The sequence below is a fragment of the Cucurbita maxima genome, unplaced genomic scaffold (assembly GCF_002738345.1).
Source record: "Cucurbita maxima cultivar Rimu unplaced genomic scaffold, Cmax_1.0 Cma_Scf00031, whole genome shotgun sequence".
Classification (NCBI taxonomy): Eukaryota; Viridiplantae; Streptophyta; class Magnoliopsida; order Cucurbitales; family Cucurbitaceae; genus Cucurbita; species Cucurbita maxima.
In genome coordinates this window covers 2,373,550-2,427,721 of record NW_019272047.1, presented here as the reverse complement: position 1 = coordinate 2,427,721, position 54,172 = coordinate 2,373,550, and the positions used below count along the sequence as shown (strand labels likewise).

The following is a 54,172-nucleotide window of genomic DNA, read 5'->3' as shown; positions in this document are numbered from 1 at the left end:
TTCTCTTCTCCAACCAAGATGTATCTCATAATTTTTTTCTCCAAAATATTAATTTGAATACTTCAAACTAAATATATATTTTTCTCCCATCAAATATATTAAATATTAATTTCAACATTTCAAATTCTTTTCCTTCTACTAAACCTATCTTCTATTGTTGTCGTGAACTAACATAGGGATATTAGGGATCTACCGGTTATAAGCTCCAATATCATAATATCAATTAACTAGACTCTTTAATTAATTAATTTTCCGTTATTAATCACTTCCCCATAATCTTATAATTGAATTCTTATGCATTGTAGGTAGGATAAGTTGGGTTTGTGGATGTGATCATTGTAAGCCACTTGATTTTTCATGAGTGGTTTATAATTACAACTAAATCAATATTATCACATATTTCATCGCAAGTACTATTCATTTTCTAATAAACAATTTGTTTATGATCCAAATGATCCAACCATAAACCAAGTCTTTCTTGGGCCAGTGACATGGTGAGGTCCCATTGCTCAAGTCTCGATTCTTTGTTATGGGTCTCTTATCTTTGATTGAACTCGGTAAACTCATGAATGTTCTTTCACTCATCAGGTTTAGGCCGAAAGGAATTGTAGCATGGGAGACGAATGAACAAGGGAGAATGAAAGATAAGAAAATGAAAAAATGGGCCTCATGATCGAAGAAAGGGAAAGGGTGTCGTTGGTGTGTGAGACGAGTGCATGACAGGAGTGTCGGCCAAGTTCTTTGTAAGTAGTGTCATCCTCCCTATTGGTTATACGGGCTGGTTGCCCCACAGAACTACATTCTATTAGGCTATAGAGAACTTCCACAATCAAACTGATAGTACCACGTAAACTCGAACAAACAACCAAAGAACAACAAGAATATGAACTCACTCAATGTTGAGCTCTCAAACATATTTGTTAGCATTTTCGTGGTTCCTCCCATCATCAAACAGTTTGGTGGCTGCTGCTAGAACACCGGACATCCTTTCACAGCAATCCCAGGAGCAGTAGGACACTTCGCCAAAGGGCAATGGTCCGGTTGTGATCCCCACCACCTCAAGTGATGCCCCTCATTCTGCACTGCAAAGAAAAGCAGCACGCCCATGAAAGCCGTCCCAGCATCAAGCGCAGCCGACAGCACGTAGTTATACTTCTGCCACCACCGCCTCTTGTATTGGAACACAAAGTAATTGAAAACCGTTCCAGTTATGAGCCAGCTCGCTATGTTCGTAGGAGTTGCCGGTGGCATCCCTGCAAAGCCATACGATATAACTGGTACGTTTATCAGCGGAATCCATTTCTTTTCTGGGAACGCCTTGCTCAGTACCCAAATCGGCACCGGAAGAACAGCTCCAACGAGGAATAGCCACACCAGGTTGCGATACAACCCACCAGGTCCAAACAATCGCTTTGGTCCGATTAGTCCCCATATCACTGAAGCATCAAATGTTACTCTGTATTTTGGACATGTCCATGGGCTATCAGGGTGGAGTGCATCCACGTCGCAGATGTTCTCTATACTGTCCAGCATCCACCATGCAACACCCAGGTTGACCGTCCCAGCGACTAGAGTCCCGACTAGCTGGGCAGTGTACATGCATCGTGGTGGGATTTTCATATAATGGCCAAGTTTAAGATCAGATAAGAAAGATAGAGCGTGAACTGTGCTGATCCTTCCATAGATCTTGAAGAGTAGATTTGCTATTGGCTTTCCGGGAAGAATGTAACCAATGATGAACTGTGCTATGATATCATATCCGGGTTGCTGCATAAGATTTCGTATGGATTTGTAAGTCTTTTGTTTTGGATTATGTTCAAGAAACCCAAAACAAAATCACGAGAGTTTATGTTCGAAGTGGACAAGATCATACTATTGTGGAGATCTGTAATTCCGACATGGTATTAGAGTCATGCCCTTAATATCTCCATGTTAATAAAATACTAAGTGTCGAACAAAGAAATTGCTAGCCTCGAAGGTGTAGTCAAAAGTGACTCATGTGTCAAACAAAGGGTGTACATTATTCGAGGGCTCTATGGAGGCCTTAGGAAAGGCTTGAACAAACAGTGTATTTTGTTCGAGGGTTCTAGAGAAAATAGTCAAGGCTCGATTAAAAGGAGGTTGTTCGAGGGCTCCATAGGCCTCAGGGAAGGCTCTATAGTGTACTTTGTTCGAGGGGAGGATTGTTGAGGACTGTTGGGAGGGATTCGAGGGCTCTAGAGAAAGGATTTGAGCCTCGATTAAGAGAAGGTTGTTTGAGGGCTTCATAAGCCTCAAGAAAGACTCTATAGTGTAATTTGTTGGAGGGGAGGATTGTAGGGAGGGAGTCCCACATTGGCTAATTTAAGGAACGATCATAGGTTTATAAGTGTCTCCATTGGCATGAGGCATTTTGGACTGTTCAAAGCAAAGTCATGAAAGTTTATGCTCAAGTAGACAATATCATACTATTGTGAGAGTCGTTATTCCTAACGAAAGTTACCTGGTTAGTTGTTGCTTGAATGACCCCGATCGGGAGGGTGACAATCCAAGCCATGGTAAAGGCAAATAGCATCCCCCACCACGGTAGTTGCACGTCCTCTTTCCACACGACCGACATCAAAAGAGACAACGCAATGCTTCCGAATAGTAAGATCAAGAACCACCATTCTGGCACCTGTTTGTATCTTTGCATCAGCTTTGCATGGATGTCTAGTTTTGCGCTCTTGATTGCTGCCCTGCTTTGCTTCCATATCTCCCTACAAATTAAAGTAACAATGGGTTAGGAATCACCCATCTAATCTCTACCATGATACGATATTATCTACTTTGAGCATAACTCTCGTAACTTTGTTTTGGAGAGACCTCGTACCAATGAACATGTATACCTTATAAAGGAAAACCCCAACACACCTTTTATTCAACACTTGAGTCACTCTTGACTACATATTCGAGGCTCACAACTTCTTTGTTCGACATTTGAAGATTCGATTGACATTACTAAGTTAAAGGCATGACTCTGATACCATGTTATGAATCACGGACCTCTACGATAGTATGATAAAAAAAACCTCACACCAATACAAATGTATTCCTTACCTATAGACTTATGATCATTTCTTAAAGTAGCCAACATGATGGTATCCCAACCATCTTCAACACAATCATCACTTTAGAAACTCAAGCAAATTCAAATATAATGTTGGCAGTAGAAGGAAAGTGAGAAAAGAGACAAAAACAGAGCATACCGGCCATTGAACAGAGCAACATGGGTGAGAGTGGCAGTGAACCTGGCGAAACCAGATCCAATGGAGAGAGCAAAAAGAGGGCTAAGATAGAGCTTCCCATAGCTATTATAAGCACCAACATTTAGATCAAAATCCGCTGTCAAAATCTTTGTCGTGTCGTATTTCTGGCCGGTTCTTGTGAAGAGCTGATTCGAGAAGATGGGGAATTTCCGGGCATCAAAGGTGTTGAACTTCCAGTAGCAAACAGGGACGATGATATAAATGAACATCACAAACCCTACACCCACATTCAGAATCGAGAACCATGGCGACACGAGCGGGCTTCCATGATACGCTGAAATGCCGGCCCAATCGAAGGTGAAAGCTCCAAGTCCAAGCCCACTTTGGCTCGACCCAATTTGCTGAGCCGTGATGCTGTGAGGCCAAACCCAACAAACCCACGAGAAGAATGATAAGATTTGGAACAAGTAACCTGGAAAAACGTAGTACACAAAGCTTCCTCCCATGGCAATTAAGAAGAATTTCATCCTTGTCATCCCTTTTGATTTGTCCTCGCTCTCATGAAGGGCTCTAAAACAGGGGAAGTACAAAAAACAGAGCAAATCAGAGTTAGCGCATAATATCATTATCCACCGACCAATTTAACACAGATTTGATCGAAATTCAACCCTTTGAGCTTCAAATCTGTACAAAGATGAAGAAATCGTACCTAAACAGAGAAACCTGAGCCAAATTTGCAGGCCACCACATTTCAACAGGATCAACCAAGTACCTTCGGAGCATACCAGCCCATCCATATCCCAAAACTTGGGTAGTTAAGACGATGAGAAGGGCCAAGAGGAAACTCAAGCTCTGTTTATAATAAGCCTTCATGACAGTAATGGCGCCGATGGAATAGGCGTCGCCGCCGCCATAGGAGATGCCACAGTTAGCAAAAATGGTGATAATAACATGCTCCTTCATGTTGAAAGGGCCAGGGTTGAGACTGAACTTCCAGTGAAAAAAATGGAAGTCTCTGTTTGGAACAGTGGAGGCCATGAAGCGGCCAATTGGGAGAACAGAGATCTGCATAAGAATGGCGGAGATGGCGAGCGGTTGAGAGCGGTAAGTGAAGAAAGTGTTGAGGAAAATAAGAATGCAACAACAAGCCAGCCCCAAAACCCATGAACGGAAAGTCATCACTGGAAGAGATGGGTCGTCAGTTTCCGGCACCACCAGAGCCACCTCCTCCACCGAGCAACGATCCTCAGACGGCGGTTCCCCACCGTCATTGAACTTGTTGGCGGGGGTGGAATCTGGGTGGAGAGGGGTTTGGGAGGACATTGAAAGAGCGTTAAAGAGGGAAAACAGAGGAGGCTCTGTTTTTGGTGTTGGAAAACTGAAGCAGGGGAGTTTTAAGGAGCAGAGAGTGGGGAAGTGAAATGTGTGTGATGAGGTGTTGAATATTTATAAGGGAATTTTGGATTTTCCCCCACCCCTAAACTTTTTCTTTTTTAATTAATTTTATTACTTAAAAACTTAAAATGGGAATATTTATAACTTATATGGTCCGGATACCCTCACGATTTTAAAATATTTCTGTTAGAGAGAGGTTTCCACACCCTTATAAAGAATGTTTTGTTCTCCTCTTCACCCGATGTGGAATCTCACAATACACTCCCCTTAAGAACCCAGTGCCTCACAAACACACTATTCAGTGTCCAACTCTAATTCCATTTGTAACCACCCATCCCTAGTTATGTCACCCTTATAAATAATGTTTCATATTTAATCGATCTGGGATTTCACAATTCACCCCTTTTGAAGTTCCAGCGTCCTCGCTAGCACACCGCTCGGTTGACGACGATATGTAATGATCCAAAGCAAATAATATCTACTTAGCAGTGAACTTGTATTGTAACATACAAGTTGAGCAATTTTTCATAGAATAGTAGTTTGTGGTTCGGCACAATATTACCATTCTTATTAGGTACCCTATTATATGAGTACTCTTTAGCGTTTTTTCCTCTCGGTCTAAATTAATTAGAATTAAATCACGGATGGTATTGAAAATATTGAAAAGTCGAGTCACTTTTGGAGATTTGGAAATAAAAAATATGAATAAATCGATGCCAAAAACAGAATGTTTTATCAACTTCATATGGCCTCAAGAATGAAGAACCTCCAAAAGTAGGAACATATCCTTGGTGCAACCCAGCTCCCATTTTGTAATCAACCCATCATATTCCAAAAACGTCTCGATATCTACCATATATATTAAACGTTCACGTGTTCGTCTTAAAATTTAATGATCAAAATTAGTATTTTGAAGAAAGTAGGATCGATTATTTAATATATATTATATATAAACTTGAATTTCAAATTTTAATTAAATATTTATAAATAAATAAATAAATAGATATTTGATCCTTAATATTTTATTTTATTTTTTTATTAAAAAGAACCAATAAATGAGTTGGGTTCGTTATTTAATGAAGTTTGAGTTAAAAAAAAATTATATCCCGATAATTAAATTGAGTTTAAAATATGTCATAACCCGATCAAATCGAACCTTAAATAATAAAAGTGGAAACATTGAATTCAATAATAGTAAAAAGTTTAAAATTATTCTAATCCAAAAATAATAATAATAACAATCCATTCATCGCGTGAATAACACATCCAAAGTGGCGTTCCCCACGCGCTCTCTCGTTTGTACACACGCGCCTTCCGTTCGACCCCATGCACCTCGGACGTATGTTGTTTTAGCTTTTTCTGACGTCACCCAAACAGCGCTTTGACGCCGTCTGCAAATCCAATGGGATTACCGTTCGACCGTAATTAACGAAGAAACGTCACCGTTATCCTCTGACAGGGTGGTTGCCAGATGGATATGAGGCTCGTGGTAGGAGTGTGTTTTCTGTCGTAAAGATAGTTCCAGTGGGATCCACGTGGCTTTGTTTTATAATTGGTCGACTTTATTGACCGTTGAAATTGATGACGTCATCGTTCCATCATCCCAAGTGTTTGGATTTTCTCCATTTCATATCTTTTTTTCACCATTTTTTAATAATAAATTCATCTTTATAATAATTTTTAAATTAGGGTTATTGTTGATTCTGGTCATGGATGTCGAGTTACTCGAGTTCTTTTCTATCCATACTTCTTCTAGCAACTTGAACTCCAAGGGTATTGGACGATCCTCTATTGATCAAGTAGACGTTTGTATTTACAACATCGACCCATATTTGCCCGCTCATTCATTGTTCTGTTCATCCTTTCAGCAATATCATTTTGTCTTAGAACTCTCCTCATTAGTTGAATTCCCTTAGCGGCACAAAATGCTTTGAATTCTTACTTGTCTTATTCTCCTCCATTGTCAGACCTCAGAGATCTTCAAACCGATCTGATTTTCAACTTCAACTTTCTACTTCTTGAAGGTGACAAATACATTTGACTTGTGTTTCAAAAAATAAATCCACATATTTTTGTTGAAATCATCGTTGAAGGTGACGTAGAACTTTGATTCGCCAAGGGATGAAGCTGGAGATGGTCCCCAAAGGTATGAATTGACCATTTCCAATCGCATTTTCTTCAGTTCTCTGGCTATCTTTCTGTGTGCTCATAACGTAGTTCTCACAAGGACTCGTATCAATAGATTTCAGACTTTCTAAAACTACTTTCGAAGCCAATATCTTTATTCCTTTGACGCTCATATGTCCAAGTCTAGTATGTCATAGAATTGAATTTGAAGCACTCTCAGCAACAACAGTCATATTCATACACCCTGTAGTGGTGTATAAGATTCCAGATTTTATGTCACGTGCTACCACCATTGCACCCTTCACAACCTTCCACGAACTCTTCCCAAACTCTGTTGCATAACCTGTGTTATCTAAATGATCAATAGAGATTAGGTTCGAGACTAGGAATATATATGACATCCTTTAATGTCCACTAATTTTCTGCGTGAGTTTTTATGTAGACATCCTCTTTCCTTCAATCTCCAAGACTTTGTTATCGGTAAGATACGTCTTCTCGAAATTTTTAGACTTGAAATTCTGGAATAGCTCTTTATTTGGAGACAGAGTGAAAAGATGCAACTGAATCCAAAATCCAGGATTCAATTGGACTGTCCACGCTGAGGATTAGAGCATCCCTAATGTCTTCAACTGAATTTATACCATCTCCTCTTTTATTTGTGATTCTATTTCCTCTTTGGTCTTGTACAATCTTTCCGAAAATGACATTTTTCTCCACAACTCCAACATGTTGCGTTTGGTCTATTTAGAAAATTTTTACAGTTCTTTGATCTTGATCGATCTTTGTTTGGGTTATTCGATTTACTTTTTCTCCTTTGGTCAACACTGAGAGCACTACCAGATGAATCTCCAGTTCAGTTTCTCAGATCCTCGAGAACTGTTGATCGCGGCAACAACAACATCCCACGACACGGACACCAAAATCAATGTTTTAATTTCATCTTCGAAATTAATGTCCACCAAACTCAGTTGACTTACAATCATATTAGTTCATTTATATGATCAGCAACAAATCCACCTTCAGACATTTGTATATTGATCAGCCTCCGTATCAAATATACCTTGTTCATAGCCAATGGTTTTTCATAAATATTCGACAGTGCCTTCAACAGATCTGACATTGTCTTCTCCTTGATGATGTTGAACGCCACGTTTCTTGACAATGTCAACCGGATCAACCCTAAGGCCTAACGATCCGTGAGCTTCTACTGCTCTATGGTCATAGTATCCGGCTTCACCCCGAAAAAGGGTTCGTGAAGATCTTTCTAGTACAAATAATCTTCAATTTGCATCTTCCAAAAACCGAAATCGGATTCATTAAACTTCTCAATTTCAATCTTTGAACTTTCCATCTTCCACAGATCGTGGTGAATCTTGCCTCACTCTAATACCAGTTGTTAGGATTGCATAACAACGCAATCAAGATGAACACAAAGAACAGGGGAGAGAAAATTCAACAAGGAATATTGGCTAAACGTTTTATTAATAACTCACGAAGAGAAAATACATAGAATGAAGAAAGTATATTTTCAAAGCACTGACATGATCTAATAGGTGTCATGCTCCATATCCTAGGCTCATCATTGTCATACATCATTATATTAGCATAATCCATTCCATGTCATTACATGATCTAAAAGATATGATGGTATCATTAAAATTAAGAAAACATTGCTAGTAATTTTGCTTAACTTTGTATATCGACCTTCTTAGCTTACACACAATATTGATTCATGAACGTATATTTGTTCATCTAGATAAAATTCTGAAACATAATAAATTATTACTTTTATCATTCTTCTTAACAAATTAAGTACGGTCCATTCGAAAAGAAATCTACGAAAACTCGACCCTAGAAAGATTTTTGAAAGATCGCTCGAGAGAAAAGTGGATGTGATTGAAATGCCATTTGACTAAAAGGCTATGTGGATGCAACATCATGCAGCTAAGAGCCTAGAACTTGTTCTTTTTACAGCTAATAGTCACTGAATTTCGAAGCATAAAGTAATCGGCTCGCCAATGGCAGCTCCATTTTCCATCGAGTTCCACTTACTTTTTCTTTTGGACATACATATATAGGCCGAACCTTGATTTGATTGAGACATGTCATATCCCAACTATAGTAATGGCCCTTGTGGTCCATACAAATACTTGGAGCTCAAAAATATCTTCACGCTCGTCTTTCTAAACTTAGATGATGAGAGGTCGTACAAAGTGTTTAGGATTATCGGTTGTCACTATTACAAGACCTTTGTGTCGTTAGAGCTCAGAAATTGTGCCCCTTTTTTAGGCGCATGCATGTGGAATTGAGTTTTTTTTTTTTTTTTTTTTAAGGGCACTTGTCCTACAAAATAGCTTTTTACCAAAAACGATCACTGCAAGGAGCTTAGATCCTCCCCAACTTATGAAGATTTAAGATTTATCGATCGGCACACAAACTTGTCTCTATAGACCTCAGCTCGTAAAATCTAATCATTAATGTTTCTCGTACATCTGTTGAAACATAATAGTTCCATGTTTCGTCATCGATTGTGTATTCCTTCTTATCGTGTTGATGGAAGACTTAAATGATACACACACACAAGTATAATAGATAGAGGCATCTCGAGCGAGTGGTGCAATGGAGTTGGGCTCTCTCTATCTCCATAGGGTGTATTTGGGGACATTTAGGGACAAAAGAGAAAGGCATATATCCAAGGCAACGTAGGCCGTGACAAAGAGAGGTCTACAATGATGTGGGTGATACCATGCGTTTTTGGGATCCGCGTGCTTAGATGAGCACTATGAGTGGCCAACCACAAACTCTCAATATGCCCTTTGCCCTCCTCCTCCTAATGTAATGTGTGGCTTGGAATTTGGATTCCTCTTTCCTTCCTTGGGAGACTATCAATGGAATATACCTTAGAAAAAACGAAAAAAATGGCTGCAAATAAGCGTCGATAATGGCCGAGATTTTTTAAAGAAAAATCAGTAATATGTTCTTACGACATTCTCATACTTATTTTGTTTTCTCTCAAATTTATTAACGAATCTTAGACATATAGATTACAGGTATCCTAAGACTTTCGTTATTAAAACTTCTATCGACCATCATAATAGGTATATAATTCCCCTAAATGTTGATTGCATTCATGAAGATCGCTACTATGTTTTTCTCGTGCTCTTCAAATTAAAGTTTTCAAATAGGAGATTATTTATGGAGACAAAGAGTTAATTTTTTTTTAAGAGAGGTTAAGGTCGTTGCTCGTTGGTCTCTAAAAAAAAAAAGGATGATTTTAGTTTCGAAGTAAATCTTTTTAAAGTTTAACTTTATTTAATTTTTTTGCTCTAAAATTTTGTATATTCAATTTGAAAGTTAGATTTCACAAATAATAATAATAATAATAATAATAAATAAATAAATAAAAATTGAGATTTGATTTAATTTGGAGGATATTTGATAATAACTTTGAAATGATTAAAATATATTTTTTTAATTGAAAACCTGTTTTAATTATCAATATCATTTTTTATAGTTTAAAATTATAAAATAAATAATAAGTTAAATTCTTTTAGAATAATTTTAAATAGGATAATTACTATACACAATTGAAATTGAAATTTAAATGTAATTAATCAATTATTTTTTTAAAAAAATTAAAATTTATTAACGATTTATTAGATCCAAAATTAAATATTTTATACAGAATATTTGCGTTTATTGAGGTGTCAAATTTACCTTATTTTATTTTAAAATTTAGCTTCATTTGAAGAGGAAGGCCCCAAAGCGAGCCCAAACCCATGCCTAATAACAGCATCCATGCAGGCCCAAACAAACAACTGGAGCCACACCTTGACTGCACACCGACCCCGCGTTGGCTAATGATCGTGAGTTTATAAGGTTTATAATGAAGGAATACTATTTCCATTGGTACGAGGTCTTTTGGAGAAGCCCAAAGCCATCGGAACTTATTACTCAAAGTGGGACAATATCATACCAGAGTTTTGTTGGATGAACTGGTTGTGGTAAATATAGTTGCTTTTTAAAATTTTATATATGTTTTATTAATAAATAAAATTAATTTAAAATTTAAATATTATTAAAAATTTAAAATTTGTATGAGATATTTTAAATTCAAAATTTAGAGATATATATATTTTTTTTTTGTTAATTTAATATTTAATAAATAAAGGTGGAGGAATCGTGTGCGGTTCCTTTATTATTCTAATTTAATGCCAAATTCAATATATCTTTGACTTTTTCCTTTTCTTTTTCAATAAATTTTGGATTAAAGTCAATGCAGCTTTCTACTTTATATACTCTGAAATTCAGACATAGGCTTCAATCAAGTTGGTCAAGATATAATTGAACACAAGACATGTGGGTGATCTATGTGATGAACGTTTTTTCTCCAAGCGTAGATGCCTCGGGTGAATTCTTGACTTGTCTCCGAGTATAATTAGAGGGCTATCGACCATGCTTATAGTTATATTCATACCTAAACTAAAAATGTCGGTGACTTGAACTTTAAGTTGTTGAAACTCTCTAATTTAATATACTCGAGGATAAGGTTCTCTGGCTGTCTAATCATTCAAACTCGTTTTTTGTGGGTAGTGCGTGGAAAGTTCAAGGTCCTCATTGTTTATTAGTACTGTGGTATAGGCTATTACGGTTTGGGAGGTATTATGTTTGAAGGGTTGAATCTCGTGACTGCATGCTCTTAGTTGCTCATATCAACGGATCTCATATTGGGTAATATAGCTAGACTGGATTTGTCATGAAGCTGAACAAAAGACATATGACTTGAAGTGAAGGGTGGTAGTAAGTAATAATAAGTAGAGTGGAACACTGTTGGCTGGACAAAAGACGTATGACTTCAGAAAGATCTCCGATCTATTTTCAGAAAAAGGGACCTAGTATCATTCTCAAGCCACCGTCGATTGAGTAGTTCGCTTCTAATCTTTCTCTTTATTTTGTTTCGGTTGAGGTGGAAATTCTTCCCGGCCTTCTATTGAGTACCCAATTTCCTATTCATTCAATCTGAGGTATGCTACCTCAAGAGAATCAGGTCGATCATTAGACTTGGGGTTATCCTAATGTGTAGCCATTTATCATGAGAAGAAAATTTATGTCTTCAATATTGTGAGATAACGAATGCTAGGCCCTAAAGGAAGGTGGATTGTGAGATCCCATATCGATTGGAGGGTGAGACAACATTTTTTATAAGGGTGTGGAAACCTTTTCTAGAAAACGCATTTTACAAACTCTGATGAGAAGCCGGGAAGAGAAAGCACAAATAAGACAATATCTACTAGCAGTAAACTTAGAAGATTGTACTTAACCTATTTAAACTTCTCTGTATTAGAATGTTGAAACTAATAATAGCTAATAATAGAATTTGAATTAGTTACGGAAGAGAAGGAGGAGGTGAAATCAAATTCATCCACAAAAATCTCAACCAATTCCGAGAATCCCCCTATAAAAGGACCTCCCTCCCCATCACTCAAATCACTCCTCCTCTCAATCTCAATTCAGTTTTCTGTTGTCACCAACAACTGGTATCAGAGCGATCTTGCAGCAGCAAAAATGGCAGCAGAAAAACAAGTTGAGAACTACGTTCAGCCCGCCATCCCGAGGTTCGACGGTCACTATGATCATTGGGCGATGTTGATGGAAAATTTTCTCAGATCAAAGGAGTTCTTTGATATGGTGGAAACAGGTTATGAAGAGCCAAATGAAGGTGAGGTACTCTCAGCTGATCGACAGCAACTGTTGGCAGCATCGAAGTTGAAGGACCTGAAGGTCAAGAACTATTTATTTCAGTCCATTGATAGGACTATCTTGGAAACAATGCTTCAGAAGAAGACATCCAAAGAAATTTGGGACTCTATGAGGAGGAAGTATCAAGGCTCAACGAGAGTAAAACGTGCTCAACTACAGGCAGTTAGGAGAGACTTTGAAATTCTCCAAATGCAAAAGGGAGAAACAGTGAATGATTATATTGGCAAGGTTATAAGTCTTGCAAGTAAAATGAGGATGCATGGTGGTTCAATCACAGATGTTGCGGTCGTAGAAAAGATTTTGCGATCACTAACACCAAAGTTCGATTACATTGTATGCTCTATCGAAGAAGCAAACAATGTCGAGGAAATGCAAATAGATGAACTCCAAAGCTCCCTGTTAGTACATGAGCAGAGGCTCAATCGTACAAGTGCAATAGAGGAGATGACAGCCTTAAAGATATCCACACCAAGTGAAATTTCAAGCTCTAGAGGTAGAGGGCAAAGAAGAGGCAGAGGTCGTGAGAGGGGCAGTCGAGAAAGAAGTGAAGATGTTGGCAGGTCAGCAGACCTAGTCAGAAACGATTATGACAACAAAGGCAAGAGACACTTTGACAAGTCTAAGGTGGAATGTTACAGATGTGGACGCCTTGGACATTACAAAAATGAATGCTATACCAGGCTCCAAAAGGAGAAAAGAAATCAATCCAATTTTATGGAGAGAAGAGAAGAAGAAGCATTATTAATGTCATTCCATGCTATGAAGGTTGCAGATCAAGGTGTATGGGTCGTAGACTCTGGATGCAGCAATCATATGACAGGTTGTAAGGAATTCTTCTCAACTTTAGATGAAAATTTTCATACTACGGTCTCTCTTGGCAACAATTCATCTCTCCAAGTGATGGGAAAAGAAACCATAGATATCAAGACTAGAAATGGCTTTGTAGAGTCTATTTCTAATGTATTCTACATTCCTGATCTGAAGGCCAACTTACTTAGTATCGGTCAGTTACAAGCAAAGGGGTATGTGATCACATTCCAAAATGATGAATGTGAAATTTATGACTCCAAAAGAGGATCGATTGCTAAGATGAAGATGACCACCAACCGTCTATATCCGTTGACGTTAAATATCGTTGCCAAAAGTTTGATGGTGAAGAAAGAAGATACCACTTGGCTTTGGCATTTTAGGTATGGTCATCTACACTTCAAAGGATTAAAGACGTTGTCCTCAAAGAAGATGGTAACTGGGTTGCCAGATATTACTCCACCAATGGAAATTTGCGAGAGCTGTGTAGTAGCAAAACATGAAAGAAACTCTTTTCCATCCGGAAAATCAAGAAGAGCTCAAGCAATTTTGGAGTTGATTCATTCAGACATATGTGGTCCCATCTCTCCTGCATCAAATGGTAACAAGAAATATTTCATGACCCTCATCGATGACTTTAGTCGAAAAACATGGACTTATTTCTTGCACGCCAAATCAGAAGCCTTTGACTGCTTCAAAAAATTTTGTGCTACTATGAAAACCGAAACTGGAAGAAGAGTCAAGGTTTTAAGAACTGACAGAGGTGGAGAATTCTGCTCGAAAGAGTTTATTCAATTTTGTGAAGAGAAGGGCATACGGAGGCAATTAACAACAGCATATACACCACAACAAAATGGTGTGGCCGAAAGGAAAAACAGGACCATTCTGAACATGGTTCGAAGTTTACTAAATAAAGGAGAAGTCCCGAAGGAATTCTGGCCAGAAGCTGTTGTGTGGTCCGTTCACATTCTCAATCGGAGCCCTACCTTTTCTGTTAGAGACATGACTCCACAAGAAGCATGGAGCGGAAGAAAACCTGCAGTAGACCACTTTAGAATCTTTGGGTGCATAGCATATGCACACGTTCCTGATGAGAAAAGGAAGAAACTTGAGGACAAGAGTTCGAAGTGTGTGTTCCTTGGAGTAAGCGAGACCTCTAAGGCATACAAACTCTACGATCCTTTGACAAAGAAGGTGGTGGTGAGTCGTGATGTAGTCTTTGACGAAAATAAGACTTGGACATGGGAAGAAAAGATCACTGTGAATCAGCAGATTCCTGTAGATCTTGAAGAAGAACAAACTGAAGCTCCTATTCAGCCTCACTATGAGCATGGAGAGAGCTCATCACAAGCTCAACAAGAAGAACCAGTAGAAGAAGATCATGATCAAAATCAAAGACATCCAAGAACAAGAAAAAGACCAATCTGGATGATTGATTATGAGATGGATTATGAATCAAGTGATAGTGGTTATTTTGCATTCTTTATGGATAGTGATCCAATTGTCTATGAAGAAGCAGTAAAAGAGAAGAAATGGAAGGAAGCTATGGACAGTGAAATCAAATCCATAGAGAAGAACAAGACTTGGGAGCTCACTGATCTTCCTAGAGGGCAGAAAACAATCGGAGTAAAATGGGTTTTCAAAACCAAGTTGAATGAAAACGGTGAGGTGGATAAGTACAAGGCGCGACTTGTTGCAAAAGGATACAAGCAAAAGTATGGAATTGATTATAAGGAGGTATTTGCACCAGTGGCACGTCAAGACACTATCAGGCTCATAATTTCTATTGCAGCACAGAAATCTTGGCCTATTTATCAACTTGATGTGAAATCAGCCTTCTTACATGGAGAGCTTCAAGAGGAAGTATATGTGGAGCAACCAGAAGGTTTTGTTCAAAAAGGCAAAGAGGAACAAGTATACAAGTTGAAGAAAGCTTTGTACGGTTTGAAGCAAGCTCCGAGGGCATGGTACAGTCGCATTGATTCTCATTTTGAAAAGATGGGATTCACTAAATGCCCGTATGAACATACGTTGTATGTGAAAACTGAAAAGGGAGGTAACATTATCATTATTTGCTTATACGTTGATGATTTAATATTTACTGGCAATAATGAAGAAATGTTTGAATTTTTTAAGAAGAGCATGATGAAGGAATTTGAAATGACAGATCTTGGCTTGATGAGATATTTTCTTGGAGTAGAAGTTACTCAGACTCCCGCAGGTAACTTTATCTGTCAGAAGAAGTATGCTCAAGAATTACTTGAAAGATTTAAATTGGATGAGCGCACATTTGGAACTCCATCAGAATTGGGCTTAAAGTTGCACAAGGACATTGACGGGCGAGAGGTTGATAATAGGTACTTCAAACAAATTGTGGGAAGTTTGATGTACCTAACTTCAACAAGACCAGACATCATGTATGCGGTTAGTATGATAAGTCGTTACATGGAGCATCCAACGGAAAAACATCTCAATGCAGCAAGAAGGATACTTCGTTATGTGAGAGGAACCTCTGATTTGGGGGTATTCTACAAAAAAGGAGATGATCCGAAGATAGTTGGCTATACAGACAGCGACTATGCAGGTGATATAGACGATCGTAAAAGTACTTCAGGAAGTATTTTCTTGATGAGTTCAGGAGCTATTTGCTGGTCTTCAAAGAAGCAACCTATTGTAACACTCTCAACGACAGAAGCAGAATTTGTGGCAGCAGCAGCATGCTCGTGCCAAGCAATTTGGTTAAGAAAAATGCTTGAAATTCTTAATCAGAAGCAACCAAGTACGACGGTTATATATTGTGATAATATGTCAACTATTAAGTTGTCTAAAAATCCTGTGTTGCATGGAAGGAGCAAGCACATCGATGTTCGATTTCATTTCTTGCGTGATTTGTGTAAAGAAGGCATTATTGAACTCAACTTTTGCCGAAGTGATGAACAAATCGCAGACCTATTCACAAAGCCCTTGAAACAACCATTGTTCGAGAAGCTCAGAAGAAAGATGGGGATATGCAGAATCCAAGATGTATATCAAGAAGATGAAATGAAGTCCTAAACTGATTTAGGCAGAATTCAGTTTAAGGGAGGGTGTTGAAACTAATAATAGCTAATAATAGAATTTGAATTAGTTACGGAAGAGAAGGAGGAGGTGAAATCAAATTCATCCACAAAAATCTCAACCAATTCCGAGAATCCCCCTATAAAAGAACCTTCCTCCCCATCACTCAAATCACTCCTCCTCTCAATCTCAATTCAGTTTTCTGTTGTCACCAACATAGAAAACTTTTCTCAAGCCACGAAATTCATGAACCACCGATCAAACATAACATAGGAAGCTCATTTCTTAACATACAAATCTTAAAGGAACCTATGAAAAAAAGTGAAGAAAATGCTCCTAAAAGGTGCTTGAGTTACAAGTTTGTTTTGGGCATCTTTTTGTTGGTTGGCTAATCAGTAATGAAAAAGGGATATCATAGTGGATCACGTGTGTGTGAAGTTTAATTACACAAACCCTAAAATCTCATCCACTTCAATTACTCGAACTCAAACCATAAAAATTAATCATTACAAAAAACCCGACCACTCAAGAACTACACATGGTTACGTGTTGGGGTCTTATTGCTCTTTCTCCGACTACCATTGCCAACTCCCCCGTCTCCTTTGCTTCTACCTTTTGGGTTTAATTTATTACCCTTCCTTTTCCCTTCATCCCTTTTTCTAAACTTTCTTCCAATCAGCAAACTCATCCATGGCGGATGCCAAGGTATCACATCTCGTTCATCACGCCACACTCCTCTGTCCTGCTGATTTTGTGTGTGTTTTTGTTTGATGTTTGAATCTATATGTCTCTGTTGAGTTTATCAAAATGGGTTTGTTGGGTTTTGCAGAAGGTTGTGCTCATGATGCTTAAAGTGGACCTGCAATGCCATCGGTGTTATAAGAAGGTCAAGAAAGTTCTCTGCAAATTCCCTCGTGAGTACTCTGTTCTTCTACTCTGTCTTTTAGTTTCTACAAAAAGCAACGCAAACCCAGTTTCTGTTTTGTTCTACAGAAATTCGAGACCAGATTTATGATGAGAAACAAAACCTTGTGACTATCAAAGTGGTTTGTTGTAATCCTGAGAAGCTGAGAGATAAAATTTGCTGTAAGGGCTGTGGGGTTATCAAAAGCATTCAAATCCAAGACCCTGAAATTCCCAAGCCCGTCGATCCTCCACCGCAGCTCCAAAAGGTCATCGATTCTCCTCTGCCGAAAAATCCCGACCCACCGCCTTCTCAAAAGGTCGTCGATCCTCCCTCGCCGCTCAAGAAGGCTGATCCTCCACCTCCGACGCCGCCCAAGAAGGTCGATCCTCCGCCGGTCGTCGTCCAGAATCCCCCACCAGTACAAACCAAGCCGGTACCAAGGAACCCATGCGTGCCGGATGCAGGGTACCCGCGGGCATACCCGATGGGGGTGTGCTGCAGGGAGTGCTATGAAGGGCGCGGTGGGGGCCCGTGTTACAGTGGGGTCGGTAGGCCGCGCTCATGCTGCGACGGGTGCGCTTCTGGAAGGCCTATTTATGATAGCTATGGCGGAGGGAGGAGTTGTTACATCAGCCCCTGTGAGTATCTAAATGAAGAAAATGCGACAGGATGCAGTGTCATGTGAGGCGTTGCAGCTCGTGAATGGTGCGAGTGACGTTCATGCGCACCTTATGGTTATGATAATAAGGGAGTTCTAATTACATTACAATGTGGCCTGGCCTCAGTATAGAGCTCGGTTTTGAGGCTTCAACGGCGTAACAGAACAATAATTCATTTCATTATGTTCATCTTGGTTATTAGTTTTCAATAATTTGAGATAGTTAAAAACGCGAAATTCAAACTTGATTGAAGTGGATTCTCATTAATCTCACCATTGGAGTTATGTTCGAACATTATTGATATTCAAACACTATATGACTAAGCGTTAGTGTGCAATGGTAAAATAAAGGGTTGAGTTGAAATACAAAAACTAAATGGTAGCATCGGGATTAAACAAGTACGAAACCATCTAACTTTTCTTTTTATGGAGGGTACTAAACCCTTAGCTAAGAGAGATGATATCTCGTGGGAATAAAAATACTCCGTAAGTAACTTACTTGTAAGCTCTAATCGTATCAATAACTTAATTAGTCATCAGAGAGTTGAAGCCTAAGCTTTGCAACTGTATAAGCTTCTTGAAGGTCAAAAAGTTTTCGGGGCTGTTCTTATGCATGTCATAAACCCACTCTGAGTTTGGAAGTTGTTCACTAATTATTGGCACCACAATCTCGTGGATAGCTTATTTGAGTTTTAGAGTGAAGCTAGCTTACATTGTCTAGAAAGTAAATCATCGGTGTCCGAAATATGGAAGACACGACCTCATCATAATCAATCTCATAAAAGGACATTTATGACATTATGAATCTTGAACATCATCTCTAAGACTAGCCTGACAACCCTTCTATAGGACCATAAAATTAAACTGAATCTTGGGTAGCGGCTCCCTGTGATAGCCAACTACTAAGTCTAATAGTGTGGTCCCTCGTCTTGCACAAGACAGGCTTATGGAGTAGCAACTCAGTTCAAAAGGCCCTAGACTATTTCCACATACAAAAAATGATCAAACTATCCGCCATAGCAGTTCAAAAGGCACCTATGGTTGCTGAGAGTGCTTCAAATTCAAGTTTATGGTCCAATAGACTTGGACATACGAGTGTCAAAGGAATGAAGCGGTTGGTTACAAAATAAGTTTTAGAAGACCTAAAATATGTTGATATGGGCCCTTGTGAGAGATGTGTTATGCGCAAACAGAAACGAGTTAGCTACATAAAGATTGTCAGAGAATTAAAGGAAGTGCAGTTGAAAATGGTCCATAAGAGACATTTTGGGACCATCTCCAGTTCAATCACTTTGTGGATCAAAGTTCTAGGACATCTTCATCAATTATGTGAATAGAAAGGTATGAATTTATTTTTTGAAACACAAGTCAGATGTGTTTGTCACCTTCAAGAAGTGGAAAACTAAAGTTGAAAATCAAACCGATTTGAAGATCAAATGCTTGAGGTCTAACAATGGAGGAGAATACAACAAGTTAGAATTCAAAGCACTTTGTGTAGCGGAGGGAATTAGGTTAGCGAAGACAGTTTCCAGTAGTACAAGACAAAATGGTGTTGCTGAAAGAATGAACGTAACATTAAATGAGCATGTAAAGAGTATGAGGATTCATGCTAAATTGTCAAAGACATTTTGAGTCGTTGTTGTATGTTGTAGATACAACAACCTACTTGATTAATAGAGAGTCGTTACCTTGGAGTTCAAGTTGCCAGAAGAGATATGAATAGGAAAATAACTCAAGTACTCTCACTTGAGAACTTTTAGCTGCATTGCGTATGTCCATGCTGATCCAGAGAAGAGAGACAAGCTTGTACTTCATAGGCTATGGTTCTGACACGTTTGGGTACAAGTTTTGAGATGACAAGAACAGAAAAATCCTGAGATATTGAGAAGAAAATTACACGTTTGGGTATGTCCTGTACAAAGACAAAAAGAAGAAAGGTTCCGAGACAACGAAGCAAGTGAGAGTTGAGAATGAGTTGTAGAAAAATACACCGAGTAATGTCATAGCTGATACTCAAAAAGCTTCTGAGACTATTGCTGAGGAACTAGAGGTGGAGTAAGTGTTGAGAAGATCAACCCGAACTTATCAAAGTATCATATAGGTATGTACCTTTATTGCACTATTTGTTGCTGACTGATGAAAGGGAACCAGAGTCCTTTGATGATATGCTGAAATTGAATGATACAACTAAGTGGGAGCAAACCATAAAGATGAGATGAGTTAGATGTCTAAGCTTCAGAATTGCTCTTTATCAACTGAGATGGATGGAGTACATGGCAATAGCACACGAGGAGATCTCCTCATTTGATGCTATAGTTTATTACACGGTTAGTTCTCTCTATTTTGAACGAAGAACAACTCTTGCCAAGTCCTGTCACTGTTTCAAGCTCAATCCGATAACTCGCCACCCAAAAACATCCCTTCAAATTACCAATGTCTCGCTACAGGTATACGCTTCTCAAGAAACCCAGAATCCGAGCGCCTCTGATGATGAAATTTCGAAAAATCCCGATGGGAAATCAGGTTCCTCGTCCAAAAGCTCCGTTTGTGTCAATCCCAGAACCCCCAGAGCTTCGAAACTTCGGAAGCAATCTTACGAGGCCAGGTATGCTTCTCTTTCGTGAATATCGGAGTTCTTGCTCTTCGGTACTTTCAGAAGCTGTTGAATTCAAGGAAAGAGGCGATTCTTTTTATTAACGTGACACTGAAGGTGTTTTGGAAGTGCCGAGATATGGAGGGTGCAGATAAACTGTTCGACGAAATGCTTAACAGAGGAGCTAAGCCTGGTAATCTGACATTTTCTACAATTATTACTTCTGTTAGGTTGTTTTCGTTGTCTAATAAGGCTATTGAGTGGTTTGTGATGTCACAAACTCTGCTATGATTGATGCCTATAGACGTGCTGGTGATGTTGGCTTGGCTTTCAGCTTCCATGATCGTGCAAGAACAGAAAACTGGCGTATCAATCCTGCAACATTCTTGACATTGATTAAAATTCATGAAGTGGCTGGGAACTATGATGGGTGCTTGAATTGTGTATGAAGAAATGAAGGCTATAGGCATCAAGCCGAATTTGGTTATACATGCTATGGGTAGGGCTAAAAGACCATGGAAGATCAAGACCCTCTACAAAGAGATGATTAAAAATGGACTTTTGCCAAGTTGGACATCTTATGCTTCTCTTTTACAAGCCTATGGGGGAGCCAGATACGGTGAGGAGGCTCTCCTTGTGTACAAGGAGATGAAGGAAAAGGAACTGCAGCGGAATGTTATTCTCTACCATATACTTTTAGCTATGTGTGATGTGAGTCACACTCGCATTCTTACAGTAGCAGAACAAGCCCAGAGAATAAGTCAACTGTGAGAAATTCATGCTTCGTGGACAACGTCAGCCTATGCTTGAGGCTCAAGTCACGTTTGTGAGAATTGTTTTAGAAAACATGAGTGAGGAATACATTTGATTGAAAAATTGAATAAAGCAACGTTATATGGCTATAAGCAAAGAAAGGAACACCACTGACTTAAATAACATATAACTCAAGGTAAGAAGAAGTAACAACTAGTCATACCTCCCTATAATACATTTTGGGGCATTTTAGCTATGGCGGGTGTAGACATGATTGTGCTGAACGGTCATATACCCCCATATTGACATAACATGAAATAGTAAATACCTATCTAAGATGGAAGCATGTAAAAGGGGTTTGGAACAAACATGCGACTATAAACAACACGTCTTGGACAAGCATGACCGGGACATCTGACATGTGCCATAGACAACACTCCTTGGACAAGCATGATCGTGACACTACACTATGTTGGCTACATCAATGAAGTCATTGAAATTTCAAGGGTTGATCATGAGTTTGTTAGTAAAATTTTGTTACACAACAGTAGGGTATAAGTAGCAAGTGGAATTGGGAGGGAAGAAAGTATTTTTCACTACCAGAGGTGTTTAGATATGTTGAGGATTGTTGAGAGGAAGTTCCATGTTGGCTAATTAAGGAGTTAGATCATGGGTTTATAAGTAAGAGGAGTTAGAGTTCCATGTTGGCTAATTAAGGAGTTAGATCATGGGTTTATAAGTAAGGAATGCATCTCCATTGGCATGAGACCTTCGGGAGAAACCAAAATCAAAGTTACGAAAATTTTGCTCAAAGTAGACAAATAACGTACCATTATGGAGAGTCGTGATTTCTAACAAGATATTCTTCCGGCGTATGAGAGTTAAAAAAGACTTCCTTCATAGTTGAAGATATTATTAAAAGCATTGACTTTGATCTTTTAAAATTTTTATAATTTCTTAGTCAGAACTCTGCGGGAGTGCAGTTAACATGGTACTGTCTTCTTATTTCTTATCTTTAATTCCCCATTGAAGTCGTTGGGTGTGTCTATTATATATTCATACAGGTCGTGAAGCAGTGTTATGCTTGGCATGTTCTGTCTTCTGATGCCCTTCCGATGGACAATCATCTCAAACCCACATGCTATATTTATTCATGAGACTTCCATTCCTTCTCCATTCATTCACAAAATGGGAAACTGCATCATCTTGCCTTGCGTTCACTTGCCATCGAAGAACCTTAGAGTGCTCGAGAAATCCCCCGAGTTAGCTACAATGGTCGATTCTGCAACTGAACGAGGTAATGACTCTCTTCTCAATGTTGTTCCATGCCTGAAAGAGCTCAAAAATCTTCTGGTTTACTCGAAGGCAACGTACTCGAGTGTAGGAGGAGCAAGGGAGGTGAAAATTGTTGTTACTAGGGAACAGTTTAAGTTGCTGTTGGGAAATGCAAAGAAGATGCCATCTGTATATAGATTGTTGAGCTATAGAGAACCCGGTAGAGGGCGTCGAAAATGGCGGCCGACGCTGTCTGTAATCTCGGAGGAAGAAGAGTTTTGAACGAGGTCCGGGAAGGAAACTTGTGTAGCTTAGAGTGATGATGGAGATTAAGTAGAAGCTTAAGAAATTGTGTTTGTTTGGGCAGCCTTATTTGTGGCAGTCAGGCAAGCAAATGGTCGCAGAAAGAAAGGAAAAGAGGTTATATTTGAAGTAACAAATAGAAGGATAGAAATGGGAAGAGATCTCAGCCTTGTAAATATAGTTGGAATGTTATTATATTTGGGTATAGAATTAGATAATCAAAACGCGATCTACTTTTGTTCCGTTAATGTTTAAATTCGAAAAATATATATTTTTTTTCAGGATTTTATTTTGAAAACTCAAAAGCTCACTTATGAACCAGAGGTATACATGAATCAAAATACTCAAACTTACCAGGCTCACTTATGAACCAGAGGTATACATGAATCGAGGTAGGTTGGGTTGAGTTGGGTTGAGATAATTTTTTGGACCAATTGTTGGATTGATAACCCTAACCCAACCCAATAAATTTTGGGTGGTTAGAAAAAGTTAATTTTTTAAAAAACTTTCATTTATCTATCTTATGTAATAAAATCTTAAATAAAAGATATTAAAAGTTTACAAACAAACACAAATCAATCTATCATCATTCAAATCAACAAATTCTTCATCAATAACGGAGAATTTTAACGTCCTAATATAGTTCAACATTGTTATAGAACTAAAGATAATTAAATATCAGCACTTTCCAAACAATTGGATACTCTAAAATAAGAAGAAAAAAAAATACAATGATAGATTCTAAAAATTTTAACGTCCTAACATAGTTTAACATTGTATAGAACTAAAGATAATTAAGTACCAGGCACTGATTTTGAAATTAAAAAAAAAAAATTAATTAGACTTATTGATGACATTATTGATGCATGACATTTGATGAATCATGATATTAATGCAACGGAGAAATAATAAACAGATTAGAACAAAATCTTTGAATGGTTAAAAAGATGTAATGAAACTAGGAGCTAAAGAACTCTTACAATAATCAAGAATCTCTTCCCATACTAAGTGTTGATTTAGAAGCTACAGCGGAGCGGACACTAGAATGATAAAAACATTTTGAGCAACTTTCAATAAAACTCAATATTTAAAATCATTTACTTTCTTCCGGTTCTCGAAAAATGTTCGATTGAAAGTAAATTCAAGAATTCATAGTAAAAAACAATATGCTTTAAATATATATGCCCGAAACTTATAAGACAGTTGTGAACTTATTAAACATTTTTGTTTGAAGTTCAATGCATCAATCAGCGTCTTCTTTTAGAATTCTTTTTTACTCTCCAACAACTCTATATTCCTCAATATCCAATGATTACAATTTTTAATAATACCTTATCCTAAAAACCCTCTATATAGAAAAGGATTTCATCACATTATTATTATCCACCCACAACATCAATATTCACAAGCCACATGGTTTAGAGCCTAACAGTTCTTCCAAAACTGAACTTCAGAGATCAGATTATCAACACCAATAATAATAAGAGCATTGAATAAGGAAAACTCACATTATAATTGAAGCTTTTCATCAATGGAGAACAACCCATTGCTAATCCAATCCTTCTCGGTCGATGTAACCGCAGGATAATCGGATTGCTTATTGTTCTGAATTGTTCTTTGATTGAGCAAAGGATTAGAAAAAGAAAAGATTCCATTCTTTTCCTTGATCATACCCTGCAATCCATATGGAAAAAAAAAATGTGATCAGTTCTAAAAGGACAAAGTAACCGACCAATCAAGCAAATGGACAACAATCTCATCACGTTTCCATTTGTTTCTTGTCTTATGACTAATTAACCCCCTTCTTACTTCATCTCCCCCGCCAAAATATTGCTACCTGTACAAGGGCATTTCAGTATTTTCACATCAAAACTATGGCATCTTGAGAAAAAAAAAATGAGAAACTGATCGGCCAAGCAAAGTTTGAGAACTTTTGAAACTCGTCACTTATAAATACCATCTTACAAGAAAAGAAAAAGGACTCATAACAATCATCTCTCACAGCCATTTTCTCTATCTCTCTCTCTCTGTCTTTCTCCATGGACATTCAGGTCATTCAAACAAAGGTTCTCCAACACAAAGACCAGCTAACTGTTGTAGCAGCAGTTTCAGTGGTTATGTCATTGTTCGTATATGCAGCGCCCCGGTTTCTAAGTATTCTAGCATTCTTTTGGCCTCTCTTTCTCTCCACAGCCGTACTTTTGGTGGCAATGACAGCCTTTGGAGGAGGTTTCCAAGTTGGAACCGAAGTTCATGGTGAGAGAGCAGGTGAAAGGATCCTAGATTATGTAGCAGGACGGCCTGAATACGCCGAATACCAATACAAGTACCAATAAAAGATCATTCGTCGGTTCTCAGTCGATTTAGACATTGATGTCTTGAAATTCATCTATGTCTGCTCACTTTGTATGCTGAAGCTACCAAAAAATTTAGTGTAATAAACACAACATGTATTCAATTCTAAAATGGTTTGTAAATAGAATCAGAGTGCAATAATGCATGCATTCTTCACATATTCTGTTTGAATCCAAATGGGTGAAGGAAATTTCTGATGAATGATCCGTTAAAAGTTAGCCATGAACATGAGGTTTATATCTACTAAGAAAGTGGACAAATTAAGGAGCAAGGATCACCTCATCCGATGCTCTACGTGAGTTATTGTCTGATATGAGTTCGGTGTCAATACACCGACGACTATGAAGTTACTAAATCAGCTTCTGTTAAGTTTCCTGATTGATCAATGTCAAGCTTATAAAAAGTGTCAAGTATTGGTGAAACATCTTCCTGATTGATCTTTCCCATTTCCTTCAGTTTATATACAACAAATTCAGCAGCACTGATATATCAGATAGCCAAGAAGTCCAAGAAACATGCAAGAATTGAATAAAACAACAGAACTATGGTTAGGATATGGGCAATGGGGAAGAAATATGAAGGAAAATCAGGCTTACCTTACTACTTTATCATGATCAAGGTCTGCTTCTTCGAGATCGGAGTACGTGAGGTCTCGGGAGAGAACCCTATTCACTAGTGATTTCTGTCTCCTCTCGGCGCGTAATTCGGCGAGGTACAGAAAGAACTGTGCCAAGCAGATGGTACTGCTCATTATCCAAATGACAGCAAAAACACGACCAGTTGTTGTAGAGAAGCTCTTGTCCCCATAGCCAAGAGTTGTGATTGTGGAACAAACACAATAAAAGGCATCTGTGAACTCAAACTTCTCAACCAGAATCAAGAAAAGAGTACCGACAACAACGAGAACCCAAAGGACGATTCCAGTCATAAGGATTTTGTATTTGAGTTTGTGTGCCACAGACTCTCGAAGGAGCTCACCGGAGCTGATCTTTTTGCTCATGAAAATGGCCTTAACAAGAAGTATTTCCTGCTTTTCGACAATGTAATCGGCCGCCCTGCTAAGAAGCATCCCACCAAGAGTAATTCCAGTGAAGACATAAGCACAAGCAAGTAGTTTTGCACCAATGCTATTAGGAACAAGATCACCATACCCAACAGTGGTCATTGTCACAACACAAAAGTAAATGGCATCAACAATCCCGTTTGTTTTCTTGCCATTGATTTGATCTCCAACAAGGAAGAAGCAAAGTGTTCCTCCTCCCAAATAAGTAGCCAACACAACAAACACTTTCCTAAAACTAACTTGTTTAACAACCACACGTTGATGAGATGCTTCATCACCATTTCGTGGTTGATCGTTGTGTTCTAATGAACGTGAAAAAATTTCATGATGGATCGATTTTCTTCTCTGGAGAGAATTCCTCTTATTGGAATCGGACAGCTTGGGAAGCAAGGATTGTTCAACATCACCAGACTCCATCTCAAAATCAATAAAGATCTTCTAACCAGATTTAAATTCTTGATTCTTAACTCAGAAGAGATTAATTTTTGGGGATAAACATAGAAAATCTCTATCTAATGATAGTAATCCACAAGCAGAAACCGGTGAAACTTCAATTTTCCCAACCTTATTACATCATTGGAGATCAATTTCAAGCACTTTCAAATATCACCAGAAGAATTATTGTTCTTAGACATAACAAGATCCAATGCAAGCAACAGCGATCCTCACATTTTATCAACAAATGCTGGAAGGAAAAGATAGGGATTAAAGGACTTGATGATTATGAAGAGACAGTACCATTAATTCCGCAGTTCATGATAAATCAACAATAAACAGAGATATCAGAATAGTTTAAGACTTGGGTTTAAATGATGAATGTGTTCATATTTAGCACGAAAAAAACTACCTGGACTTTATTTAGAACAGAACAAACGAAGAGTGAAGAAAAGCGATGTTCGAGAAATCGAGAAGAAACCCAACATTCACTCTCTGGCTTCCACCTGCTTAAATCTTCACCACTCGGCATTAACAGGCCACCATTTTCCCGCAACTCGCTACCTGAAAACCACAAATCGTAATAATTAGGCTAATGCCTTATACAACAACGACAATAATCATTTCCAACTTGAACAATGGCATCAGATCCTTCCATGAAATCAATCCGCGGAATGAACGATCACTTCGGCGAGAACTGAGAGGATCGAAGCAACAAATTTACACAACCGAACTCGGGTCATTCCAGATTTCAGCCATTTCAATCCGATTTCGAGTGGTAGGTCTGATTAAGAGGATAATTACTGAATAATGAACGATTTCACCTAAGTTCATCTAAATCCCGAGAGAAAATTTAGTTCGTCAAATAGTGAGCGTATAACATGATCTCATAGGTGAAAAGAAAGTAGATGAGTAGTCTTTTGGGTGATGATTTTGATTTCACACACTTGAACAATAAGCTTAGCTTAATTTATAGGGATTTGATCTTCTTATAATTATAAATAATATGTGAAAGATTTAATGATTATATCTTATCCAACATAGAGTTTAATTGTAAGTCTACAGTCGAATGACATGTCGGTAGAACATCAGAAAAATATATTTAATTTGAAATATTTAAATTAAGCTAAATTAATAAAAATATCCACAAATTTATTTAAAAAATGGAAGAATTAATAATGGAAGAATTTTTTTTTTTTTTTTTAGTTTTTAAAGAGTTTTAAGAGAATTAATAAAAATTAAAAAATGGAAGAATATTTTATAGATAAAGATGTTTTTATTAATTTAAATATAAAAAGAATAATTATTTAATTTAAAAGGTTGAAATTAATATTTAATATATTAGATATATTAAATAAATATTAAAGAATCAAATTAGTTTTTTTTTTATTTTTTTTTTTTATGATTCTAAAGCGTGTTCGTGAATATAATGTTAACTATAAACAATTATGAAAAACATAGAAATCACGATAATAATTTCAAATTTTAATGAGAAGTTACATAAAGTAACACCCTACTTTTATAGTATATGATCGTACTCTACCTATCTCTTGGAAATTTGAATAAAACATTCGGATCAATGCAAAATCGTAATAGCATTTTTTTACGAGTTTAAGAGCAAAAATAATATTTTTTACGGCTCAAGATCAAACCCATACAAATGTTGAAATTTTGAAGAATGCACTATATCTTTTTTCATTACCATGTAAGTACTCGTGATACAATAAAAATCTATCTCAAGAATAAGATAAACATTATACAAAGGAGTCTTGGGAGTTATTTCTTAAGCGCATGGGTGATCTTATTTCAAGCATTGGTGAAGTCAGTGGCTGATCTAATTCAGGGTTATCCCCCGATATAAGTGGCCGAGATTTTCTCTCTATCAATCTATGGTATTTTGTATCCATGGCATCCTCCGCTACAGTCAAAGAGCTTTCCTACAAGGTTCTAAAGTCTCTTCCCTCACCGCAATATTTCTAGCTTCCAATCGGAGTAATAGAATAAAACAATTAAAACGACACCAATCGTCACTTTCCCAAAATTTCATGTGTCATAGTTTGATTAACTTCATGTGACGTATTTACGTCTTGTATTTTCTACTCTACACCATCTTGTTTAAGCTATAACTTCTTCGTTTGAGTTCCAATTTGAGTGATTTAAAAGTGTTTGAAATCGTCATTCCAAGCCTTATACCACGAACATCTCAAAACCCTGAAATTATTAGTAATCAAAAGCAAAATTATAGTTCTTATAGAGAATTAGATGAACCCGGAATTGAGATAGTATTTTTTAAGCTAAACTTTCGAAATTATTACCAAATCAAGCCTAAGAAAAGTGTTAGAAGCATCCCATAAGAAGTTAAATATTAGATTTGTAACACAACTTATTATATTACATTCTAAGAATACAACACTTGAGTTTCCAAAGAGATGACTAAATTGTTAAGCTACAAAAACAAAACGAGAACGAAAGAATATGAATCAAGGTTGAGCAATACCTTTTTTGATGAGCATTTCGTAGATTCTATCAATTTTGGTTGCCTCAATCTTGAACAAGCGATGGGCATCAGATTTGTTGCTCACATTCCCATTGAATATCTCTACTGATAACACTTCTTCCATTCTTAGGTAAACTGGTGGACTTACTCTTATTTCACTGCATACCCTTTTTTCCTGCCAACCCAATCCAAATTCCATATCAACATTCATATTCTCTTTTAACATTTAACTTTAACTACTAAGTGAAACGCTGCACTTACAGCTTCCGAAAGAAAATCTGCGCCGTTGAATCCCAGCGAATCCAAGTCGTTCAAAGACCCTGAAACACCCTGCACTGCTGCTCGTGAATTCGAGTCCTTCCCTCCCGACTCTGAAGGCATGAACATGATTGAATTCCCCCGACTTCCAGGCCCTGTAAGGTCACATTCTCTTTTCCTTTTCTTATCGAGAAAGATCTCTACCTCCGTCGGTGTACGACACCCAGCCGCTCTAGCTTCCTGCATGATCGTTCGTAGATCCATTTACAGAGATACAGCAACCTTGAATCTTGCAAAATATGACAGAAAATTGAGTTTTTCAAACCTTGAGTTCTTGAATTCGTTTCAAGGTCCGATGCTCTGCGACAACTGTTTGAAGTAATTCCTTGTGTTCTTCCTTTGAATGAAAACGCATGAAGACATCGTATTGACGACATATTGCCCTCTCTTCGACCGATAAGTCCTTTTCAAAAGAACTCGGATAAAGCAAATTTCTTTGCAGTATAAAATCTTTTCTACGCTTCCTTTCATCTAGCCTGCAAAACAGTTTCATCATTTTAACATTTAAGACTAGTTGCACTAATAAATCCATTCATAAAAGTGCTATCTTCCAAAATTTGACAAAATATTACCTCTTAGAGTATATACGAAGCACTCTCATTTTCAGCTCACGCTCGTCTTCACCGTCAGCATCCTTAAATTCCATCTCCGCTAGCAACTGTTCGGCTTCGTTATCGTATTCTGGATCAAATTCCTGTCTCTTTTCATTGTAACCACTCAACTCTAATAAAGATGGACCCTTATTTGCTGGCAAATTAGGTTTCTTTCCTTTAAAGTTCCGGTCTGTTTGAGAATCTGCCATCAAATCATCATGCAAGTTTAGCTTCAACATCTTATGACCTCTAAAAAGAATATGCAAGTATTTAAAGAAATTTAGCTTCAACATTGCTTCCATATGATTAGGGGCTGAAAAAGAGAGCGGGGAACAGGAGACATAATGATATATGTTGTCATCGATCACCTTCAGTACGAAAAAAGTACTGTTTTCATGACTCCTATCTAGGAAAGCAGTGTAGAAAGAAAGCCTTGGCTGGAAATCCCAGTAAAGGAAAAGGTTTTAAGATTATCAACATCCAATTGCAAGCTATAGAATTTATCTGACTAAACCTTCCATTTTAACAAGGCCATCTTTAACTTGATTCGCGGATGACGCTTTTTTGTTGCCAGTGGTGGCGGCAACATTGAAGCTGCCTTCTGCAATAAAATCAACAGTACCATATACATTTAAACATGATATACGTTCATACTCGATCCATATTTAACAATAATAGATATCTATGCCTCACCTGACATAGTGCTTGATGATAAACGGCCAGAAGGATCTGCCTTATGTGTATCTTCGACTCTGAAAATAAAAGAAAATATTGAAACGAAGGTATCGAAATAATAAAAGAGAACAAAGCCATTCAAGGTAACAATTCACATACTTGACTCTTGGAGGAGAAAATGGGGACTCTTCCTTCAAAGTAAGCTCTCCAAGTATTGAATATCCTGCAGCATTAGAAAAAAATTAATCGTGAACTCCATCATCGGAGCAATACCAGAATCTTCTGAAATAAAGCACTAGATTGAAGCTACACGAACATCCGCATCAAACGATCCCCTCAACCCATCGCCAGTGTAGCTCAACATAAAAAGATGATGAATGTTTCACAAACCTTTCTTGTCTTCACCATGCCCTTTAGCCATAGCAAGAAGCTCCTTCCTATTTTTTCCGACGACATGAGACATATCCTGAGAAAAACTCAAAAGTTTATCGCTTGAAGGAAGAACCGAAGTTCTTGGAAAATTAATCATGTAATAATCTCGTACCGGTAAAGGAAAATATGGGGAGTTCATATATACACTTGAATAATGTTCTATGCATTGTTCTTTACTCTTCGTCCCGACATGCTCAGCAACCTCTGTCCAATTCCAAAAGCCATACATTTCGATCCCCTACATTATGAAATTATTTATTCAGGCCAAAAGAAGAACATAAAGACCACAGGAAACTGCAAAGAAGTCTGCAGATACCCTATCCACTTTAATATGAAGCTGTGAGGGAAATTATGAGAAGATATAATACCTCTAGAAGTAGCATTTCATCGTCCGCATTCCAGTCTGGGCAGATGAGTGGGAAAGATAAGTTATCCTGTCAAAATGACGACATCAACTAAAGCAAATGCATATAGGGTTCGATTTAAAGGTTTTCATGCTTTTCTAGAAGCTATGATGTACTTAAGTGCATCATTAATTCAACTTATTATATGGTTCTATTCAGCGGGAAAACAAGACAGGTACGTTATGAATTATAGAAAACCTCTAAAAGCATGCTGTGAACGAAACACAACGCAAATGCATCTAATTCCCGTATCAATAACCCAATTTCTTATGCAACTCCGTTCTTAAAAAACAAATAAGCTTACACAATTTCTAAGAGAAAATACAATCGTGGGGCGATTACTAACCATAACCCTGTATGGGTGATTGCTTTTATGAGGCGTCAACTCCGCTCCAACCGAAAAGCATTCTATACAAAGGTCAAAGTCGGGGCACATGGCACATTTGATGCGGATTTTCCCTGTAATGTCTTTAATGCAATAATTGCAGTGATATAATGCCTTTTTCCCTTCAGTTGCCCCTTGACCTTTTTCCCAAAATGATTTAAAGTTAAGAAAGAATGTTAGACAAAAAAATGGTTCAAAACAAGAGCACACAAGATCTGAATTACAGACAGTAGAAAGCCTCATTAAAATGGAACATGAACCAGCATAACAATTTTTTGCAGGAGAATTCTATACATTTAGTTTTAAAAACAACTAATCAAAGTAGAAAGCACCTGCCGTTGTAGATTCCAAATTATCTCCACTAGAAGAATTCTTTTTTCTCCTCGATCTGCAGCATCCAAAATGGAAGTTCATATCAACAACACAAACCATAATGCATCAAGAAAAAGAACAAAGAAATAAATGTTCATACACATAATGAAAAAAAACTAATATTACACAACAACACAAGCAGATCATCGGATTGAAGACATCTTCCACGAAAAAACTCACAAAGATTTTACCAAAATTTTGAACCAAAGAATATAGTTAGTACAGTAGAAGGTCACTCAAGTAAGTAAACAAAGTTGGTGTGCTACCCTGATTATGCAGAAACCATTCCATTCACACTCAAATGCACAACTATTCATACATAATTCCTTCCCCCATTATTAAAAACCCCGGAAAAATCGGAAGAATCAATCGAGGGTATCTTCAGTAAACCACGAACCAGCAAACTTTCTCATAGAAAACAAAGAAAATACACCGAGAGAGGAAGAAAACTGCTAACCTCTGAGTAGGATCCTCGTCGGACTGAAAGTTTCCCCGAGAGCGACCCATTTGATCTGGGAAATTAAACGAATGATCCGAACTATTGGGCAAGTATTAGTTCAAGAAAAAGTGGCACATAGGATTGGGATTAAGTGCCCCGAGTGAAGGGCAGCATTGATTGGGGATTTGGGAAGCGATTTGATGTTCAGATGATCGGGGAACTGGAAATTGGATGGTTTTTAGGGTTAGTTAGGGGTTTGGACAAAAGAAGAAAGTAGCGTGTGTCTGTTGAATGAAACGGAGGAGAAGCGATTCCGACGGTGGAAATCCTGAAATCTTCTGATACACCGAAAACGATGAATATTGTGAGTATCTATTATTCTCAATAACTGCCTTTAAATTCTTTCTCTATTTTTTTTTCTTCTCTTTCTTGTTGTCTCATCTAATTAAATTATGTTAATTTGAGGAATTAATATTTAAACCTTATCCATTTTTACCTATCTTCCTTCTTATAAAAATGTGAAAAATCTCTCTAATAGACGTGTTTTACCTGACTCACGACAATATAAGTAGACAATATCGACTAACGATCGTCTTGGACTGTTACATTGGAAGAAGAACTATAAAAAAATGAACAATCCTTTTCATTAGCCCTAGGTTATGATTGAATCGTAAACAAATTATTCATTAGGAAAGATGTGAATGATTAAATCGTAAATAAATGAACTTTTGACTCGACCCATGTGTAATTTCTTGTGGTGGAAAAAGTAATCTCCCGACGATCGAACTCGTGACCTTTTGCTTACAAAGTGAACACAATACCACTATTCTATGGAAACAAGCAGCTAAGTAACAAATACAGAAAAACTTGGAGATAGGTTTCCATCCAGGAAAGGAGAGAAAGTTGAAAAGGCTTCTCTCTATATAGAGACAGTGTTTGGGTTGGTTTAGTGCACGAGTATGAGTTTTCAGTACGAGTATTTGAAGATGAGAATTACGAGGACAAAAAGTTGAAGGCATGGAGATTTTAATACAAGCGAGAGGCGTTAAACGTGGTGCACCGGTTTGTTACCTATTGAAGACGAGTAGAGAGGCACGGCTAGAGGTGTCATTCATGCATTTCTGTCTGGTTAGGGTTAAGAATTTTAGAGACGCACAAAACCAGTAAGAGAATATGCAAATAGGCTGGAGCGTCGAGTCTGCATCGTAGGCTGAAAACCCTACCACTTAAAAGTATTACAATGCATAAGTGTGTAACTCTAAGTTTACAGTTAACGAGATCCTACCTAAAAAGAGAAAATGATGGGTATAAAAATACTCGGTAAGCAACCTACTTGTTCGCTCTCATTACATCCTTAACTTAGTAGGCATCCTAAGACTTTTCTCTTGGTTCCAAGAAGTTTGGGCATAGTCTCTTCTACCATCCAAGCATTTTGGGAGGTCTCAACATTTTGAGCAATTCTCTAGCTAGTCACGGACTCACATGGGTTCGGAGGTAGTGGTTCACCCATTTCTGGCGTCGTGGGTCTACTGGGCAACAAATCTCATCTCTAGAATGAATTTTTTTTTCTTTTTCTGTTCTTAGACCTAGACAACAGGGAAAATCTGGTTTCTTGGGTTCAGACGCTACCTAATAAAATGTTATGATAGTATGACATATAGCTAATATGAACATTATCATCGTCCATGGAAGGTTAACCAACAACCCTTCCACACGGCAATAGAGTCACTCCCTGTGTGCTTGCCAACTACTAGATGAGTTTACAATGGAAGTGTCTTGTTTAGGAGACTCCGGATCATTTCCACTCATGATAGCAGCACCTGGATTGTCTCGACAAGCTACATTATTTGGTCCAAGTTTGGCTTGATAGTAGCTGTACTTTTACCGCTCTTGTATACGATGCGTCAACCCTACAGAAATTTATATCAATTAATTGATTTTAGATTATCAAATAATGTTTCTAATTAAAAGTTTTAACTATAAATATATTAAAAAAAAAAACTAAACACATTTACAATTTTCATAGATTATTTAATGGAATAATTTAACTATTTAATAGTTTAAATAAATAATTTATTAAATTATCCGTAAAAATGATTTAAGTAAATGAAATCATGTTTATTATGTTAATTTATAATAACAGAACAATTTATTATATCATAATTATTTTTAATGTATTTTTTAAACTTTTACTTTCCTTGGATAAAAAACTTTTACCAAGCACGGTAATTTTAAATCTTTTCCATTCCCATCATTCTTTACTTCTCAACCGAACTGCCCAAATGGGTCTTACACCGGGCTAGAATTATGTATTAAAAATTTAAAATTAATTATCATTATTATGTGGTTGTAATTGATTAATTTTTAACAATAAAAAGTTTTAATTTATGCAATTATTAGCCCTAGGTTTTAATTAATACAACCTACCTATTTTAGTTTATAGTTGCAAGTTTAATTATAAACTTTTATATTTGTGTTATTTGATCGTTCTACATTATGTTCGGAGTCATATAGATTTCTAAAAGTATTTAATAAGCGATTGAATAACAACTTTGTGTCAATAATAATCTATTTGGCATTTTTTAAATTTCTTAAATTTACTGGACACAAAATATAAAGTTTATGATCTTGTTATATATGTTAGGAATTACAGATCTCCATAATGGTATGATATTGTCCACTTTGAGCATAATCACTCATGGCTTTGCTTTGGGCTTTCCAAAAAGTCTCATTCCAATGAACCAATCATTCCCTAAATTAGCCGATGTGAGACTTTCATCCAGTACCTTCCCTCGAACAAAGTACCTCTCCACTTAATTGAGGCTCTGATATGAACTAAGAGACATCAATCATACAATATGCTTCAATGAAGATGTGAAGAAAATATTGTTGAAATTATCAAAAGATATTTCAATTCATGCCACGTTGAAGAAGAATGAAGTTTCTGTTTTGAATTTTGGGTGGACTACAATTTAGAGTAATTTAGAGCTATTGTATTTCATTAATGTATTTTAAGACTTTTAATTTACTTTAGGTTACAATTACATAATGGTTAATTACGGTGATTAAGTATGAATGTTACAACTCTTGGAATGCCTTTAGTAGCTTCATTTTGAGGCTATATAAAGCCATGTATGTTGTATTTGTAGGTAGACTTGGAAAATATATAGTAAAAGAAGCATTTGTGGTTTATTTAGCCAATGACCGAGTTTATTTGCAATTCTATGTAGTTTAGGTTGCATGTAGAATCATTCAAGCTTGACATGATCAATCTTGCTTGTGGAGTGATTCGAATCTCAAACAAGCGTTTGAGATATTTGATCAACAAGAATCATTCAAGCTAGACATGATCGATCTTGCTTGTGGAGTGATTCGAATCTCAAATAATGTTCTTGCCTTGAGATATTCGATCAACAAGGTAATCCGAATCTTACTCCCCTTGAAGTGGTTCCATATCTTATCATTTGGTATCAGAGCTTAAGGCTCAAGATCGGATATATGTTTCCTTTGCATTTCTTTTCAATTTGTTTTTATCTTTTTAGTTTTTAATCGACCCAAAATAAAGAAAATCAAATCTGGGCTCTACTAGAAAATTTGAGAGGTGAGGATGAGAGATTCATTTGTGTAAATGAGTGCAAACAGAGTGGCCTAAAATTCCTTGAGTGTATACACGTGAGAGAGTGTTATGAGGTCCTTTGTATTTCCATAACTTATTTTTTGCAGCAAAGTTTCACAAATAGATTCGAGGACGAATCCTCTTGAAGAAGTGGAGAATGATATGAACCAAAAGACATCAATCATACAATATACTTCAATGAAGATGTGAAGAAAAGGTTGTCAAAATTATCAAAAGATGTTTCAATTCATGCCACATTGAAGAAGAATGAAGTTTGATTGTTATAAATTTTGGGTGGGTTACAATTTAGAGTTATTGTATTTCATTTATGTATTTTAAGACTTTATTTACTATAGGTTACAATTACATAATGGTTAATTATGGCCATTAAGTATGAATGTTACAACTCTTGGAATGACTTTAGTAGTTTCATTTTGAGGCTATATAAAGCCATGTATGTTGTATGTGTAAGAGACTTGAAAAATATAGTAAAAGAAGCATTTGTGCTCTTCTTTAGCCAATGGCTAAGTTTATTTGCAATTCTATGTAGTTTAGGTTGCATGTAGAATCATTCAAGCTTGACATGATCAATCTTGCTTGTGGAGTGATTCGAATCTCAAACAAGCGTTTGAGATATTTGATCAACAAGAATCATTCAAGCTAGACATGATCGATCTTGCTTGTGGAGTGATTCGAATCTCAAATAATGTTCTTGCCTTGAGATATTCGATCAACAAGGTAATCTGAATCTTACTTCCCTTACAGTGGTTCCTTATCTTACCAGGCTCGATTACTTTTTTTTTCTTTTGGAGTTTTCGAACAAAGTACACACTTTGTTCCATACTTTAGTCACTTTTTGACTATGCCTTCAAGGCTCACAATACTTTGTTCAACATTTGAGGATTCTATTGGCATGACTAAGTTTAGGGCATGAGTCTGATACCATGTTAGAAATCACTGATATCCACAATAGTATGGTATTGTCCACTTTGAGCATAAGCTCTCGTGGCTTTGCTTTGGGCTTCCCAAAATGTCTTGTATCAATGGACCAATCATCCCCTTAAACATTTTTTTTATTGTCATGATTCAATTTTCAGAGGCCTCGAATCTCGGACCGTGACTAGAAAGACGAAGGCGAAATCAAATAAAAATAAAAGTAAAATGAAATAAAAGATAAAAATTTGATAAAATTTAAATAAATTAAAAAAAAAAAAGTCAACAACACCACAATGTTGTTTAAAATACTAAATGATAAGGAATCAAAGGTAAGATTCAAATTACCTTGTTGATCAAATATCTCAAAATAAGAACACTCGTTTGAGATTCGAATCACACACAAGTAAGATTGGTCATGTTCAAACTTGAATAATTTTACATGCAATATAAACAGCATAGAATTGCAAAAAAACTTAGTTATTCGCTAAATAAAGCACAAATGCTCCTTTGACTGCATTTTCAAAGTCTTGTAAGATAACATTCATAGCTTTATATAGCCTCAAAATAAAAATCCTTAACTTTCTTAAGGCATTCCAAGAATTGTAACTATATTCCTGGACTATAATTAGCTACTATTTATACTTTATGGCTATAATTAATTACTATGTAAATAAACCTTAAAATACATTAAATAATCACCCATAACATCAAAATTATTTCTTTACATCTTCATTGAAGTATATTGTATGATTGATGTCTATTGGTTCATATCAACTGCTCTTGAATGCTCCTCCACTTCCACCGACAGCCTGTGAACACCTAAAAAAGAAATGAAAAAATGGTGAGTATAAAAATACTGACTAAGCAACTTACTTGTAAACTCTCGTCGCATCCATAACCTAGCAGGTGACCATGAGTTTTACTCTAAGCTCTAGATGCATTGTTCTTGCTGCACACAGTCGTGGGTAACTAGTTTAGCTTATGCGGGGGTTACTAGTATCCGAAGATGAGGCACTACCTCCATAGACTTTCGTATCAAGTGGGGACAACATGACGAGTGTTAACCTGCTTGTCATTCATGGGAGGTCAGCTGACTAACCCATCCCACAAGCCATGAAGTCGCTCAAGGTTGGGGTGCTACCCCTAGTACGTGCCACTTCCATTGGCTACCCGTATGATCAACGCCCTCTCATAGGACGGATCCTATGTGCAGGGTAACCATTGACTACCCACATGATCAATGTCCTATCACATGACATATCCACTGTGCAAGGTAATCCACTGACCACTTGCATGATCAATGTCCTACCATAGGACATATTTATCGTGCAGAGTAATCCATCCAACTACAATTTTTTTTTTTTTAATCAATCACAACAAGAAATAATCAAGTCGAAAAGATAGTAAAAAACTTGCAAAAAAAAATTTCATCTTCTTGACATTCATTGGAATTAAACTTTTCGGTCCCAATCAACTTCAACTTCCTTCATAGAACTTGTGCAAGATCCCTCCAAAATCAGCATACTAAAAATTCACTTAATTCCAAAAAAAAACTCTCGAATTTGAAGGAAAATCGGAATCAAGAACCCAAACATCATACTTTTTGTTATTCTTCGATAAAATCATGAAAGCTCGAATTTAGAAGAAAAATTAGGTTTCAAATTTTTGATCGGGGTTTGGGTATTACAAATTTTTTGTCAAAAATTAATTGAAAATTGAATAACTTACCCTTATTATAAATTATGCCCTAATACTTTAAAAGTTTTAATTTTTTTTGCCCTTGAAATTTTAAAAATATTAATTACTATCAAATAATTTTCAACTAATTTCTAATATATTTTAATGAAAAGAAACCAAAATTGGAAAAAAAAAAAAAAAAAAAAAACGGGGGAAAATTTGGGGGCGAAATTACAATTAAAGGAAGTAGAAGGACGAGTAAGTGAAAGAAATTCCTTATCCAAGTTAAACTGGAAAGAGAGGGTATTTGAAGTCGAGGATATTTGAGTTTGTCAAAGTTAAAGCCTATTTCGCATCCTGTCTTTGCCTTTGTTCGATAGCCACTGAGAGCGAGCGAGAGTTTCAGAGTTCCAGAGTTTCAGAGTTTCAGAGCTTTCAGAGTTCCCTAATTCTTCTTCAAATTAATCAATCCTCTCCCTTTCTTCTTCATCCTTATTCACTGTTTTCACCTTCCATGACAGACCCTCTGCTCCCTTCAGATTCATAAACAAGATTCCACCCTTTCTTCCTCCCCCGCCATGGCTCAAAACCTTCAGCAGCAGCTCAAGGACGTGGGATCCAAGCTCCAGACTCCTCCTCCCACTAAAGATGCTCTCATTAAGCTCTTGAAGGTACCCATTGCTCTATTCTGCTTCTCTTCCACCTCGCCTCTTACTGCAGATTTTCTTACCTTTTAAGCCAAATTCACGCTCCTCTTTCCTCTGTTTGGATGTGGGCCGAGCTGCCAAACCAGCCGAGCTGCCAAACCAGAGCTACATGGAATTCGTCTTTTGAATTTTGGGTTTTGCTTGTTTTTCGAGGAATTGAAGCTTTGACTCGGCCGTTTATTTTTTCTGTTTCCGTGGCCATTTTCGACTTCGGGGTTTCGATTTCTGTGCTTTTCGAAATTGTAATGGGGGGTTCTGTGAAGTCTGTTCTGAAGTCAAAATTCTTCACTGTCGTGTCTTCAATCGAGGGCGTTGGGTTGAATTATGCCCTATTACTGCCCTTGATTGATTGTTCTTGAAGATTTGTTTATGCCCGATAAGGAGAATGATTTTCTCGACCTTATAGTTCTGCATTGAGCTCTGGAAGTTTTGATTCAGCAGGATCTAGGTTTTTTGAGTGAATTTTTTTCCGGCTTTCATTGGGATTTGATGCATGCATGTTTCCGGCTACTCGTTTGGCTTCGAAATTCTTATGAATTGCTTAGCTATTATATACTCTTAATTGAAACTAGCTCCAATCCTGTTAGTAATCCACTTTCGCTCTAGATTTTGAATTGTTCATCTACTAATAAGGCGCTAAAAGAATATAGTTTTATCTCTACCCTTTACTGTTCGTTGCCGAGAACAGCAATTTATAATTATGCATTCAAGTGTGTGATGGTTTGCTGTCTTTGGATTTGCAGCAAGCTGCAGGGTATCTTTCTGAATTGGATCAATCACCGTCAGATTCAATTTTGGAGTCGATGCAACCTTTTATCAATGCAGTTATCAAGCCGGAATTGCTTCAACACCAAGATAGAGATGTCAAACTTCTAGTTGCTACATGTATTTGTGAAATAACACGAATAACAGCACCTGAAGCTCCATATAGTGATGATGTTTTAAAGGTAATATTGGCGGATGGAATTGGATTGTGTACTTATCTGATTTATTAGTTAGACTATGCTGTGGTCTAACTAAGTACATCTGCTTGCAGGACATCTTTCACCTGATAGTGGGCACTTTTAGTGGATTAAATGATACTAATGGCCCTTCATTTGGTAGGAGAGTTGTCATTTTGGAGACACTTGCTAAATATAGGTCGTGTGTTGTAATGTTGGACCTTGATTGTGATGATCTGGTCAATGAAATGTTCAGCACGTTTCTCGCCGTTGCCAGGTTTGTATGACATATGTGCTCTATGTAAGTTATGTCGTTACCGTTGTTGGGTTTGGATACCTTTTCAAATTACGTCTGCAGTTTGGTACGGTTTTTGTTCTTGATTATAGCTGAGTACTGTGCATTATTATATTGGTTGTTCACAATGAGCCTCAGTGTATATTAAGAAAAATTTTAAAAATACAACGACTTCAAAAATAATGGTGTACAAATTTATGGAATTGAATTGAGCTCAAACTTGAACCATACAGATTCTGTGATTAAAACACGTTATCAAAATTTCTCCTTAGTTCAACGATCCTTTTAAGATAGAGGCAACTGTGGTCAGGTGGCCTTGAGCCAAATCTTGTCCCCGTTAAGAAAAACCTAGAGGACTAACCATCTCCCTTCTGCTTTGGGATTGACGACTTATTTCTACCACGGAGACCATAGATAATGCTAACATTTGTTGAGGTATTAAATACAGTGGAAGGATCTCCCCCACCCTATTTGCAACTTCAGAACATTTCACCTATTATCTGGAAGAGATGTGTGAGAAAATGTCTTGAGGAGGGTAATTGTAAAAGAGCACGGGGGTGTAGGTTTGTATTGAGAGATAGTTTGAGTGTAGTTAATGAGTTAGTAATAGGAGAGAGCAGATAAATAGCCTGAGGGAAAGGATGATAGTCATTGTATTACGTGAGGATTGTATAGACGAGTTTGGAGCTTTTCGAAAGCTTCCTTTGTTAACTTGTCCTTTCTCCAAGTTTAAAAATTCAAAGATAATTCTTCTTTGAAATGTCAATATTATTTGCAATTAGTCTTTGTTAGAGATTTAGCTTATGTGTTAAATTTTCTGTTACTGTCATTTCAAGATATCTTCTATGCACCTAATTATAATTGACCAACACAGGGAGGATCATCCTGAGAGTGTTATCTCATCGATGCAAACTATAATGGTTGTTCTCTTAGAGGAAAGTGAGGACATTAGAGAGGAGCTCTTATTTACTCTATTATCAACTTTAGGTCGCAATAAAAGTGTAAGTTTCCTTTTTACCAGGGCATGCAAATTTTCTTTTTGAATATGTAGATACACTGTTACTGAAATGATGCTTCATGATCAGAATGTTTCTTCGGCTGCAAGGAAGCTTGCTATGAATGTGATACAGAATTCTGCTGAAAAACTTGAAGCTGCTGTAAAACAGTTTATTGTAACTTCAATGTCAGGAGAAAACAAACCGCCATACAATCTGATTGATTACCATGAAGTTATTTATGACATATATTGCTGCGCCCCGCAGATTCTATCTGGGATTGCTGCATACCTCATAGGAGAGTTACTGGTAAAGTTTGTTGGCGACTCTTGTTAGTTCATTTGTCTGCTTGTTTCAGTATTCTAATAAATTTGGAGTGAATGGGATGGCATGCTTTGAATCTCTCACTGCAAACTTGTAATTACAATCTACTGGTGATTTTAGTTCTGTGATTCACTTGCCTAATCTGTTAGTGGCTATTCGAACATGATAACCATTAATTTTGTAGCAAATTTATCAGTGATCTCGTATACGGAATTGTATATTAATTATTGTATTAGCTTTGTTGAGTATGATTGCTTACTTGAAAATAACGAAAAATCAAACATATGTTATGTTTTGTTTTTTTATAGACGTTCTAGTTCCTCCAATCATGAGAAGTTCACTCTTGTTCTATCTCCTCCTCTCACTTTGTTCTTCCTTTCCGGCCCTCCCAAGATTTCGTACCTTTCAATGGTGTTTGATTTCCCTGTTCCTACAGGGAGTTTCAAGCATCCTGCATTTAGGTGCTTGGTTCAATACATGTCGTTGGAAGCAGGGTTTTACTATAAGTGTGAATGTAATAGCGTTAGAATTGGGAGATATGGAAATGCAATACTGTCCTTACGAAGTTGAGCTGGGTTCTTTAGCATGGGTTTATTTTATGTTCAGAGATACCTTAGGCTCCTGTACATCGCAAAATTCTACCATACATACGAAAATCTGTTTTTGCAAATAAGTTTTGTGTTCAGCTCTTGAACAGATATGGCATTGTTTATAACAGTTGTGTTCCTTGTGTAAAAGAAGGAGATAGCGGAAGGTATTGTTAATTCCATATGTTTCGTACGTGTGCACATAAATATATATACCTTTTCTAGTAGGAAACTGATAACATTAAATATGTAGTGTAGATTATTGATTACTTTCAGTTTCTATTTCTTATCCGTCCTGAATTATATCTGCAGACTGATCAGTTGGATACTCGTGTAAAGGCCGTTGGATTGGTCGGAGACCTGTTTTCTCTACCTGGCTCTTCTATATCTGAAGTTTTTCAGCCGGTTTTCTCAGAGTTTCTAAAAAGACTGACAGATAGGGTTGTTGAGGTTCGTATGTCTGTCCTAGTGCATGTGAAAAGCTGTCTACTATCCAATCCTCTTAGAGATGAAGCATCTGAAATCATTTGTAAGTGTTCTATGTTTTCTTATTTTCTGCTCCTTTATTTATTTATTTTCTTTTTGATGGGTTGATTAGTGATTTAACTGTTGGTAACCTCGGTTGATATCAATTTTGGTTTGGCCTTTTGTAGCTGCCCTTTCTGATCGGCTGTTGGACTTCGATGAAAATGTGCGGAAACAAGTTGTTTCTGTAATTTGTGATGTGGCATGTCTTTCCTTGAATGCAATTCCGCTTGATACTATAAAGCTCGTAGCTGAACGCCTTCGAGATAAATCTGTACACATCCATCTTCTCTGATCTATTACTACTGTTTAAACTTATGTAGTGAATATCATCGTTCATGACGACATCCAATATTCTTACCTGTTCTCTTATCCAGCTACTTGTTAAAAAATATACAATGGAGAGGCTAGCTGAGATATACAAGGTCTATTCTGTGAAATCTTCTGCTGAATCAACCAATCCCGACGATTTCACGTGGATTCCTGGGAGGATTTTGAGATGCTTTTATGACAAGGATTTCAGGTCAGTCTAAGTGTACTTGTCTTAGATTGATAAACAAAAGTTTCTATCTGTGATAAGAAAATATTTTAATATCACTAGAGAAACTTGGTAGGTCAATATCCGTTCGTGCATTTGACGCGTTTTACTCTCAATTCCTAATTATAATGGCATGTTTCGGCTGTCGATATTGTTTCATGAGTATGAATATTAAAATGTCAGATAAAAAATGTGTGTGTTTGGATATGTAGAATAATTAAAGTCTGGGAGTTGAATGTCTGTGTTTGAATATGGAGAATTGTTAATGTTTGTATTTATTTTGGAAGTTTAGTTTTTGGAATTTAAATAATATGTTTATGAACTAATCAAAATAATAATAATAAAAAGACTAGAAAAATTATGATTAGTATTGAACTTATATTAAAACAATTTAAAATTAACGTTTATTTATTTTTATTTAATTATCAATGAAAATTTGTTGTCATCATTCTAAAATATTTATTAGATAATAAACATATCAAAGCCATCAAATATTCTATGCTCACGTCTTAGCTCTCTCTCACATAATAAAATACTTATTAAATTATTATATAGGCTTGCTTGTGAAAAAAACAATTTAAAATTTTAGATTTAACTAATTAAAATATTTATATTAGATAATTAAGTAAAAATAAATAATAAATTAAAGCAATTGAATTTAATTTTTTTACTAAGTAGAAAGAAATTAATGAGTAGTTTCTCTTTCCTTCCTCCTAGAAAACAATTAAATAAATATAAATTAATTAAAATGTTAATAATATTTTATATGATATAGTTAAAATGATGATTTTTAATGTATTATTTTTTGAGAAAATAAAATTTAAATGTATTATTTACAATTTTATTAAGTCTAAGTAATGATTCATAATAATAATTATAATAAAATTAATTAATTAATTAGATTATAGAGTTGTTGTTAATCTCCCCTGTATAAAAATCTCACTTATATGGAGGTAGTTGAATGAGTTCTAAATTTTTGTAGATAAGAATATCTTGGGTTTTAAAAAGTGAAGACTAGTGAAACAATTACTGATATTAAATATCTGTCTGAAAACCATGGAAAAACACATGAAACAAACAGGTCCTAAGGGTTTTTAATAATTTTTTTTTTTGACAAAATCCCCAAGAATCCGTATTGTTCTCGCTCCTTTTGTCTTTTCTAAGGAACTATGATTTCATTTTTTGAATGAAATATACAAAAAGGAAGGATGGGGTGGACTACAAAAAACTTGTCCCTTGGGCAATGAGATTAGTAAGACTAATTCTTGAAGGGTATGAAGCTCTACAAAGACCAAATCTGTAAGTTGTCGAAGGACAGAGATTCCAAACGAAGGCCGAGTTAGCCCAAGAATCTTCTTCTCATCCCTGGAAGGACAGCCCGGGAAGGTGTAAGCTAAAAAGTTGGGAATATTGGCTAGAGAACCATTGCCCACCAAGAACTTCCAACATGACAGTTCAGAAGCTATAAGAAAAGGAGCAGGATATAGAAAGATGGATTTGGGATTCAGTATTCCTTTTGCTAGACGCACCAGCTTGGATATAAACGAATGAGAGGCATGCGTTTTTGGAGATGTCCCCTGTGTTGATACCCCCATGGGTAAGCTCTCAAAGGAAAGAAAGGAAGATCTTTTTGGGACATCTGCCACGCCAAAATACTGTTAAATAAAGGATCCTGCTCGAAATCATGGCTGTTAGTCAGAGCACATTATTGAGATTTATCCGAGAAGTTCATGGATAGTTCTAGGGTCAGAACCATCTGTCAGACTCTTCCTTTATCACCACGGAAGAGGGTGTATTCCAAACCTAAGAGATGGTTGTAATTATTCCGTTGGAAAGCTTGTAAAGTTTAGGGAAGGAGATGCTAGAGGCCAACTTATTCCAATGGTCAGTCCAGAATAAAGTGTTCATACCATTGCCAATTTTCTTTTTAATCCTCTCATGAATGCTGCTGCTCAGATTAGAGATGTAATGCCAAGGAGCTTTGGTTGATCTTTATAAGAAGGGAACATTTAAATATGTTCATCGGACGAAGAATAGTACTTCGCATGCCCCAACTTGCACCAAAGGGTGAATATTTCTTGGATAAACTTCGAAAACCTTTTGGCAAGAAGAGCTTTGTTCCTCTGATTTATGTTGCCATTACCTAAACCCCCCACGAGACCGGCTTCTGGGTGTTTCTCCAATTAACATTTTATAGACCACCCTCTATTTTGGGGGCTTCCCAAAAGAAGTTTTTTGGCCTTTTTCAGCCGATAAAACCACCTTGGTAGGCCTTCATAAAGGACAAGTAATAGATAGACAGGTTAGACAGAGTGGCTTGAATTAGGTCCTTAACTAATCTTATAGACAAGTTATAATAACTATTGAATCATTTTCTTAATAACAATATTTGTCAAATTGTGATGGTTAATGCGATTGATTATTTATCTTTTTCTCTGTTGCATGCTTCAAGCTCTTTCAATAAAGTGTGTTCAATAGTTGTTTGAAGGAGCTGCTTGCTATTTTATGATAGATAGTTTTCTTTTGTAACTTTTAGTTTTGGCTATTGGTGCCGTAACCATTGATTTCCTACCATCCTCCCATGTATTGGATCTCCATTCTTTTTTGATTGGTGTTGTGTGAGTGAATGGATGAGCTTGATCTCAGGTTATTGATTTTTAGACTATGATTTGCAGATCTGAAATAATTGAATCTATTCTTTGTGGGTCACTTTTCCCATCTGAGTTTCCAGTAAAGGATAGAGTTAAACATTTGCTCCGAGTCTTCTCAACGTTTGACAAAATTGAACTCAAGGCTCTGGAGAAGATTCTGGAGCAAAAACAAAGGTATGCATTTTTGTGACCAAGAACCTTAAGTGAGTTTGTAAGCACCTCACAATCCTACAAAAAAGTAAATAACAGTTGGTTCACTGATTTCCATTGTGGGTTCTCGTTAATTTTGCAGGTTGCAGCAAGAGATGCAGAGGTACCTGTCGCTTAGGCAAATGAACCAGGTTTGTGAATATTCCATCTATGATGTTTATTTACTAACGAAGGGAAGAATTAACGATTTTGATTGGTGAGCTGCAGGGTGGTGATGTTCCTGAGACCCAGAAGAAATTACTGTTCAGCTTTCGAATTATGTCTCGGTCATTTGCTGATTCTGCAAAATCTGAGGAAAATTTTCAGATTCTTGATCAGTTAAAAGATGCCAATGTCTGGAGGATTTTGAGCAATCTTATTGATCCAAACACCAGCTTCCATCAAGCTTGCAACTTTCGGGTGAGAAACAAATTACTGTATAGGCATTTAAACATCTCAAACATCTCTCCCTTGCCAAGCATGGGAGTTTTTTGTCCGTGTATTGAACGTATATTAAGTCTCCATCTTTTATTTATTATTGAGTTCTTGAAGATCAACCGCTCCCTTGACCAAGTTTAAAGCCAAAACATTCTGGTTTTCTCAAAGGAGATTCGGGAGTGAATTAAGTTTAATGTCTATTGAGTCTCAATTGCTAAAGAGTGCAGAAATTGCCCTCTATGTCTGAGTAGGTAGTCCGCAGTCATACCAGAAGATACCACAATAACTACACTATAATCCTTTTTTCCCTAAATAACGTCAAAGTGCTTGTTTCTGTAGCCTCTATGAAGTTTTGAAATACATATTGATTTTCAATGAGAAAAAAAGTTGAACAAAATGCATGGAAAAAGCCTGCAGAAAACCTTTCCAAGTGGCACAACTCAAAACAATCATGATTAGAAGAGTCCTTGTATAAGGCACTCCAAGTGAAAGAAACAAACACAATTCTTAACCAATTTCCACCCATTTTATTGCCAATGTTATACTGATTCACAAATCCATCCGAGAAGATTGCGTTTGTGGTTGGGGTTTTGTTGTTTATTTTGATACTAAAAATTTCATCTACCTCTGTAGACACTATGAGGAATCTGCATTTGCTTTAGATTTCAAAGAAAGATTTGTGTAATGAGACCTTTTTTGTTTTTGATGCTTTCAGGATGAGTTGCTTAAAATACTGGGCGAGAAGCACCGCTTGTATGATTTTCTGAACTCATTATCTTTGAAGTGTTCCTATTTACTTTTCAACAAGGAGCATGTAAAAGAAATCCTTCAGGAAGTGGAGATTCAAAAATCTTCTGGCAGCATGCAGGACATTAAATCATCTATGACTATGTTAGTGGTAAAATCCCGTCTCTTAATCTTTCATCTTTATATGAAGCAATGTCTACTCTCTTGTACTATAGCATACCTTTCTGACGATTTTGCACGTTGTGATTTGTGTTTAAGGCATCAGCACAATGAACTGTGTTATATTTGCTTTTGGGTGACTTTGTTTTATTATTAATGAATGTATATAAGAATGGCTGTATAGCTAAAACGTGATGTCAATTGATAATGCTTAGCTATCTGCTTGAACAAGTTGCAACATTTTGTACTTTCAATATGTCAAAGTGAGTGCTTAAGCTTTTCTACCTGCCTAAAAAAAAAAGATTAACGTTCTCCCGGATATTTTTTTTCACAGATTCTTGCACGCTTCAGTCCTATGTTATTCAGTGGGTCTGAGGAGGTGCTAATCAATTTTCTTAAAGATGACAACGAGATAATAAAAGAAGGAATTCTACATGTTTTAGCAAAAGCTGGTGGTACAATCCGTGAACAATTGGCCGTCTCATCAAGGTATAGCTGAAGAATTTGCCATATTAGAAGTTTAGAACTTGGTAATTGAATATTTGTATTACCGATCTTCCTGTCATTTATTTCCAGCTCCATAGACCTTATATTAGAGCGGCTGTGCTTAGAAGGCACTAGAAGACAGGCCAAGTATGCTGTACATGCGTTGGCTGCTATAACAAAAGACGACGGGCTAAAATCACTTTCTGTTCTGTACAAGGTTTGTTTCAACGATTCATGAACAAACTTGTAATCATTTTCAAAACGAATGTTCTCGTGACGTCATTATGGTCCTTACATGATTAAAAACTTCTTAAATTTTTTTAGAGGCTTGTGGATATGCTTGAGGAGAAGACTCATTTGCCTGCTGTACTTCAGTCTCTGGGATGTATAGCTCAGACAGCAATGCCTGTTTTCGAAACCAGAGAGAACGAAATTGAAGAGTTTATTAAAAACCAGATTCTTAAATGTGATTCTGTGAGTTTCCATCATGGGTTCTCTGTGTTATTCCTTGTGTATGACTTGATGATAGTTAGATTCATGATTGCTAATGCTTCTATTTCAGAATGTGGAAGATGATGCAAAAACATCTTGGGAGAACAGAAGTGAGCCGTGCTTGTTAAAGGTTGGGCACGTTCGGTTGTTTCTTTCTCCCCTCCTCTCTCAAACACACATTTGTTTCAACAGAAAATAACTAATGATTTCCATTGAAGATTCACGAGATAACACAAACTTTTGATATTTGGTTCCGAGAAACAGATATTTGCCATGAAGACATTGGTCAAGAGCTACTTACCTGTTAAGGATGCTCACCTCCGTCTTGGAATCAATAATCTTCTAGAGATCTTTGGTAACATACTTGCCCATGGAGAAATATCAGAAGATATAAAATCAAGGTAAACATATCAATATCGGATTACTTTTTATTAATATTGCAGTTTACGAGTGTTTTGTGTAACAAGCATTTGTTGTACGAGGCTTGGAAGTTGCTAAATTCTTTCCGTTTTACAGTTCAGTTGACAAAGCCCATTTAAGACTTGCAGCTGCAAAGGCAATTCTTCGACTATCAAAGCAATGGGATGATAAGATACCAATTACTACTTTTCACCTAACCTTAAAAATACCAGAGGCAAGTTCACATAAAAGTTTGTGCTCATATTTTATCTTCTTAACCTCTCATATAAGGCAATATGGAAACTTATTCTTGGCATTATCATTTTGAAGTAGTTTATTTGTGAATGTAAGATTAATTGGGGCTTTTGCATGTTTTGGTGTCTTGTAGATCACGTTTCCTCAAGCTGGGAAAGTATTCTTGAGCAAAGTTCATCAATACATCAAGGACAGAATGTTGGATGCAAAATACGCATGTGCATTCCTATTTAACATAAATGGTTCCAATCCGTCTGAGTTCGATGAGGTAATTACACTAGACTTGATTGGAACTGATTGACATTTCAATTATTTCTTTTGTTAATTTCATGTACAATTTGAATTAACAGGAGAAACAAAATCTGGCTGATATTATTCAAATGCATCACCAAGCTAAAGCACGGCAACTGTCAATGCAATCCGAAGCCAATCCAATGACAGCTTATCCCGAATACATAATACCATACTTGGTTCATGCCCTTGCTCATCATTCGTGTCCAGATGTTGATGAATGCAAGGATGTCAAAGCATATGAATTAGTATATAGGCAAGAATATCTCACAATATCGCTTATATTTATTCTGGAGATATAGTTATATTAGAAAAGCCCAATAGCTTAACGAGAAATATATATTTCAAAAAGGGAAAGGTTGCACCATCTCGAGACCAAAACGATATTTGGTTTTAATAACTCTTTAAAAATGAGCCTTATTTGGGAAGAAGATTCTATACTCATTAACATTTTCAATAATCATCTTTTTTTGGACTTCAGGCGATTGCACCTGATTCTTTCTCTACTAGTGCATAAAGATGAAGATGTCAAGTCAGAGGCTAATATCGCCAAGGAGAAGGAAAATATATCTACCATATTTTCCATCTTTCATTGTATTAAAAATAGTGAAGACGTAGTTGATCCAGCGAAGTCGAAGGTTAGAAGACAGTAATATCTTGTTGGCTTCTATTCTCCCATTATATTTTATTTTCTTTTAAGATTCTTAACCCAAGAGGACTACGGCAACTACATTTGATAAATTTTAATCATTGGATTCTCAGATTTCATATGCAATTTGTGATCTTGGATTGTCAATTGTTAAGAGATTGGCCCTGAAAGAGGACGATTTACAAGACCTGACTGTACCAATTTCTCTGCCTCCCATATTGTACAAATTGAAGGAGAAGAAAGAAGGAGATGATTCTGTGGTAAGTTAAAACTGATTTGGTTTAATAGGTACTTTACTCAACAAGTTTGCTTAGATCTCTCATATTTGACTTCTGCTTTGTTTTGCTTGCTCTGAGCCGTTCTTTTATATAGGCGCCTCCTATACATGTCAAGCGGGTTCTTTTATTTTTTTAATTATTTAATAAATTTACACATGCTAGTAGATGAAAAATGTTTATTTATTTATTCATATAACAAGTGCAAGTATTTGTTTCGGAAAATTTATATAATTGATAGTTTGAATTAAACGAAAATGAACTAAATTGTTAACTTGTGAAGATTATCAATTGCAGATTGTGAATATAAACGTTATAAGATATTTCTTCAACGTTTTCCTTTAGTATTGTAATGATATTGAGAGCTGGGAATCAGTAAATTTTAGAATTAGTCATGGTTATAATGCTCGTAGACTGATGTTAATGATACTATGTGTGAGATTCCACGTCGATTGGAGAGAGGAACGAGTGCCAGCGAGGGGAACGAAACATTCTTTTTAAGGGTGTGAAAACCTCTCTGTAGCAGACACGTTTTAAAAACCTTGAGGGGAAGCCCGGAAGAGAAAGCCCAAAGAGGACAATATCTTCTAGCAGTGGGCTTGGGCCGTTACACTATGAATCCAAGTTGGATCCTAAAGTGTAACCTTCTCTCTTCTAAATATAAGTGGAAGCATTATATTTGGTTCATGCGTCATGGTTTGGTGCTTGTCTACTGATATGATTGTATGTCTTTAACAGGCTGGTCAAACTGAAGGTGAAGCACAAACGTGGTTGGTTGAGGAAAATGTTTTGGCTCACTTTGAGTCACTCAAGTTAGAATCAAATGAGGTTGTATGTTCTATTACCATAAGTGGTTGTATGTATGACTGCATCATATTTTATATTTGAACTTCCTAAATCCTAACATTATTTTTATCAAATCAGATTTCTAAAGAAGCTGCTGCAGATGAGGTTCAGAATAAAGATGAAAAAGATGTAAATGATGTGCCTCTAGGAAAAATGCTAAAAGGTATAAAGTCACATGGATCAAGGGAAAAAAAAGATAAAAAGGACAAAAAGGTCAAGAAGAAACCGATTGAAAAGAAAAATGCTGAAAACGACGTTGATATCTTGACAATGGTGAGGGAAATAAATTTTACTACCAGCGAACTTAAACCGAGCAATGGTCATGAAGATTTTCTTGGTAAGGGAATGAATGTGGATTCACCTGCAAAGAGCAAAAAAAGGAAACCTAGTGATGCAACTTCTGCTCCAATTCCCCAACACAAGAGGTCATCATCTAATCAAAGTCGTTCTAGACCCAAAAGTACTTCGAAGGGACGGGCACCTGGTTCAGGAAATACCTTACTTCAAGGAGAAGTTTCTCCACTAGAGTTGAGTGAAATTGACATGGGGAATAATCATGATTCGGATGATGATGTATCCAAAGGGAAGGAGATTGGTGGAAGCGGCGAGTCGGATTTATTGGTCTCATGTTTGAAAAAGCCTACAGGTTCTTCCAAACCTAAAGCTAAAGGCTCAGGCACGAGTCATTATGATGAGGAAAATGACCTTGAAGATTCAAGTGACCTTGATGTTAAGGTGGCATCTTAACTATGTCTTCTTCATCCCTTCCCCCCTTTTTATATGTAGACATTGCGAGTATCGGGAGTTGCTTACGCGCACCATTCCTTCTATTTAACTTGCAGCATTCTAGTGTGCTGAAGAAGGTTGATAAGAGCAACACGAGTAACTTGAAATCCAAATCCTCAAGTGGTGGGGCTGTGAAGAAGAGGAAACGAAGAAGTATTGCCGGATTAGCAAAGGTATGCTGATAGTGATATGTGCGTTAATCTAACTATGGCGTCTACTTGATGTGCTCAAGTATGTAGTATGCAGAACTAATCCAAAGTTCATCTGTTGATACAAAAGTGAACCTTCAACATAATCTTGTATTAATATCCATTCTTATGATTGTGTTACGTTATTAAATCCTTTCCAAATTTATTGTCTTGCTAAAATTATATGGTGCCCTACCTGATACAGTTCTTAAATGTAGTGTCAGTTCAAGTATGGTGAAAATGATATTGAAGATTTAAGTGGATGCAGAATTAAAGTTTGGTGGCCCATGGATAAACAGTGAGTATCTACCTTATTTGTCTCATGTAGATAGTTTCTTCGCTCTTGTTTTCTTTAAGAAGCGATGTTCGAAAAAATTTCTGTCACGCCTAGTTTACAGTTGCACTTCATTCTTGAATGTATGGAACTTGGAACTTCAATGTTCATGTACCTTACCAAGTATCTGACTCTTTGGTGCCTCTTGAAAAATCCCTGGTGGGCTCACTTTTGTTTGAAACGTCTGCCTTTAACGTGACAAGTAACTTGCCCAAACAATTAAATGAAATGTGCTGTGGTAGTGTTGGGTAAAGTCTTGTGTCCACGGACACGCACACACTCGCTCACCATTATTTCTTTGTTGGAATATTATGCATATACTTTTTCAAAATCTCTCTAGCATGATGTTGGGATTGACCAATTATCACTTAACTAATTATTATTAGGAGGAAATGAAAAAACAAATTAGTTTTCAAGTCTTTAACTTTGATGTTTTTGTATTCCTTTGATGATTGATACTAGTTTATTTTGTGACTTATTTTATAAAATTATATTATTATCACCATCTCTCTTATGTGTATCATTTTTAAAATTTTCAGATTCTATAAAGGCACTGTGAAATCTTATGACCCAATAAATAGGAAACACGTGGTAGGCTGCGCCTTCTTACCCTCTCATTTCCCTGATTTCTTTTGATTCTTGGTGCTTGACAAAGCCAATTATTTGTTGTTTAACTCCTGGCAAAGTTCCTTATATTTTTTCAACGATTTTAATATACAAGATACTATATGATGATGGAGATGTTGAAGTTCTCAAACTCGAGAAGGAGCGATGGGAGGTCATTGACAGTGACCACAAGACTTCAAAGGTATGTGAACTGTAGCCCATCTCCTTCATATTGCCTCAAATTGTTTGACAGATTCTTATGAGTTTTCCATTTTGTAATTTACAGAAACTAAAGTTGTCCAGGAGTCTTCCTTCCCTCGAAGTGTAAGTTCTATCTCTTAGAAGTCTATTTCATTTTTCAGTTATTATTGCAAAAACTGCAATATCCTTACCCCCCCCCCCCCCCCCCC

The 54,172-nt window shown here is 36.7% G+C and overlaps 6 protein-coding genes and 1 long non-coding RNA gene across 10 annotated transcripts in view; 3 read left to right on the top strand and 4 right to left on the bottom strand.

The window, feature by feature from the left end:
- Positions 1-786: 786 nt before the first annotated feature.
- Positions 787-4,550, bottom strand: LOC111466572 (oligopeptide transporter 3-like). The gene is made up of 4 exons (XM_023111290.1): positions 3,937-4,550; positions 3,228-3,797; positions 2,483-2,738; positions 787-1,767 (listed from the first exon to the last, which is right to left on the bottom strand). The coding sequence occupies exons 1-4, from the start codon at positions 4,548-4,550 to the stop codon at positions 970-972; spliced, it is 2,238 nt and encodes a 745-aa protein (XP_022967058.1). The 3' UTR covers positions 787-969.
- A 12,156-nt stretch (positions 4,551-16,706) lies between these two features.
- Positions 16,707-18,137, top strand: LOC111466608 (protein PYRICULARIA ORYZAE RESISTANCE 21-like). 2 transcript variants are annotated; one of them, XM_023111337.1, is made up of 4 exons: positions 16,707-17,078; positions 17,203-17,287; positions 17,367-17,599; positions 17,660-18,137. In XM_023111337.1, the coding sequence occupies exons 1-4, from the start codon at positions 17,064-17,066 to the stop codon at positions 17,963-17,965; spliced, it is 639 nt and encodes a 212-aa protein (XP_022967105.1). In that variant the 5' UTR covers positions 16,707-17,063; the 3' UTR covers positions 17,966-18,137. The 2 variants fall into 2 exon arrangements, with proteins under 2 accessions (XP_022967105.1, XP_022967104.1); XM_023111336.1 differs by having other exon boundaries at positions 16,852-17,078; positions 17,367-18,137.
- A 1,685-nt stretch (positions 18,138-19,822) lies between these two features.
- Positions 19,823-21,399, top strand: LOC111466614. Its single transcript, XM_023111345.1, has 4 exons — positions 19,823-20,265; positions 20,386-20,543; positions 20,649-20,724; positions 20,836-21,399. The coding sequence occupies exons 1-4, from the start codon at positions 20,203-20,205 to the stop codon at positions 20,845-20,847; spliced, it is 309 nt and encodes a 102-aa protein (XP_022967113.1). The 5' UTR covers positions 19,823-20,202; the 3' UTR covers positions 20,848-21,399.
- A 2,568-nt stretch (positions 21,400-23,967) lies between these two features.
- Positions 23,968-25,207, bottom strand: LOC111466622. The gene is made up of 2 exons (XR_002714408.1): positions 24,371-25,207; positions 23,968-24,287 (listed from the first exon to the last, which is right to left on the bottom strand). It is a non-coding gene; the product is annotated as an uncharacterized LOC111466622 (long non-coding RNA).
- A 100-nt stretch (positions 25,208-25,307) lies between these two features.
- Positions 25,308-26,718, bottom strand: LOC111466596 (two-pore potassium channel 1-like). Of its 2 annotated transcripts, XM_023111323.1 has the most exons (3): positions 26,113-26,718; positions 25,814-25,941; positions 25,308-25,698 (listed from the first exon to the last, which is right to left on the bottom strand). In XM_023111323.1, the coding sequence occupies exons 1-3, from the start codon at positions 26,695-26,697 to the stop codon at positions 25,557-25,559; spliced, it is 855 nt and encodes a 284-aa protein (XP_022967091.1). In that variant the 5' UTR covers positions 26,698-26,718; the 3' UTR covers positions 25,308-25,556. The 2 variants fall into 2 exon arrangements, with proteins under 2 accessions (XP_022967091.1, XP_022967090.1); XM_023111322.1 differs by having other exon boundaries at positions 25,814-26,718.
- Positions 26,719-29,163: 2,445 nt separating this feature from the next.
- Positions 29,164-33,184, bottom strand: LOC111466582 (transcriptional adapter ADA2b-like). Its single transcript, XM_023111302.1, has 13 exons — positions 32,849-33,184; positions 32,352-32,407; positions 31,981-32,159; positions 31,599-31,664; positions 31,343-31,468; positions 31,189-31,264; positions 30,958-31,021; positions 30,817-30,875; positions 30,638-30,724; positions 30,103-30,325; positions 29,796-30,006; positions 29,474-29,710; positions 29,164-29,387 (listed from the first exon to the last, which is right to left on the bottom strand). Exons 1-13 carry the CDS (start codon positions 32,896-32,898, stop codon positions 29,196-29,198), a joined length of 1,626 nt encoding a protein of 541 aa, XP_022967070.1. The 5' UTR covers positions 32,899-33,184; the 3' UTR covers positions 29,164-29,195.
- A 6,213-nt stretch (positions 33,185-39,397) lies between these two features.
- LOC111466563 (sister chromatid cohesion protein PDS5 homolog A-like) overlaps positions 39,398-54,172 on the top strand; it is a 17,966-nt gene continuing 3,191 nt past the window's right edge. The window contains exons 1-29 of one of the 2 annotated variants that reach the window (XM_023111273.1): positions 39,398-39,730; positions 40,510-40,713; positions 40,803-40,984; positions 41,877-42,003; positions 42,088-42,306; positions 43,221-43,437; positions 43,562-43,707; positions 43,811-43,956; positions 46,647-46,796; positions 46,915-46,963; positions 47,040-47,231; positions 47,965-48,147; positions 48,490-48,644; positions 48,732-48,858; positions 48,966-49,115; positions 49,204-49,263; positions 49,398-49,534; positions 49,650-49,767; positions 49,921-50,055; positions 50,138-50,334; positions 50,560-50,716; positions 50,841-50,987; positions 51,741-51,830; positions 51,927-52,583; positions 52,691-52,807; positions 53,047-53,120; positions 53,696-53,747; positions 53,878-53,964; positions 54,049-54,086. In XM_023111273.1, coding sequence (XP_022967041.1) covers positions 39,638-39,730; positions 40,510-40,713; positions 40,803-40,984; positions 41,877-42,003; positions 42,088-42,306; positions 43,221-43,437; positions 43,562-43,707; positions 43,811-43,956; positions 46,647-46,796; positions 46,915-46,963; positions 47,040-47,231; positions 47,965-48,147; positions 48,490-48,644; positions 48,732-48,858; positions 48,966-49,115; positions 49,204-49,263; positions 49,398-49,534; positions 49,650-49,767; positions 49,921-50,055; positions 50,138-50,334; positions 50,560-50,716; positions 50,841-50,987; positions 51,741-51,830; positions 51,927-52,583; positions 52,691-52,807; positions 53,047-53,120; positions 53,696-53,747; positions 53,878-53,964; positions 54,049-54,086 — 4,406 coding nt within the window. In that variant the 5' untranslated portion in view covers positions 39,398-39,637. Of the gene's footprint in view, positions 39,731-40,509; positions 40,714-40,802; positions 40,985-41,876; positions 42,004-42,087; positions 42,307-43,220; positions 43,438-43,561; positions 43,708-43,810; positions 43,957-46,646; positions 46,797-46,914; positions 46,964-47,039; positions 47,232-47,964; positions 48,148-48,489; positions 48,645-48,731; positions 48,859-48,965; positions 49,116-49,203; positions 49,264-49,397; positions 49,535-49,649; positions 49,768-49,920; positions 50,056-50,137; positions 50,335-50,559; positions 50,717-50,840; positions 50,988-51,740; positions 51,831-51,926; positions 52,584-52,690; positions 52,808-53,040; positions 53,121-53,695; positions 53,748-53,877; positions 53,965-54,048; positions 54,087-54,172 lie in introns of both variants that reach the window. The other variant, XM_023111272.1, reaches the window with a different exon arrangement.

Coding starts and splice junctions, on each gene's coding strand:
- LOC111466614 (XM_023111345.1), top strand. CDS start 20,203: ATGGAGTACATGGCAATAGCACACGAGGAGATCTCCTCATTTGATGCT. Junction 20,266..20,385: donor ATGCTATAGTTTATTACACG/GTTAGTTCTCTC, acceptor GTCTCGCTACAG/GTATACGCTTCTCAAGAAAC. Junction 20,544..20,648: donor AAGCAATCTTACGAGGCCAG/GTATGCTTCTCT, acceptor GTGACACTGAAG/GTGTTTTGGAAGTGCCGAGA.
- LOC111466608 (XM_023111336.1), top strand. Junction 17,288..17,366: donor AGTTCTCTGCAAATTCCCTC/GTGAGTACTCTG, acceptor TTTGTTCTACAG/AAATTCGAGACCAGATTTAT.
- LOC111466572 (XM_023111290.1), bottom strand. CDS start 4,550: ATGTCCTCCCAAACCCCTCTCCACCCAGATTCCACCCCCGCCAACAAG. Junction 2,739..3,227: donor GTTGCTCTGTTCAATGGCCG/GTATGCTCTGTT, acceptor TTTAATTTGTAG/GGAGATATGGAAGCAAAGCA. Junction 1,768..2,482: donor TTCAAGCAACAACTAACCAG/GTAACTTTCGTT, acceptor AATCTTATGCAG/CAACCCGGATATGATATCAT.
- LOC111466596 (XM_023111322.1), bottom strand. CDS start 26,697: ATGGAGTCTGGTGATGTTGAACAATCCTTGCTTCCCAAGCTGTCCGAT. Junction 25,699..25,813: donor GATCATGATAAAGTAGTAAG/GTAAGCCTGATT, acceptor CTGATATATCAG/TGCTGCTGAATTTGTTGTAT.
- LOC111466582 (XM_023111302.1), bottom strand. CDS start 32,898: ATGGGTCGCTCTCGGGGAAACTTTCAGTCCGACGAGGATCCTACTCAG. Junction 29,711..29,795: donor AACGAATTCAAGAACTCAAG/GTTTGAAAAACT, acceptor ACGATCATGCAG/GAAGCTAGAGCGGCTGGGTG. Junction 29,388..29,473: donor CAGATTTTCTTTCGGAAGCT/GTAAGTGCAGCG, acceptor TTGGGTTGGCAG/GAAAAAAGGGTATGCAGTGA.